Here is a 72,089-nt window from a genome sequence, read left to right on the forward strand (position 1 = left end):
AATGGAAAAATTGCTGAATTTTTCGTTTCCGCTCTCTAACTTAAGTTTGCCTCAACTAAATGTTATGAAACTTATACACAATGCTTATTACCACAAAACTCAGATCAAGTAATTTTACAGTTCTTGAGTTATGTCCCTTTATAACGTTATATGCAAGCGGGGGCATCATCTGTGTCCCATGGACACATTCCCCATTTATTTTAATTATGAAGCTCGGTGGCAGCTTGATTATAAAAGCCAAAAATAGCAAATAGCAAAATGAATGAAAAAGAAAATACGAAAAATTAAAGAAAATGTAAATATCGCCACACGATGTTTGTGTTATAGGACTAGGGTCAAGCAACAAAATAAAACATAAATAAAGGTGTAAAATGAATCCACCATTGGATTGGATTGCAATTTCATTAAATATCTCCAAATAGGATATCTTTCTCTCCAAAACAAATGACAATGATGAAATTGCACCCTTTTCTCCCTTTGATAGTGTATAGATCTGTGTGTTGTTCCATAATAATTCAATTTAATTAGTGGTTCAGATGGTTTTTCAATAATTTTATTTGATGACTACGCAGAAGCACCAGGCTTGGTATGGAAAACTTTGGTAAAGTGAAGTTTTAATGGAGGTTTTAAATAATCATGCGTTTTCTTGGGGGTGGAAAAGGGGGGAGGGTGTAAGTAGTTTTTTTGCAGCCATGAGTAGTCCTTTTCAACATTGGGAGGAAAGCAATATATTTTGAACACTTTATACTACATGAATATCTACTTTAACAGTATTGTGATGTTACAACGAACACTTTATATGAAGTATATAGACTCATTGGTTGCTTGTGGCCAGAATAAATTTTACTGTGAATGTAAAACTAAGGAGGTGTGGTATAATTGCCTTAGAGACAAATATGAGCCCAAATTGTCGTGGATGAAAGACGTTAGCAAATGGAAACTCATTTTAAGCAATTTCTTCAAACATTTATATTGGACAGAATATTTATGTGTATTAAAAACTATATTGGATTTTCATTTCTCGTTTCAGCATTTTTTAAGTAGTGGCTGTACCTTCCCGGTTACTATTTATGTGTTGTGTATTATGTATCGTAACACTTTATAGTTACTGGACAGGTTGAACTTAGGCGACGAAACATCCAAACAACACCAGGTCATTTGCGATTCCAGCTGATTTCAGATTAGTGATAAATGATAAAAGAAAGTTAGAAAGTTCAAGTTCATGTAACTGATTTTATTAAATGATTGATAGATATTAAATACAGTAAAAAGACACAGGCTTAACAATGATCGTAATAAAGAAAATGTAAGTTTTGTGAATGAAATGAAAATAGAATTGATCATGACATGATGTGCCGACACATGGGAAGGTGAATACAGCAAGTCCAGTGATATTGACAACATCCAGTACGTACAGCAGGCTATGGTGTTACGAAAAACATATAATGCAAAGATGCTGGTGTGTTCAATATGGAACTTTATAAAGCCATATCAGCATCCTGCAAAGATGAAGATGCTATTTTCATATTTTTTTTTTGTATTATCCGCCAACGCATTTTTAAAATATTCTGTATACAAAAATAATAGTTGTCAATTGTATAAAACAACCGCTCAACTACAAAAGGTAATGAAATAAGTATATAGGCATCCCATATTATTTAGAACCAATAACATTTGTTCAGCAGAATCTGTTACCCATAGAAATGAAATGAATCCGTATACTTGAAGTAAGATTAGCAAATGTTGATACTATAAAAATTAATTTATTAGAAAATAAGATAATAGCTTAACTTTTTCCCGGAACATGGTGAAATTTCTTAGAAAGTACCACAAAATGATCATAAAAATTCTAAAGATATCAATAATTTCTATAACAGCATATGAGAATTTAAAATTTAAAATTTTAGTTGAGAACCCATTTTGTGCAGTAAATGTAACAAATCGTTTTGTTTTATAAATGAAAGTTATGATAGATCCGAATTTTATTCAGAATGCACTAATAAGAAACCGTAGTTTTTCTTCAATTTATTTACCTAAAACTACTAAATCAGCTGAAAAATTATTATTATATGTACGCCTACATTGCATTAAACAATGGAAATTAACAATAAAATTGAGAATGGAAATGGGGAATGTGTCAAAGAGACAACAACCCGACCAAAGAATGTATCACTGTATATTTTTTATATAAACGATTAAACTTGTATAAATATAAATAAATAATCTGATATTGAATGTATAATGATACGATGATGGTGTGATAATGCTAAACTAACTAAAAGACGGATACTATCATTTTTAAATGGATAACTATTATCCAACTGACGCCGCCGACGTTAATACAAGGCGGGAAATGAGCTACTCGTGTTCCAAAGGGGAAAATAGGCCAACACTGGATCGATCCAGTTACTGCCCCTCCCCCTCCCGGGAAAAATAGCTATAGGACACCGTCAAATCAGTGGGCGACGAAGTGCTACCTTCCACGCCGCATGTGGTATATAAAACGAGTGGATGTCTTTGCAAACAACAAAATCGGAATCCAATGCCATACGTGGACGCCACTTTACTACTTCAACCTGATAAATAGACGACTCGACTCGACTTCCATGTTGGAGAACTTGGAAATTGTCCATCATTGAGAAATCGATCTAAATACTTCGATAAATCATATTTTGTGAGTATTTCCATAATGTCACAAGCAAAACCTAATCTGGTGTCATTTTGATTGTACCTATCATCAGTTAGTCTACGGAGAAGAGTAAGGAATGAGAAAGCAGAGTATAGAAGGCGACAACAGTTTTTCGTTTTTTTGTTTTAAGATATTAAAAACGAAATATTTGGTTTTAAAGATATCAAATTAAAAATAAAGAGACTTTTGTTTTTTCTTTTTCGTTTTTGATATCTCAAAAGGAAAAACGAATGGACGCAGATAAACACGGACCAGGTTCTTAGCAGTCTTGATAATGAAAGGCGCTTAGTTTAGACTTATCTTTTATAAATAAAATTTTCCAATGTGATTACAATTTGTGCACTTCGATGGTTGTATTAAGACTTCATTACAACGATTTTGCAAAAAGATGGTTAAAACGTGATTGGTCAAAAATGCAGATTAACTAAAGTCCTACCCAGTGAGGATAGTAATGATCTTCAAAATTAAGTATTCTTTCAAATCGTGAACCTTTTGCTGCTGCATCCTTCACGTATACCACATCTCCACCAGTTAAGAATCCGATCCACCAGCCAAACGTTCCTATTGTCATGATTGTGTGGTCACAGGCAACTACAGTTGCCATATCGAGTTCTCTTTTACCTAATGATATATATTCTACTGGGGCATGAGATGGCATATTTTCTTTAGACCATGACATCCCATCTGATATAACTAAAAATATAACAGCTTCATATTTGTTAGTGTAATAGATAACAGATCTGCTTAAATACTCTGGTGTAGCGATGTTAAACCCATCATGATTGCCAACCTTATCGCCTCGCCTTATATGGACGCCAACCAAATTAACACTCTTGCGTGACGTAATGTTACGTCGTTGTAGTATTTTATCGATCGTCTGTTTTGCCTCATTTTGTATATGTTTTCTAAATGTTAATTGCTTCCTAAGCTGTTTATCATACATATAAAAATATTTCCACGACTGAAGACCATATCCAAGTTGAATATTATCAGTTGAGCTAAAGTTCATTAAGTTTTTATGGAAAGTTGGAGATGCTTTATCTAAAACTTTCCGAAACCCTTTACACACTTCTCTTGCTCCATTGAATGTCTCATTAATTTCAAAAACTTTGCTGATTTCAGCACCAGAGGGTATGATAAGATCCATATTCTTAGATCTTGCTGCAGCAAACGCAGTAGAGAATTGAAACAATCTATTTCCAAATCCACCTTGTAAGATAGGACATATTGACCCCTTCCTTTTTTCGATCAAGCTGTTATAATGCCTTGTTACTGGTGATTCTATGTATAAAGGTACTTGTGCAATTGTTTTAGCTGTCGATTTTCTTTTTAATGACACTGAAGAAATTGTATCAGTCAAACTGAGAATACAAAAAAATAAGAATAGTATCAGGCCACCTAAAATATAAAAAAAAGTTTTAAGCATGGTGCATTAGATGTCAGTAAAAATGTATAACTTTGTGGTAAACGGCAATTCGCTTTATCCGAGTTCATCATGGTTTGAGGCATTGGACAAGTTTTTCTCGTAAAAGAGCAGATGCAGAATATGTGCTATTTTTGGTAGAAATGTTTCACTAATTTACAAAGCTTAGGCTTTTTAAGGTAAATATACGTTATGAATTGACTGTTCCGATTCAGGAATATGACAGTTATTTTCCATTCGTTCCGTTGGTTGATATAATCGAGCGTTTGATTTGGTCAGGTGTTACGGACCTACCCTCTTTTTGAATTTACCTTGGTATTTTTGTTAAAACTTGTCAAAGGCATACGATACAGTTTTGATCCCACGGTGATTTTACGAAATTTGCATACAAGCTATTTTTCACCTGGTCAATTCAAATATTTTGTAAAAAGTATATCTTCATGTGCTACTTTTAGAGATAAATGGGGTCGAAATTTTAGACATTTACTCATAATTTCGGTTGAGTGGACGTTTCTGTCCTTCGGACAGACATACCTAACTTTTTTGTTTCAAAAGTTAACCACAAGTGGATTTTTGTAAAAATATTTTGAATATCTTCTTTACGTTGCTATGAATTTGTGCAACAATTCTTTAGAAATACACTACTATTTTCATGATTTTCGAAAAAAAACCGGCTTTTTGTTGATGTATGTTTATTTAATTAAAACAAAATTCATTGGTAATATTTTCTTAATTATTGATACCAATAATCTTTATAAATAATAAAAAAAAAAAAAAAATGCCTTTTTAAAAGAGAGGGGTCCATGTACTCGTTTTCAATGTAATGATTGAAATCAGTCGAAAAATGCATCTTTTCCACAATTTGTCACAGTTTGACGTCGCGAAAAATAATATTTTACGTTAGCGACGTCCTTACCTCCCCTGTAATTGTATCGGATGCCCTTTTAAAAGTGAATATCATATATCAGCCCACTCTATGAATTTACGTGTATTATTACAGCTTTTATAGCTTACTTTGCGGTATGGTTTGGCTCATTGTTGAAGGCCGTACGGTAGCTGTTCATTTCTACGTCATTTGGTCTCTGGTGGAGAGTTGTATCATTGGCAATCCTACCATATCTTCTTATTTTTATATGTGCACGTGATGAATTTTGTTTCTAGATTTTAATTAGCTATCTAATTGACGTAATATCACAGATATCCATAATTTATATGCTTTTTGGCCAAAAAAGGAGATGTGGTATATGATTACCAACATTCGACCATAGACCAACGACATTAATGTAAACAGCTATCAGTCACCGTACGGCTTTAAACACTGAGCAAAAGAAAGTCCCTATAGAAAACTATCAAATTCCCGACATTACAAAATACTATAAACAATTTACTTTAGAAAACCAACACAACATAAGCACATTTGGTTTCTTGTGGACAGTTGTCTCATTGGCATTTATACCGAAACTCCATATATTTTGAAACTGTAAAACTCTGTTAGAAAGGGCTTGTTTATTCATCAGATGATCAGCACAAAACAGAAACAATAACTCACAAAGAGAAAAAAAAAAGACGAAAGACACGATGTTTCGATCTAAGAGCAATTCTAGTTACTGAAAGCTGGTTTATAGCCAATTGCAAATAATAAACAAATTATATTTTCCTAGACTGTTTACACATCCAGCGGATTCAGTTTTCAGTTATGGTTTAATATATTAAGAACAAATTCAATTTTAGTCCCGACAGAGACAATGTACAAAGATCTAGCTACAGTACGTGTTAAAAAGATAACCTAATAGAGCTGACCATGACTGTTGTATGAACAAATATTCATCACATTCAACAAGCTACAGAAAGGACTAGAAAGAATGCTTACTTACACCTTCAATGTTGTCATTTAAACCATGTTAGTCAAGTGATATATTTTTCGATGATACGAAGTCGCATTGAAAGTAATGAATGATCAGACCAGTCATGTTGATTGAACATGTCGTGTTCATTTGTTTATATCTCAAACTTTTATCACTTATTCATGTTATTCAGTTATTAAGTCTGTCTTTCATTTTACCGACATTTGTCCTGTAACAAAGATTTAAAATAATAGACGTAATATATCATTTGGACATTTTTTGAAAGTCACAAAGCTAGGCAAAAAACTGAAAGACGACGAAAATACAAACAAGTCCACTCAACACTGAAAATCACGAACCGAGCATAACAGACCATACCAAAAATTAATCTCATATGATTCAGAAGGTATACAGATCCTGATCAATTAGTGACACCCTTTATCCTGCACATGTTAGGTACATAATTTGTGACAAGTCTCGTTCGGTGATGTTAGTGATCTCGAACTCGATTAATTAGATAAAAGTGAGTCGAATGATATCAAATGGATAATCAATCTCATAAGTCGAAAACGAACTGACAATGCAATGACAAAAACCGAGAAACGACCAAGACAAACAACAGTATGCAAACAACAACATAGAAAACTAAAGACTAAGCAACACGAACCCCATCAAAAGCGAGGGTGATTTAGGAATAATTCTCGTTTAAAAAATGCAACATTCTATATTCTAATTGGACGAATGGTCAATAATAATGGAAACAGTTTAGTTTTGGTACGATCTCAAAAACACATTTATAAATGAACAGGTTTATACCTGGACATTAAATTGCAGAACGGTAGTTGTGATGATGGTATGTCAAAGTGGACTTATATGACTTAAATTGGCCTTTTGTATACATAAGTTTTTGACAAATTAATATGAATGTTAGTCTCTTATTTTGATGATGAACAATTATTAAATTCAATTCCATTTTCATAATTCCCGCGACATTTTTTCCGTGAATATGTCATTCATGTCCCATTGTCATCATGTCGGCCCTAGATGTTTTGCGGAGACAATTCACTTGACAACGATGTGTTAAAGCGTTATGATAAGTTAATTACCTTCTCAGATATTTATTATATATGTTTTTTAAACAGAGTCGTCAATTTGTCCTGAACGTGTTCATTATCTGTTAACATGTTGACTATAGGGACTATGTAATCGTGTAGGTTTTTTGTTTATAGAAGAGCGTGCTAAACCTAAATCTGACATTTCCAAGAATAGTTGATTCGTAAAGTTTAGAAGCTTTTGATTGTATTCGGGTGGTTTTTAATCACACGCTGCATTATGCATTATTTAAAACAACATTGAAATATTATTAGTAATATATTTTAATAAAACATTGCATTAGTTTCTTTTATTTCTATTTTCATTAAACAAAAGTTCTTTACAATTCTGATCGGCGCTACAATTGGTGACAGATGTTAAAAAAAATACCCAAACAAACAAAACAAAAATTACTAGAATACTCTGAAAAAAAAATAAATATACTAAATGTGTACATGTTAATTGAAACATAGAGTATATTTAAGTTTAACCATTAAACTAACTGAAAATAGTTGAATACAGAGCTTAATTGAAACTTGAAGTATATTATCAGAGCCCAATTCATACATAATGATACTGCAATAAAAATAAAGAATTAAAACTTCAAATGTTACCGAAGCTTAGAATATTGTTGAAAAATCTTTAGCCAAAACATAAAAAAAAATCAATAAAGACACAGATTTGTTTCAGCGTTGCTGAAATTTAGTATGTTCTTCTCAAAATTGTTTATATAAATAGTAAAAACTAAAATGCTGTATCCACATATTCTTATAAGATGTATTAAAAAACCTGGGACAATGAAATACTTAAAACTATGTAAACTTAGCTTTCGCCCAAAGTCATCATGTTGTACGGAATAGAAAATTACTATCACCAATATTTTTTATTTGTAAGGAGTATGCAAGCATGGTTCCAAATAGTAGGTTACCAAATATACCATCTTTACAAGGTTCTGCAAATCAACACCTTGACTTCTTTATCATGTAACGTTTAACTATATGTTACTGGAATGTCAATAAAGGTGAGAATGCTCTGGAAACAAATATTACATTGTGTAGTGCAACTGGGTCATGTACCTCTTTTCAGATTAGACGGATTACATGTAACCAATCCCACTGTGCATTGAACACTCGTATTCCATCACGAAGAGCACTGATCACACAAATTCAATCTCATAGGGCACTGGGTACACATGCTCCATTCTAAAGTTCTCCGAAAACATGTATTCCTTCCAAGGTGCATCTATGACATGTCCTTATCCTAATATAAGTTCACTGCGCAAAGGTCCTTTCACACAATGTGTACATAACATATGCAAATATTACTGTGCACTGAGCACATTCGTTTAAAACAGGGGTACACCAAACACATGCAAAAAATACAAGGCTTACCAAGCAGTTGGTCTTTTTCCACTGGAGAAATAAGCACACCGTTTGCCCTTATTCAGACTCAGGACTAGCCAATATACCAAGAAAGACATCATTCAATGACGCCAGTTTCAACAGATCAACCAGCAAAATCAGCAGTGATGGTGAACAAGAAGTAATGAAATTGATGAAGAAATTAGGATAATTGAACATACAAGAGATAATGACAGACAGCCATATGTTTTGCAAGATTATACACGCGCCAAAACTTTCAACGATTATGTTAGACACCAAGATTTAAAAACCCGATCATTCGAGACAACAAAACAACCAAATGAGATACAGAACAGAATTAACATCAAGCATGCAAAATGGTTATCACTCACTTTTTCAGATGCAATTCAAGATAATTGGTGAGAGAAATAACTATGACATAAAACGTTAATCAGAGGAGATGTATCTGGTTTTTAAAGATGAAGCTTCACAATTTGCATCCGATGACACAGGGAGCTGATATCGACTTTTATCATGTTCATGGAGAGGCGATTTTGAGATAACAATCTGCGTGAAACATACAGAAATACATGTGGACAGTGTCCAAATGTGGACACAGATGATGCCCCCGCTTGCATAGCATATAGAAATAAAGGGACATAACAGAAGAACGGTAAAATTGACGCTACCCAAATTTGAACTTGATCTGAGTTTTGTGGTAATAAGCATTGTGTGTAAGTCTCATAACATTTGGCTGAGGCTAACTCAAGTTAGAGAACAGAAACCAATTTTGGGACATACGTACGTACGTTCTACGTACAGACGGACAAGGGTAAAACTTAATGCCCCCACCGAGAACAGAAACTAAAAATTCTATTTGTAAACACGCATAACTCTAAAACGGTTGTGTATAAGTTTTATAACATTTGGTTGAGACAAACTAAAGTTAGAGAAAGGAAACTAAAAATTCAGCAATTTTTATGTTTATAAAGGGACATAACTCAAGAATGGTAAAAGGGCTCTCACCAAATTTCGTACTTAATCTGTATTATGTAGTAATAAGCATTGTGTATAAGTTTCATAACATTTGGTTGAGGCAAACTAAAGTTAGAAAACGGAAACAAAAAATTTGTACTTGATCTTAGTTTTGTGGTAATAAATATTGTGTATAGGTTTATTAATGTTTGGTTGGGGCAAATTTAAGTTACAGAATGGAAACTAAAAATTTTGCAATCTTTCGATTTATAAAGGGGCATAACTCAATAATGGTTAAAGTGACACTACCCAAATCCAACTTGATCTGTGTTTTATCAGTGGAAGTCAAAATTAAACATTGCATTGTATAAAGCATTGATTGTAGTTAATTCAACTATAATCATGGACAAAGGAAGATAACTTCAATTTTAAAAATAACTTGATATTTAGAAGAAAATAAAAATTTTGCAATTTTTCCATTTATAAAGGGCATAACTCTAGAACAGTAAAAGTGACGCCACCAAAATTCAAACTTGATCTGTGTTTTGTGGTAATAAGCATTGTGTATAAGTTTCATAACATTTGGTTGAGGCAAACTTAAGTTAGAGAACGGAAACTAAAAATTTTGCAATTTTTCCATTCATAAAGGGGCATAACTCTAGAACGGTTAAAGTGATGCCACCAAAATTCAAACTTGATCTGTGTTTTGTAGTAATAAGCATTGTGTATAAGTTGCATAACATTTGGTTGAGGCAAACTTAAGTTAGAAAACGGAAACTAAAAATTTTGCAATTTTTTCCATTTATAAAGGGGCATAACTCTAGAACGGTTAAAGTGATGCCACCAAAATTCAAACTTGATCTGTGTTTTGTAGTAATAAGCATTGTGTATAAGTTTCATAACATTTGGTTGAGGCAAACTCAAGTTAGAGAACGGAAACCAATTTTGGGACATACGTACGTACGTACGTACAGACGGACAAGGGTAAAACTTAATGCCCCCACCGCTACGGCGGGGGCATAAAAATTGAAATCTGCCGGAAAAAGATACAATAAAAATGTAATTGCTGAACTTGTGCAAAAGGACCAAGGGGTCTCTTCGCATGGTGAAAGTCATCACGATACAGGGGCTGTTGGAAGTATGACATTCAACACTAATTTGGAAATTGTAATTGATAGCAGTAGGTAAATATACAGGTAGCAAGGAAGGCCCGCATTCAGAAAGTTTAAGCTGTAATTGATACTGGGACAGAAATTACTGTTTTAAATGAAGACACCCTTTTCTGCCTTCCAGGTGGCAAACAGATCAAAGTGATGCCAGCACTGAAAAACCTTGTTGCTGCCGAAGCAGTGAGACTAATGAAAAAAAGGTGTAGCAGCAGTGACGTTAACACTACGGGACTCAAAGTTTGTCTTTGATATATATGTGGCAAAAATTGGCGATGATTTATTGTTAGACTGAAATATCCTAAATGAAATGGATATAACAGTAAATTCTAGAAAAGGAAACCAGCAGAATGGAACATGGATTGAATAGGAAGGTAATCGAAAGCCAAACATGATTGCCAGAGACGTATAATATAAAAATCTCACCGTTCCACCATCTTCAGAATTTATTCTTTATGCTTGCGATGAAAATCAAGATTTACTAGATACAAGATATTCCATGATACAACGTGTAGTTGAAGACAGCAGGAAAATTATGTTGGCGCCAGTTTATCCTTTCATGAAGACTATTCTTGATAGACTGATAAAAATCTAGATTCACAACTCTTCTGTTTGAAAATGAATTACCTTCTTGCAATTGGTGAATAACATCTTGTCAATTTCATTGAAGGCATGTTTTAAATGGAGTATACAAAGTAAAATAACAAAAATACCGAACTCTAGGGAAATTCAAAACAGAAAGTCTATTAACAAATGGTTTAACAGAGTGGAAACTGTATCACACAAACATTCAAAGCTGTTTAAAACACATAAACAAGAGAAAGTCATAACTTCCTATTGCCTGATACCCAAGATAGAAAAGGCAAATATACCCGAAAAGAAGGAACTAAAGTTACATATGAGATTTCGAATAAGGCCAGATAACATCAAATAACTATATGAAAGCAGCATATTCTCTGCCACGAATATATATGAACTGCCTTGCCTCTGCATCTGTCTTTAGATGTCTTGATATTCAGGTAAGTTATTGGCAGTTACAGTTAGAAGAAAAACAATCAGCCACAGGCAGCTTTCATCACAACATATGGAGTGCAAGAATACTGTGAAATAACATTTGAATTGTGAACCATTTTTCAATGCTATTATGATGTTAGGAGCACATTTTCAGAGGATTACAGTGGAATACCTCTTTATATATATATTGATGCTATCATCGTCAAATTATAATGAAGATTTAGGTAGATGAGACAAGGTATTCCAACGACTCATCAAAGTTGAATTGAAACTGAAACCATCAAAATGTGACTGATGAAGAGCAAACTAATGTATCTTTGACATGTTGTGGAAAAAGACGGTCTCAAAAACAAATACCAATCTTATTGAGAGTGAGAAGAAATTGAAAGTCCATGTTATAATAGCTGTCTTATACTTAAGACAACAATAGCTGTTAGATATATAAATTATATTCAATCAATGCCTAAATACCTTTGCCAGTATTTTCTTACGAAATAATAACTAAACTATCTTCCGGAAATAAAAAATATATTATCATTAAATCAATACAATAAATAGAAGTACGCTAAATATGTTTCAACGGATTTTTGGTATATGTGTTTGTATGTCAAAGTATTTACCTATAGGTTCTTAGATGTTCAGTTTGAATTCGTTTTGACATTTCGAAATCCCCTTTTTATATGATCCAGCACACTTATCCTTGCGTGTAAGAAAAAAGGTCGCTAACGTTCAAGGTTAATCATGTATATTGAAGTTAGCGAGTACATAAATATTGGATCATATAGAAAGTATGCACGATTTCATCCGTCTTAACGCCGATTTAGGAATATAAAGCAGGTAAATAGCAGTAACTAAAGAAATTTAGGATTAATAACAAGCTAGAAAACCAAGATGTTATTTGAATGCCACATGTGTGGCGGAATTTCGTAACGCAAAATAGAAAACTGTCAAATTTGCCGGGAACAATATTTTCGGCCAATCAAAGCTATCAAAATATAATTAAACGTTCATAACACTGCCCTCCGTCAAATAAAATGACGTATCGAAATTGGAATATAAATATGACAAAGATTAGGAATATTCAAAACGGGCACCTGCTACAAATAAAAATATACATGTAAAATTTATGGTACACAATGAAATGTTCAATTAATGTTCATATGCAAATAAAATATGGAAACAGTCTATATATATGAAAGTTCCATTTGGCGATTCATCACATTCTTCACAGGCAGAATTTATTGTATTCAACATATTATTTATAAAAAAAATCCAGCATGTAATACAGTTCTATTCCAAATATTCATAAATTAATGTCGTCTTTAGGAAACGAAATGAATCCAATCCTCACTTTTGAATTGTCACTCTACCGTCTCTTGCGGTTATATCTTAATTCTTTTACTTCCTTTTCAGTTTTCTTCAGTTCTTCTTGCATTTTATCCTGTTTTAACTTTCTCTAATTTAACTTTCATATCTTCTAATTCATTTTTTATTGATTCTTTGTTTTTTTTCTATTTTGCCAATGTACTATCAAAGTTTTTCCTTTCATTTTCCAGTGCACTTTTTAGTACTGAAATTTCTTCTTCCAGTTGAAAAGTATTTTCAGATTCATGTACCATTACCTCCTCAATAATAATTTCTTCTGAAATTTGCTATAATTATTAATTTAGCAATAAGCGGTATCAGATAGTTTCACTTTACACAAACTTGCTGCAACCAGGTGCTTTGCATGTTTTTTGACATGCTTATCCCATTTGGCTTGAGAAGGAGCCTTAAATTGACATAATAAACAAAAATATGGCACATCATTTTGGTGAACATGTCTTTTCAAATAGTGATCAATTGCATTTTTTGTTTGCCTTCATAAGGACATTTGGAACATTTTACATACAGCATGTTTTCTGAAAGTAAAAATAATTGTAAGTATTTAAGTAATTGTTCGTTTTCTGAAATCAGACACTTTTTTTCAATTAATTGTTACAATTGTTAAATCCCTTGACTCTCATCATTTGAACGAAAGGGTTTCAGCCGATTAAAACAAATTACTTTTACTTTGTTTTTATTTTTTATCTCATATACCACTCGGCTAATTACTTTGGAAACTAAATATGGTCCTACCCATGGAGATTTGAATTTTCTGTTCATAGTTTTGTCTGATTTATAGACTTGGGAACTAACTCTATATTGACAATGAAAAATTCTAGAGTCATGGTCATGTTTTTGTTTCTCCGCATACACTCTCAAATGATCTCTCGCACGACTATACACTTCTTCCGATTATGCTCTTAACTGCCCAATATAGTCATCTGTGTTGGAAATTTTATATGTTGAACATGGTTTCGTAGAGTGGTTGTATCGGACACAAATTAAGGCTAAGTAATAAGAACGTCTGCTTGCAATGATACTTGTATTTGAACTCTGAAATAGGTCACGTCACAACAACGGTAACGTCGTATAAAAAACGAGCGGTAGCGCGAACATCTCATATGCAATCCGGAACATTCTTGGGGCCCGCAAATGAATTAAATTACAATAAAATAAAAATAAATTTAAGAAAGTTTCACTTTGAATTACTGTTTCTGATAAATATAAAACTTTAAATATCTTTAACTGTCTTTCATAATGCACACAAATAAAGTAACAATGATTTCGTAGTCTATAATAAGGCACGATTAAACTCATTAATTCAGTTAACAGTCCATAAAGTTCTGGTAAAAAGTTCACAGTAATCACATCCGACGTTCTGTCTCATTTGGTCCACATTTTTATCTTTTCTTTTGCTTCGGTCTTCGCTCGTCGTGCGGTTAATATTTCATCACACGGTCCTGTATATTCATTAGATGTCAGTTCTAGAGGATATATCTTGCTAATAGGTCTAGACGTCAGACCATTTTTTGTCCGTAAAATAGCTGATCGGCTAAATTCATCTCGTCCTTGAATTAATTTGTCGATGATCCCTACATTCAAAGTTGTTCTTGAAGTTTCATCATGTATCAGTACGACCACTCCAATATTAATGTTCTGTTTGTCTACTCAATTATTTCAATGTTGTTCTCTAAGTGACGTGAGGTTTTCACGTTTCCACCGTGTCCAGAAATTGTCAATGATATGATTTTGAATCTGTAATAGTTTATAAGCTGATTAGTGTGTTAAGGTTTTTAAATCTTCGATTTTTCCATTTAAAGTTCTTGTGTACGGTAAAGTCGTAATTCTCCTTCCATAGAGTACATGTGAGGGTGTCAATGGTTCATCATCCGTTGGATCCGAAAATAGGTACAATACCATGAACATTCAACAGGTACTATCATCATTAATTTATGTAAAATTTCTGAAATCTTACAATTTTAGCATATAAAAATTGAGACTGGGTGCTTCTTACCTAGAAAAGGGGGTCCATTTTTTTATATTGGAATTAATCTTTATAAGCTTTTTGTCAAATACCAAGCAGATGCTGAGAAAAGTGTTACTTAAATTTTGTGACGCTGACATGAATGACAGATAGTGATCCCTATGTAGCTTCTGGGATAACAGTCGACATAACAACAATGTTAAGTTTCCTCATAGAATGTAATCTCCAATAACTTGAGGCATGTGAATTAGACATGTAAGATGTAGTTAGCCTATTACTACCACAGACAAACAAAAATATTTCAAATGGAAATAAAATTTATTTTATACCTTCATGAATAATAAAATGCTTCGCTGAGCGCAGCTGGATACGACCGCAGAACAGTTGGGGCGAAAATGGACACAATATTCGCGCTTGATTCAGGTCTGAATTTGGATTGTAATTAAATATTTGACACATAATAGGTTTCTGACACCGAATAACTGTAGTCAAAGAACTTAGAATTGGTTATATGATTTGAATTTATATTAAATTTTTTGCTTTTGTGAAATACACTATGCTGTTGCGTATTGACCCCCCCCCCCAAAAAAAAAAATTCTTTTATTTTAAGAAATTTTCTTTTTAATTTCTGAACTCTGAATGAAAAAAAAAAATTGCCCCCCACAATTTCTTTTTTACCCCCCTTACCCCCCCCCCCCCCCCCTTTTCCAAAAAAAAATTCTTTCCCTCAAGATATGGTCATTATCTCAATTCAAATTTCCAATTGAGTTTGCAACCATAATTACCAATTTAAATACACCATAAAAGTCTTAAAAAGATAATTTAAAAGCAGTGTAAGGGAGGTAATCCAACATTGTACAACATTGTACAATTTTGTTTTTGGATTACCTCCCTAACACTGCTTTTAAATTGTCCATTAACCAGGAAACCCTTGTTTTTCCCCTTTTTTGCCCCTAATTCCTAAACGGTTTGAGCCATAACCCCCCAAAGCCAATCCTAACCATACCTTTGTGGTATGGAAACTTGTGGTATAATTTAGGAGAGATCCATACACTTAAACACAAGTTATTGTCTGGAAGTTACAAAAATGCTTATTTTTGGCCCCTAATTCCTTAACTGTTGGTACCATAACCCCCTAAATCAATCCCAACCTTCCTTTTGATGTATTGAACCGTATGGTAAAATTTCATAGAGATCCATTTGCTTAAACTGAAGTTATTGTACGAAAACCAATGTGTCTTCGGACGACGCCGACGACGATGACGCCAACGTCATACCAATATACGACCGCAAAAATGCGGTCGTATAAAAACAAATATACAGATAAATGGTTCAACTGTGGTGCAGACAATTTCATTAAAATGGTTATATAATTATTCAGGCTGTTTGCTTATAATTTTACTGTCATATAATATTAGCGAAGTCTGCCATAAAGAGAAACATGCAAAACGGTCTGAATACATGCAAACAGTGATAAGATCTGAAGCCAGGTCGGATGACTATTCAGGTCTAAGTTAGTAAGTATGCATCAATAAGAGCTTCAGTCAAAACATCATGTTGTAATATTGACTGTGTTTCGTCTGTTTTCCTCTTTTCTACTACAGATCAGAACACTTTATCGACTTGTATTGTGCAGGTACAATATAATTCAAAATCAAATCAATAATTTCTGATGATAATTTTGTAGAAAAAGCCATTGTACTTTTTGATACATCATCCCATGCCAGATTCAATTGGTTCCTAAATAGTGGATACTTTCCATTTCAAAGGAAATGCAAGCCTCTGGTGAGTTTCTCCCGGTCAGAAGTGTTATCTTTTTCCCAATATGATGCTAAATATTATGAAAAACTAGTTGATGCTGTGAATATACTCCTATGAGAACCTGAGCATCTTTAATTTGGCTTTCATCTCCATCTTAAAAGATAAAAAATAAATCTACAAATGTACTTTAAAAAAATAATATATCCCTTATTAAATTAAAGATAAATGAATTCTCAAATATACAATGTCCATGATATATGAGATAACTATGAAATCTATTTGGTTGGGACCCATTGAAAAAAAATATATAAGATATCTCAACTGGTGGAGTAAAATCATTGCTTTACCACATCTAGTATATCTGATAAAACCTCAATGTCTTAATGCAAAAACTTAACCAAACCATTCATGCAGAAATTGTAGGCCAAAGTGTCCTGATGACGTTAAAATACTAAATCCCTGGGATGTGTTTTAGTTGATTTTAATCTCTGATGCATGATTTTTTATAATTAAGCAGTGTTTTGGCTTTTAACTAGCTGTCAGTAACTGCGAGTACTCTCAAATCATACTTTCTTGTTTATTTGACCTGTTTATACTAAATGTAATGCTTTTTTGTTATTTAATGTTATTCAGGGTTATATCTGGTCTATATACCAGCTTTGATAAGTGTTTGGTATTACTATAAATTTTCACTTCGTAGTATGAACATCAAAACTATTTATTTTGTAAAAATATTTCCTTTCTCTATTTGAACTGTACACGTATACCTAACAACAAAATTATTTTCATTTACCTGTGTTTAAAGTTATTGCAAATGGCTGATATTTTTGTTCGATCATATTGTTTTTCTTAAATTGTTTAACATTTCATAGCGGTAAAACATACTTTTATTATTCTTCCCTTAGTTTATTCATTTTGTATTTACATTGTATCATAGGTCAAATTTATTTGTTCAGTGTATGTTCACTGGTTTTAATATGTCCTTTGATTGAGTTAAGCTATTTCAGTTGATATTTTATAGTGTGTCTTTCTATGTTGTGATGTTACACTATTGTTTCAGAAAAAGGGTGAAGGTTTGGTACCATTAAAACGTTTAAACCCGCTGCATTTGTTTGCACCTGTCCTAAGTCAGGAATCTGATGTTCAGTAGTTGTCGTTTGTTGATGTGGTTCATAAGTGTTTCTCGTTTCTCGTTTTTTATATAGATTAGACCGTTGGTTTTCCCGTTTGAATGGTTTTACACTAGTAGTTTTTGGGGCCCTTTATAGCTTGCTGTTCGGTGTGAGCTAAGGCTCCATGTTGAAGACCGTACTTTGACCTATAATGGTTTACTTTTATAAATTTTGACTTGGATAGAAAGTTGTCTCATTGGCACTCATACCACATCTTCTTATATCTATTATCAATAGTAACCATGTTGTACTACCCAAGATATCTATCCACTAGCTATAGTCAAGTATCAATGTAATACCATGTCTATTATCTTACAGAGAGACCTAAACACACAAAATTAACAAAGTTGCTCAAGTGGAAAATGTAGGTCAACATTACCTTTATAAAAGTGAATCATGTTGGACTATCCAAAATCAATAGACTGGTTAAGTATCAAAGCTATACAATTTTGTACCCGACATATTGACCTTAATGCAAAAAACTTAACCATGTCACTCATGTGGAAAATGAAGGACAAGGTGACCTAATTTTATTTTTATCATTTACCCTATTGCTCTACCCAAAACCTATCCACTGGTAAAAAATCCTGTTTAATTCATAGATTGAATTTCAAAATGCGAGTTTAAATTGGTGCGATTATAACCCTGTCGCATTTTTCGCAATAATAAAAACATCGCAATAATTTCAGAATTTACAGTAATATTTTTGACATTATCACTTTTTCGGTAATGGTTAAAAATGTTACCACTGGTCGTCTCATGATTCCCTAACCTCCACCCCTTCCCACTAAATGTATCTCTGTATATTTTACAATCAGTTTAAAATTTTCAAAATGCCTTTCAATTGCGCCTGTAAATAAACTATGTGGGGATGTATAAGAACCCTGCCACATTCGATCTCTGATTTTGTTGGATGTATTTATGCTTTGTGTCAATCTGATGAGTTAAGCCTCAACTGACACATGACTGATTTCTTATGCTGTACTTTTACACTACTGTCCCAGGTTAGATAAGGGTTGACGCCTTCAAACGTATTTAACCTCAAAGTGGTTGCTGTTTGTTGCTGTATACCATATTTGTTTTTCGTTCATTGTTTTGTACATATATTTACTTATTCTAAATAGTTTAACATTTGTGATTTCTGGGCCTTTGATAGCTGACTATGCGGTATGGGCTTTGTTCATTGTTGAAGGCCATACAGTGACCTATAGTTGTTAATTTTTATGTCATCTAGTCTCTTGTGGAGCATTGTCACATTTGCAATCAATTCAAATCACTTCTTTTTTTTTTATAAATGCAATAACATTCTCATACATGTATGTTTTCTTACTATAATCTTTTTTGTATCAACTATGATTCCTCCATCAGCTACCGTTTGTCTAAACTTGGTAAAACACTGCTTGCAGAGACCTACAATGTATGCCTTTGTGAAACAATGGAATAATGCAGCCAGTCAGTGGTACCATACACAATACAATCATCAATAAAACACGATCATGTCAATGTCCAGATGAACAATGTTTCAGGTGTGAACAATCAAACAATTTATAAACCTGTTGTTCTACGGCATGATGCCAGTGAATAAATTATAATAGACAAATCTGTTTTATCAAATTAAAGGTTAAAACTAATTTATTTACAAAAAGGCATGCCTCATTCGAATACATGGACATGATGGAGACATTATTAAAGTCAGTAAGCAGAATGAATATCAAGACTACAAGTAAAACGTCATACAACTTCAAGTGAGAAACTCACACCCTATAAAAACCTAGATTTTGTGCTTTCATTTCAGACAAATAAAACGGGAATTGAGATTTTAGTGACAAAAACAAAACAAGTTTAACCTCACTACATTTATGTGTGCCCTTTCCAACTAAGGAATATATTGTAGGTTGGTTTTTACATGTAGTACCGCCGGTATGTCCTTGCTTCAATAGAAATTTATAATTTACAATTTTTTGTATCTTGACCATATATACATGTACATGTAGTGCAGGTTGTTTTTTTATATTTAATGACTCATTTCTGGTAGTTTACAGCTCGCAATTAGATGGTGGTTGTGCGTGTTGCATATATCACATATCTACATGTATTAGAAATAAATGCCTTTTTCCATATACATGTATATCATTGTATCACATAATTATATATCCCTACTATGTCATGCATATGTGGCAGTTTTAAAAATGAATCTTTTCATAATACAGTGGTGGATCCATCCAGGGAGGGACCGGTGGTCAAAATAATTGTGACGTCTTGAAAGGCCATTTTATTTTATGGCTATGCCTATGGCGCCTGCGTCGCAGTAAGGCGTCAAACATGTCAAACCAAAAAAAATAAAAATAGCCTTTCAAGACGTCATATATATTTGGACTAGGGACCAGTTGGTTAGAACCTTCCCTTTTTTGCTGATTAATGCTTTTGAAAAGGGACACATGGATAGACCTCCCTTTTTATCCTGCTAAGAACCACCACCCTCCCCTTTTTTTTAAATTGGCTAGATCCACCCCTGTCATCAATTAACTAATTTATTTTTGTAGTTTACCTGACCCTTTTGGAATTAGTTGTCATTTCAAAAGTCAGTATTCCTATGATAGGTTTAGTGTGGTTCCTCCATCACTATCAGCTTTTCGCCTTTTGGAGTTTTGCCTTAATGTCAGCAGGACGATCTTTGAATCCACACTTTTTTGAATAGTCCCGCCAATATATCCCGAAAAAGTCTCTGTGCCATCGGCATGGACATATTGACAATTTTATAGCAGCACGATCAACAGAAAACAATGTCACTTATGTGTAAAAAATAGTCCTCCTGGAACATGTGGAAAGTTTGATAAACAGGCCTCACTGCCCTCAGTGCTGTGGATAAATTCAAAGTGGTGGTTGTGTCCTTTGTACAAAGATAAACCTTGTCTAACAGATGAGTTGTATAGTGCTTTGATTGTCCACAACAACCTCCAAGATTAGAAAAATCCGACCGAACAGAGACGTCTGTTTTACATCACTGGAAGCTGCCATATTACCAGTGAAAGATTTCCACTAAGGGAGACAATTTAACCACAAAAATAACATTGAGGCTACCTTTGGGTAACTTAATGTTAAAGTTTGCAAATTAACAAGAAAAAAAACCATACATTTAGCCAGAAATATTTTTCAACATAAAGTAAATCAATTTTAGCACAGTTACCACCTACTTTAAGCAATTTTAGTTAAATAACAAGAAACAAAAACTATTAGAATTATTGCATTTTATGGTTATTTTAAGAGTATTTTTGACCAACTTTCCATTATTTGCCAAGCTAAAAATGTTTACCTGTCTGATCTGAACTGATATACACCTTTCAAAATATTATAAAAGTTAAGAATAAAAAATATGATCTTGAGAGAAAACTGCTATTGAGTACATGTAGTTTATACATGTTGTTTATTACATCTATTGCGCGAACTTTCTGGCAACCTGCCAAAAGGTCCGAAATTCTCAAAAAGCTAATTTTTGGTTATTAACTAATGTTCCTTCAAAATATGATAAAAATAATATTTCATTTAAGAGTTATATCAATTATCCAGACCCTTAAAAAGTGCCTAAATAAGGTGTATTTTTTAGCCATTTTTAAAAAAAAATTCACTAATATGCAAATTAGGCGGTTAAATGGAAAATAGCGCGAATTAACAACAAATTTTTTTTTGTTAACTCCTGGATACCTAAAGTTTATGGAAATATATATAATTTTGGCAAGTTGTAACTACCAATTTGGACGAAATTTGGGATTTTGCATGGTTTTATGGCAGACTGGCTCTTAAATATACCTTTCCGTAAGTCGGCCAAACCATATCCAGAAATCAACGCCACTTTGCCTATTTGAATATTATACTAAAGAAATCGGATACGGGTCACGGAAATTATATTGAAATGATAGGGAATTTTGAAAAAAATGTCTGTTTTAACTTTAATTTTAGTGATAGACAGGTTGCGGGGACAGAAAATAAATATACACAATAATATACACCATTTAAACGAAACATAATGACTGTCGTTGCAAAAATCAAGGTTCCTGAGCTATTTTAAAAATCGAAGCGAGAGGCTTTTAACATTGCAGTATAAAATACAGGCTAAAATGGCTGAAACGTCAAATTTGCAAACTTCGTGTTGAAAATTGGCTAACAAGGTCATTACAAAAACAGGTTGCGGGGATGAAACTTGAAACGTGAATGTCCAAAGAATAAGCAAGTCCAAACCTTGTATGTGTAGCCGTTGAACTCTAAGTTGCCACGTTAAGTTGAAATGCCCCTATTTCAAGAAGAATAAACTCACGAAAACACGAAAAATTCACTAAATTCGCGTTCATTGTTTTGATTTTGACCGCCTGACAACTTTACGGAAATATCAGAGTGATTATAAACAAGAACTCTGTGACGGGCAACTTATAATATCCGTGTTTTAAAGATTTTAATGATATCAAGCCAGTCCAGTTCAAACTATTATCACGTGGTACAATTCTCATTTACATATTATGAATATTAATTAGCAAATGTTCTACTGATTTCTGGCTATGCGTATGTTATTAGATCCAAATTCTCCTGCAAGGTTTTTACGAATGTCTCCTGGTAGTTTGTTCAATATAATAGGTTCTAATAATGCTCCGTATGAATCATCAGTTTGTCCTAATGATTCTAATCCTCGTATGTATATTTCAATATTGTCATAAAAATGTCAAAGGCTGAAAAGATTGTATCCAGGCGACGCAATACCAATTAATGCCTGCATATATCTGTAATTTGTGTAATTTTATGTTCCTGACCATATCTTTCTTATAGTAGTGAAATTGCCTTTTCATAGTTTGCATTCGTGAGCGCAAAACCCGTCACTGATTTCATAGCTTCATCGTGAAGTAACGATTTCAAATAGTTGAATTTTTGAACGTTGCTTAAGGTAGGGTTTGCATGTACGGCTGTCTCAAATGAGTCCCAAAATGACTACCATTGAAGTATATCTCCATCAAAGGTAGGATGATTCAACTTCCATATGTTTTATATTCATTTGTTGAGCTATGAGATGAGCGAAAATCTGACAAACGGTAGTTTTAGTTGTTGTGATGTTCTATATTAGAAGAGTGACTGTATGAACGGGGTGTGTAGTTTCTATGCGTGGAGTAAAACTTTCTGCATGTGTATTTAACGATGTAGTTTTTACCAAGATAAATTTGTCGACTTGCCGAATTTTACCTTCCATGTTAAAAGCATACTCATCTGCCTCAACGATCTCCGTTTCGATATCTTCGTCATCCAGTCCCAGTACTATGTCCTCATCTAACTTGCGTAATAGTTCCTGCTTCCATTTTAGACTATTCAGTACGTTTGACAAATCCTTCGTGTCCACGGTTTTATTTTCCTCCTGTTGAATGTCTTCCAATTTCTTTATCAGCAGGGAAACTGCACTTCTATGACTTGCTCGTATTAATCGCAGCTTCAGATTCATCCTAGTCTCGGTACCAATATCGTAGAGTGGTTCTTTCGGACACAAATTAAGGCTAAGTAATAAAAACGTCTGCTTGTAATGATACTTGTATTGGAACCCTGAAATAGGCCACGTCACAACAACGGTGATGTCGTAAACATAGAGAGCGGTAGCGCGAACATCTTATGTGCAATCCGAAACACATGGATATAAAATAGCCTTTGCAAATATTAATTTCTCTTCCAAGCATCATGAATTAGGAGTGTAGCTGGATGGGGGCAACTTCTGTATGCAGATAACAAAAGATTGATGTACTTGTCCCAATTTGTAGCATTTGCATTGATAAAACTTTTTATCATACAGGATGATAAGCTGTGGTCCTCGTTTAAGTGACCTCTAGAAGGTATTGAAAAATTAATTTTTAATTTGATAATCAATTTGGATTCAGATATATCCTTGCTGAAAATATAGACTCCTAAATTTAAAACTCAACTGGGATTAAATTTTAACCTTGTTGAATAAGATATTCAATATCATTATAGCTAAACTTGGATTTTATTTTATCCTTATTGAATATTTGACTTAAAAATCTTTCTAATTTAAAATTCAACTTGGATTAGAGTTTATCCTTGTTGACGTATACTCCTTTACTATATTATTTCAATTTGGATTTATATTTATCCTTGTTGTTTATTTTAATATACGATATTATTTTTCTTCAACTTGGATTTATATTTATCCTTGTTAGTATATTTTAATTAAATAAGCTAAAGTAATCTCACCACCTGTTCAGCTTTTGTTGAAGCGTCCTTTTTTTTATTATGTTCAGTTTTTTTTTATGTGTAACCAAATATTATAAAATATGGACTAATAATTTCAAAATATTTTTACTTATGTAGATGCGTGCCAGGTAAAATAGTCTCGTAGATTCTTAAAACTTACTTAGAAAAGAAAATTTAGTACGCTACCACCGATGTTATAATTGTTGCCTTATACTTAACAACAATAGTTTTTAGATATATATATATATTCAATCAATGCCCAAATACCTTTGCCAGTACTTTCTTACAAATAATAACTAAACTATCTTCAGGAAATAGAAATTAAATTATCATATAATCAATACAATAAATAGAATTACAATAAATATGTTTCAACGTTTTTTTTGTATATGTGTTTGGATGTCAAAGTATTAACCTATAGATTTTCTGATGCTCAGTTCGAATTCGTTTTGACATTTCGAAATCCCCTTTTTATATGACTCAGCACACTTATCCTTGCGTGTAAGAAAATAGGACTAACATTTAAGGTTAATCATGTGTATTGAAGTTAGCGAGTACACCAATATTTGATTATATAGAAAGAATGCACGATTTCATCCGTCTTAAAGGGGCATTAGCTGTCAAATTCATGTTCATCGATTTGACTCAAATTCTCATATTTGATTAATAACCATGATAATATACTTAAACATATATCCAAATTACAAAAAGTCTAAAATAAACAATTAACAATGCATGGAATTGATAATATGTTTCAACATTTCGTGTGTATTTTTGTCTAGACGTCATCTAATTAATCATCGAGATGACCTCCGAAGACTGCCGACGGTCATATAACCCAATGTAAACATAAATATAAATATAAACAGATAGTGAATACGTGCAATTGGATTTTTCTAGGTCTGTTTGATTTCATATTGTTAATTAAAACATATGTTTATCATCGATTTTACCTGGATGAGAATGATTTTTTGTGGATCGATTCAGTCAACCAAATTGTTCATCCTTGTTTCAATTTCAATGTTGACATTCTTTTCCTTTTACTAGCTGAATACATGCGTAGCCTATCTCCGGCTAAGGGGTTAAATTAAATGTCACATGAATACGGATTCAATGAAGTCGAATTATTCACTTGCAAGTGAATAATTCATCAGGGATGTTTCTCTTAGCTTATTTTGACAAAATTGAACCAAATTGGCTGCCAAAAGCGAATTATTATTTCACTATATCACTTTCATTAATGACTGCACAAAAAAAAATCATACTTTATTTTTTTTAATATCTCGTAGCTAATGCCCCTTTAACGCCGATTTAGGAATATAAAGCAGGTAAATAGCAGTTACTAAAGAAATGTAGTATTAATTACAAGCTAGAAAACAAAGATGTTATTTGAATGCCACATGTTGGCAGAATTTCGTAACGCAAAATAGGCAACCGTCAAATTTGGCCAAACAAAGCTATCAAAATATAATTAAACGTTCATAATAGTCCATACGTCGATAAAAGAAGTACAGAAGTTAATGGGGTTTTGAAACTACTACAGACAATTTATCAATTGTTTGAATGAGTTAGTGGCGCTATTTAGTCAATTAACTAGAAAAGATGTCACATTTCAATAGACAAAAGCTGCTTAAATACGTTAAACTAATTTGAAAACAGACCTGTATACCAGTCGAGTTTTATCATAAACCCATCCAAATGGTAAATTAATTCTTGATGCAGTGCTTCGCCACGTCAAGAAGGAAATCAGAAGGTTATCGCATTTATGCATCTGAGAAATTAGCTAGGCTCCACTAAGAAACAGATTCACAACTCTTAACCATGACAACTTTACAGACACTATTTACTGGGCAGACAACTTATCGTCAGAATTGACCACTGGTCTCTCAAATAGTTAACTGGATTGAAAAGTCCACAAGGACAACTTGCCATATGGATAAAACACTTTCCAACTATGATTGTGAGATATGTCATAGTCCGGCTTTAAACATCAACATGGTGATACAGTATGTAGTCATTCTAACAACAAGTATAACGATACCTGTATAGCCTGATTGGAGTTATGTGGGTGAACAAATTTCAAGACCAAAGAAAATGATGTCAAGGAACTGAATTCTTATGTTACATTTTCTAGTTAAGTATTAAACAGGTGTAAAGCACATTCAGATTGGCTATCAAAGGATTCAACTAAAGAAATTCAGTCTTTTCAAAAAGAAGTCCCTTGAACCAGTGATAAAAAAGAAAAAAAAAAACAGAGATCTAATTGTGTGCCAGGCTTTTCACAAAACTACCAGATGCTGAAAGATTAAAATGATCTTCTGAACTTAATGTACAGAGGTCTAGACAAAAGAAGCTAAATAAATGACGATAAATCACAAATCGAGGTAGTCCATCATGATCGTCTTAAATACATGCCAGTTTGGGCAGAAGATAGGTTTAATAAATGATGCATAATTTCTTCCATTATAATTTCTAAGTCAATTCATCTTTAAGAAGGGCAGAGATTTGGCCGGGAAGCAAATGTGACTTGAATTTCCATAAAAGTGGAATAATCCAATATTTTTATGTATAGACACAAGTAGGAACATTTGAAGGTCCCTACTATGTATTGGGTACCTAAACTACACAAAAAACCCGTAAAATATCGTTTCATCTCGGCCTCTTGTAAGTGTTCTATGGATTTGTTAGATAAATTGCGTTCTTTTGATGGTCCTTTTAATTCCAATCTGATTAAAATCCGATGTTGTGATACGCTACACTCCCTCTAACAAGATGGAGAGTATTGTAGCGAAAACTAACAGCTGATTTTAATGAGATTGTTTTAATGCGGTTGACAGTTTTGTCTTTCCAACTCTTTACACTACCATACAATCTTAAAAATTATTCTGTTTGATTAAATGGTCGTTTGAAAAATCTGATTGCAAATTTGTTTGCAGCCACTCATATATAAATCTTTTTCTCTAACGAGAAAGGTAAATATGCTTGATATACTAACTGGAGGTGTGATGAGATGATTAAAGCTGCAAATGTTCTCATTGACAACATTTATAATAGAAAAACAAAGGATATGGGGTATCCATCCATGACACAAAATCAGTACATGCACATAAAAAACGAATATAAAGCAAAGGAAGAGCGCTTTTGATTGTGTTCATCATCTTAAAGTCACAGTGAGGCCTTCAACACGGAGCTAAAAAAAACCCCAAAAAACCTCTCACCTCACTGTAAGTTTAAGACGGACCCTTGCACCGGTTTGAGCGGAATTCTTTGCAAAATAATTTGGACAGATTTTGTAAGATGTAACACCAAATCTGACCCGGTTAAAACGAACATACTGGAAAGTAGTACATAGTTAGAACCAAATATATCCTACGCATAGGTGTAAATATCAAACTAGGCAGAATATATTTTGGTAATATAAGTATCAAATGAAAGGTGAATGACTGGTGATCCTTGTAGAACACATTTTGATTTATGTACGTTTTGGCAGGTTGTGGGTATTGTTATGCGCACCAATTATTTCCTTTAAATAGCAGACGTGTTCAGTACGTAGGTGAGACTGGACGATATTTATCTAAACGCACTCAAGAACATCTGTATCGTTTTAAAAGACCCAATAAATTCAAAAGTATCATTTATCAACACCTTAAAAAGCACAATCATCCTATTAAATATTTAGCAGTTCAACCTCTAGAAGTAGTAAATAAGCAGCCTGGTGAATCTCATTCAAAGTTTGTACGATCACGGAAAATAATTGAATTAAATTGGATTAAAAAATTACAGACAGTCTACCCTCTCGGTCTTAATGATAATATCATGGGAATTGGTAATATATCAAGAACCGATTCTGTTAACATTTTGGATATAGTTTCTAAAACTGTTCGTAAAAACCGTTCTCATGGTCGTAGAAAAAATCGCAATCAAAGAAAATTTCGGACCAATCATACCAATATTTCGGACCTAATTTCTATTTCAAAAAACAACGGCAGACATTATCTGTTAACAAAGCTCTGTTCATTACCAGTTAATAAGTTAAATAAAATTTTAGAGGATTGCAACACAATTTCATATAGCAGTCCTAAGTATGAAATCGTTCAAATTATAATGGCATATTTTTATTCTAAACTTTTTCCCAAAATTGATCGCCCTGAAGATCATAAAAAACAGTTTATTAAAATAAAGTATGTCAATAAAGGTTTTGATTTTGTAAATATTGCCGGTATTTTTAACGACCATTCTGTTAAAGAACAAATTCCGGGATATTTTGATAATACTGAGCTCCCTCTTATTTGTTATATTTACAAGAAATCCACCCGGAAATTTGTGTTTAATTATAGCCAATTGTGTAAAGATGTTAATATCAGTGAAAATACACCTACTTCATGTAATTGCAGTAATTCCGAATACATTTATGGACCCATTTCCCATGTTATAACAGGAGATCTTAACATCGTTCAAGACCGAGAGATAAAATCATTCCTCAGTAAAGGACCTAAATATCGTCCCCCGTCAATTATTAATTGGAATGAGTGTCGTAATATCATCCACGACTCACTCCATACTTACTGTTTGAAATGGATAAAACGGGAAAAAGCTGACAAAAAATCTTTGGACTCTTTTTTTAATTCAGTAATGAACATAGTTGATATACGTATTCATCATTTTAAAGAACATTTTACTCTTAACAATAACCACAATAAACCTATTTCTCGTATCAAACATAAACTAAAAGAACTAGCCAAGGAATTTGTTTTTGTCCCGGCCGATAAAGCTGCTAATAATATTATTATTGTTTGACGTAAATTTTACATTGAGGTTCTGAAAAAAGAAATCACCAATTCACCAACATTCCAACTGACTCCATTTTCAGAAAACGACATCTGTAACAAACATAAACTTTTAGCTACCGCTTTACAAGCAGAACCAAATACAATGAAAGTCCCAACTATGTATTGGCTTCCGAAGCTACACAAAACACCTTACAAATATAGATTCATTTCGTCTTCAAGCCATTGTTCCACTACTAAATTGTCTATTCTTCCTACCAGTACACTTGGTACAATCAAAAACCTGATAATAAATTGTTCAAATAAGGCCTTCGAAAATAGTGGAATTAATTACTTTTGGAGTGTCAAGAACTCGTTGGAAGTACTTGATAAATTACATGCATATATTGGAGATTTTGAATCTGTTCAAAGTTTTGATTTTTCTACCCTATATACCACATTGCCTCACATTCTCATTAAGAAAAATTTCACACACCTAATTAAATGGGCATTTAAAAAGTCAGAATGTGAATATATATGTTCTTTTAGGTCATTTTTTAGTAGCAATAAACAAAAAAACCATGTCAATTGGACATGCTTTGATACTATATATGCCCTTGAATTTTTACTAGATAACATTTTTGTTCGCTTTGGAGATTCCGTATATCGTCAGGTTATCGGAATTCCAATGGGGACTAACTGTGCACCACTTATTGCGGACCTTTTTTTGTATTGCTATGAGTTACAATTTATGACAAAAATCAGCAAAGACCCATCGAAACAACATCTGATACACAAATTTAATAATACTTTTAGATATTTGGATGATATTTTGGCTCTCAATAATGACGACTTCAGTATGTATACTAAAGAAATTTATCCTGTTGAACTTACTTTAAATAAAGCTAATACTAACAATGACCACTGCCCTTTCCTCGATCTTGATATATATATCATAAACGGAAAGCTTAATATTAAAATATATGATAAAAGAGATGATTTTTCATTTCCTATCGTTAATTATCCATTTTTAGATGGTGACGTTCCCTTGTCACCATCTTACGGTGTTTATATATCTCAACTTGTACGATTCGCTCGTGTATGTAACAATGTTTTAGATTTTAACGAGAGAAATTTATGTATTACTGAAAAATTATTACACCAGGGTTTTCGATATCACAAACTAGTCAAAACATTTACTAAATTTTATCATCGGTATAAGGACATCATTCGTAAATATAGCTCAACATGCAGACTTCTTATACGTTCAGGTATTTCACATCCAATTTTTTATGGAAATATTCTTTATAAAGCACAAAAATGTCAGTATTCACCTCTGAAGCTAACAAAACCTTTAAATAGACTTATTAAGAAGGGATATAGTTACGATACTGTTGTCAGGTCATTAAAGATTGCATATTTTGGCGTTAATATTGATTCACTTATAGGGTCTTTGCATCGGCACTAAACACATTTATTTAAAAACCAGTGGTTGGCATGACACGGGTTATGTTCTTCTCATATATGCTATGATGGTATGATACTAAACCCCTAACGGGAAGGATTGTGCCTGATATTCATATGATGAAGACATAATCTTTCAATCAGTTTAATTGAAGTCTGGAGCTGGCATGTCAGTTAACTGCTAGTAGTCTGTTGTTATTTATGTATTATTGTCATTTTGTTTATTTTCTTTGGTTACATCTTCTGACATCAGACTCGGACTTCTCTTGAACTGAATTTTAATGTGCGTATTGTTATGCGTTTACTTTTCTACATTGGCTAGAGGTATAGGGGGAGGGTTGAGATCTCATAAACATGTTTAACCCCGCCGCATTTTGCGCCTGTCCCAAGTCAGGAGCCTCTAGCCTTTGTTAGTCTTGTATTATTTTTAATTTTAGTTTCTTGTGTACAATTTGGAGTTTAGTATGGCGTTCATTATCACTGAACTAGTATATATATTTGTTTAGGGGCCAGCTGAAGGACGCCTCCGGGTGCGGGAATTTCTCGCTGCATTGAAGACCTGTTGGTGACCTTCTGCTGTTGTCTGTTCTATGGTCGGGTTGTTGTCTCTTTGACACATTCCCCATTTCCATTCTCAATTTTATCGTTTACTATTATTATTTAGTTTAGATCAAACTCAGTAAGACTCACCCAAATCCTTTTAATCGATAAATTAAAAATCACTAACCGTTGTTTTGATGTCCTTGTTCCGTTAAATAATCAAGAACTTCTAAATATACTACTAATTTTTACCCAAAGGAACTTACTGTAACTTAATCAAATATAAACGGTTATAAACTGTCCTTTCCTAGATTAAGATATTTCAATTTTACATGGGAAACTCTACACAAACAATTACGACTAAAGGAACGATTTTTAGTTTCCTATTGTTAATTTCTTTTTTTGGACGGTGATTTTCCTTTTGCACCATCTTACAGTGTTTATGTATCCCAACTCATTTGATATGCCTGTGGCTGAAGTGACGTTTGGGTTTCAATAAACGTAATCGAGTATTTCGTTACAACAAATTACTTGAAACCTTTACTAAATTCTTTCAAAGATACAAAAATTTGGTTTGGTAGTTTGGCTGTACCTGTAAAAGACTTATTACAAACGGGATAGTACATCCTTATTTTCACGGTGATGTTCTTTACCGAGCCCGAAAATTTAGATACGATACTGCTATACTTATAGATCCTTTGAATAAACTTATTCTAAAAGGTTATCAACTCAACACTGTATTAGATCTTTGAATACTAGTATTGTTTTTAACGGTGACGAAATTGATTTTGTTATCAGTTAATTAAAACTAAACATAACTAAATATTGTTGTTATTCATTTATGTACATTCACGGCCCTACAATCTGTCGATACCTATATTTTGGCATTCCACAAGGTCATGTTTTTTTCTGAATGCTAATGACGTCTTTACGCTAAATCCATTGGATGTATTGATTGTTATTTTAGTCTTACATTGTAGACACATGATTTTTATTGTAATTTGTTTTGCATTTGAACTAGCTTTCAGTAACTGCGAGTACTCTCAGATATGTACTTTGTGTTTTTTGTGATTTTGTTAAAGTTTTCATTTGCTTTGTATCGATCTGATGAGTTAAGCCCTTTTTCCACTAATTGTTCTTGTTTGTTGTTATGTTTTACTGTTACACCACCTTCCCAGGTTAGGGAGAAAGTTTGGCGCCAGCAAACATGTTTAACCCAACCACATTCTGTAAGTGCCTGTCCCAATACAGAAGCATGCGATGCAGTGGTTGTCGTTTGTTGCTGTATATCATATTTCTTTTTCCTTTATTGTTTTGTACTTAAATGAAGCCGTTAGTGTTCTTATTTGAATCGTCTTACATTTGTCATTTCGGAGAGCCTTTTATAGCTTATAATGAGATAAGGGTTTTGCTCATTGTTTTTAACAGTGACCTATAGTTGTTAACCTCTATGTCATTTGATCTTGGTGGAGATTTGTGTCATTGGCAATCACACCATATCTTCTTATTGTTATATGCACCAATAGAAGGAATTCCATACCTTTTATCAAATGCAACGTTAACGGATTAACAGAGGAGAAATAATTTCATCACCTTACATAGATTGATACGTTACTCTCCAAATTTTAAGAACAAGCTTGCATAGAAACAAACAATATCAATTAGAGCAATCACAAGAAAACCTTCAAGAGAGGAATCTTCCAAACATACATTCATAATCAGCACAACACCATGCTGTGTTGAAATTGGGGTAAACGTTTTTAAGTAAATCGACGTATAAGACATGAATGAAACACAAAAGAACTCAATTCAACACAACGCACAGACACGGTGAATACAAGCAACTGTTCAAAAGGAACATCAATTACATTACATTGAAGAGGAGGATTTCATTCTAGGAGATATGTTCGATGTATAATTTGCAGATGTTACCGATGATGAAAAGAAGGAAGATCTTACTAAAGCATTAGAGTTAATCATATAACAAATGAAGGTAAAACATCGGGAGATAGCAAAACTTGAAAAGAAACATCAGAAGAAAAATAAAAATCTCTAAGAGAAAACACCAGATAGAAATAAAAGAATTAGATCGAAAACATAACTTGGATTGTTTGAGATTGATCATTTTAACAAGACGTACAAGGAATAGTGAATAAACTAAAAACCAAACTCAAGAACTTTGAGCTACAACTAGAAAGATTGGACCAAAACAAAAATGATGGAGCAGCAAATAAGAAAATCAGAAGTATTGAGACTGTATCAAAAGAAAATTGCGATTCCATTTAAAAGAGGACTTTATCATTTAATTACAAATATGGAATATTTATATAAACAATTAATTCATAAAAAAATAATCATTAGTATGAATATTCAATAACATTAATATTTTATTGAATGTGATAAACTTTTAAATATATGTATTATTTTTTATTTGTTATTTTATTTGATTTTAACAAGAGTTTTAATACCTCCATTTTTCGGACAGAAGTCTTCATTTCGGGAGGCAGTGTTATGAGAAGTTCGAGTCATTGATTTTTATTTTGAACAATTATTTCGTTATATTTTTATTAAATAGTTCCTGCAATATATGTCCAGTGAGTATGACATTTATGTCTCATTGTCATCATGTGGGCCCTATATACTTTACAGAATAAATTTACAAAACAATGTTTTGGATCGGTATTATATGTTTACATGTAGTTATGTATATTCTCATGTATTTACTAAGTCTTTTTTGTGATAATTTGTTTTCTCTTCTGCCTTATAGTTTTGTAGCGCAATTTGGTCGTTTCGCAAGATGTAACTTTGATTTTTGGTATATGATATCGAACAGTTAATACGTTTTTGAAACTGACAACGCTTAACCGAACACCTTTCCTTGTAAACGTTATCTCCCCGAACACTCTGTTTCTTGTGGCTTATCCCTGAGCTCCTTTTCAACCGTAAAAGATACTGAAATATTTTCTTTCCTAAAGTAATTGTTACATCCTCAGGAAGTCGAGAATAATTTTGACCGAGCGGTCTGGATACTCCATATGAGGGCTAAACCCTTTATGCATTTAACGTAAGTGAAATGTAATTGTTACACGTAAACCATGAGTGTTTTAAGACATATATTTTGTTGACTTGAGGTCCTTGGTCCGCTTAAAGAAAAACGACGTCAAGGTGAAAGGTCAAGGTCTATCCCAAATTCATGTATTTAATTTTGATGTTATATTTGTTATTCTCGTCGGATTTTGTCAAATGTCTTAACGTCTATTCTGTTATATTCGTGTGTTATGGTAAAGATAATTAATCACCCCCTTCATTTATTAGATTTTAGTTTGGTTCAACGAAATTTATACGATATATTTAGTTTACAGTTTGATTCAGAAGAAACACCGACATAGCTAGATAATACAATTAATTATCTAATTACTACCACAATTTGATATTAATAAGTATTGTAATTTTCATTGTTATTAATAAATGTAATGTCAGTATTACAAATCTAATCTTGAATCAATCCTAATCCTATCTTATTTTTGGGAAATATTTTTACAAATTCAAATGTGACGTCACTTTGTGTGTTTTTTTTAGAATTTCAAATGTGACGTCACTTTGTGCGTTGAGGCTTTGGCTAACTCGGCTGTGTATTTTTATGTGTTGGATTAAGTTGTTTTATGTAATGTATCCGTTTTTATTCTGTAGTAAGTCCCCACTTCGGTTTTATCATGTATATCTATTATATAGTCATTTTATAAAATTTACTGTTTGCAAAATTATAAATTATTCTAAATAATAAGGATGTTCTTGTCCCAGGCAGAAAATCCTGGCCATGTTAGGCGCAACTTTTTGGAAGTTTTGGTCCTCGGTGCTCTTCAGCTTTGTACTTGTTTTGGCTTTCAAACTTTTTTCATCTGAGCGTCACTGGTTGGTCTTGTGTGGACCAGACGCACGTCTGGCGTATTGAATTTTAAGCCTAGTACCTTTTGTTAGCTATTATTCGTGTATTTCTTTGTCCTATATGTTCTCCCATTTATTTGTATTGTGGTCCTGTCATGTGATGTTGTCGTTTTGGTGTTGTTGTTGACGTTGCCATAAAAGTGGGAGGTTTGGCATGCCACAAAACCAGGTTCAACCAACCATGTTTTTCTTAAAATGTCCTGTACCAAGTCAGGAGAATGGTCATTGTTATATTATAGTTCGTTTCTGTGTGTGTTACATTTTAATGTTGTGTTTTTGTTGTGTCGTTGTTTTCCTTTTATATTTGATGCGTTTCCTTCAGTTTAAGTTTGTAACCCGGATTTGTTTTTATCTCTATCGATTTATGAGTTTCGAACAGCGGTATACTACTGTTGCCTTTATTCATGTTCTTATTTTTTACCTTCGCTAGTTTGAAGTTCTTTTAAGAAACCAATATATATTTCGACAATATTTTTTTTACAAAATTGTTAGTTGCGACTTGTTGTAACACATACTTTTTGACTGAAAGGGTACGTTGAAATTTAATGGGAGTTTTCTCCCCTTTTAGATTAAAGATTTGCTGTATGGTAATAAAACTCATTAACCAACTACAATAAAAATGTGCTAATTTTATGTGAATGATCTAGAACCATGTATATGTGAAATCAGTGTTAAAAAAAAATTGAGAATGGAAATGGGGAATGTGTCAAAGAGACAACAACCCGACCAAAGAGCAGAAAACAGCCGAAGGCCACCAATGGGTCTTCAATACAGCGAGAAAATCCCGCACCTATTGCCTGCTTCAACTGGCCCCTAAACAAAATATGTACTAGTTCAGTAATAATGGACGTCATACTAAACTCCGAAATATATAAAAGAAACTAAAATTAAAAATCATACAAGACTAACAAAGACCAGAGGCTCCTGACTTGGGACAGGCGCAAAAATGTGGCGGGGTTAAACATGTTTTTTGAGATCTCAACCCTCCACCTATACCTCTAGCCAATGTAGAAAAAACAAACACACAGCAATACGCACAGTAAAACTCAGTTTAAAAGAAGCCCGAGTCTGGTGTCAGAATAGGTAGCAAAAGAAACTAAACAAAATGACAATAATACATAAATTAACAAAGGGCTACTAGCAGTTACTGACATGCCAGCTCTAGACCTCAAGTAAACTGATTGAAAGATTATGTCTTCATTATATGAATATCAAGCACAATCTCTCCCGTAAGGGGCTTAGTATCATACCATCATGAAATATATGAGAAGAACATAACCCGTATCATGCCAACAACTGGTTTTAGAATAAATGTGTTTATTTCCGATGCAAAGAACCTATAAGTGAATCAATATTAAAGCCAAAATATGTCATCTTTAATGACCTGACAACAGTATCGAAACTATATCCCTTCTTAATAAGTCTGTTAAAAGGTTTTGTTAGCTTTAGAGGTGAATGCCGACATTTTTGTGCTTTGTAAAGAATATTACCATAAAAGATTGGATGTGAAATACCTGAACGTATAAGATGTCTGCATGTTGATTTATATTTACGAAAGATGTCCTTGTACCGATGATAAAATTTAGTAAATGTTTTGACTAGTTTGTGATATCGAAAACCCTGGTGTAATAATTTTTCAGTAATACATAGATTTATTTCGCTAAAATCTAATACGTTGTTACATACACGAGCGAATCGTACAAGTTGAGATATATAAACACCATAAGATGGTGACAAGGGAAAGTCACCATCTAAAAATGGATAATTAACAATAGGAAATGAAAAATCATCTCTTTTATCATAAATTTTTGTATTAAGCTTCCCGTTAATGATATAGATATCAAGATAAGGAAAGGGCAGTGTTCATTGTTAGTATTAACTTTATTTAAAGTTAGTTCAACAGGATAAATCTTTTTAGTGTACATACTGAAGTCGTCGTTATTGAGAGCCAATATATTATCCAAATATCTAAAAGTATTATTAGATTTTTGTAAGAAGTAACATATCATATAAAACCGGAAGTGATATTTTTCAAACCGCAAGTAACGACTTTTATTACTTATTTCAAGCAAAAGTATTTAGAAGTTATATATTTTTGGAAACAGCGTAATTTAAGCATTTGTCTGACACCAGAAATGAAATTTTAAACTGGAAGTTCATAATTTCCCATCAAAATATGTGCATTTGAGTTGAAAGACCTTTTTTTGTTCTCTGATTAATTAAAAAAAAGATGTCTTCCACCAAAATGTTTGCGCTGTTTGGTTGTTTTTGATTTGAGGTCCTTGGTCCATCAAAAGGAAAATAAAGTCAAGATCAAATGTAATGTTCTAAATTTTGATTTTGGCTTAATTTGAATTCTCCTTAGAAACCTTATCAGATATCGACAGAATATTTTAACTAAATTGTAAGTTGCATCATGTCGTAACACATACTTTTTGATTGAAAGGGTACCTGACATAATGAGGGAGTTTTTTCCCTTTTTAGATTTAAGATTAGCTGTGTTGTGATATAACTCTTTAACCATATAAGAAGACACATAGGGTCTTTTGATTTGAGGTCATTGCTTTATTACCTTAAAATTGAGGTCAAGGTCAAAGTATAACGTTTTTGATTTTGATTTTGGTGTAAATTGTTATTGGTACATGGTAAAGTCATAGGGTCTTTCACATTGGGTTGGATATATATATGACCTTGATGAAGGTCAACCGGAAAGGATCTTTTGTAAACCAGGAGTAGCTATTTGTTTGCATTATTTTCACGTAAAAATTACTAGAACTTTATATTTATTTAAATATTTTGAAGTAAGGTTCAAAGGAAACAAGATGTGATTTTTTTAAACCGGAAGTACCTACTTATCTTTCTCATTTTTGGCAAAGTATATAGAAACCATATATTTTTGGAATCAGTGTTACTTAAACACCAAAATTGACATTTTTGACCGGAAGTGAACATTTTTTCTATCAAAATATGTGTTTTGGAATTGAATGACCTTTAATTTTCTCTGAATAATTGGTTTTTGATTTTATATCCTTTTTGTACAGGCTTCGTTCATTATTCATTGAACGTCTTCGATATCTATTTTACCTGTTGACCGGAAATAGGGACAATGACATCGTGTAGTTGATTTTTTTTATCAACAAGTGTGTTAAAAAGTATACGAGTGTTGGTTTGAAATCTAACTTTTCCGAGAATAGTTGATTCCTACAGTTGAGAAGCATTTTGGCAGTATTCGAGTAGGTGTGAACACACAATGCATTTATTATTAATTAAAACAACATTTAGATATTATTATTAATATATTTCAATACAACATTGCATTAGTATCACATAGTTCTATTTTCATTGAACAAAAGTTCGTACAAATTCCGATTGGCGCTATAATGAGCAAAATCAAAAACCAAAGGATTTGTAAACGCATGATGATCTTTGTAAAAGACAATTTAAAGGTAATGCTTTTGCTTTTCTCAATATCAATTACAAACATCTAACACATAGTTCAAAATTATAAATACTTTTGTTTGACACACTTTTATCTTATGAACCCGAGGATATCACCATCCCAGAAGTCAGCACTCTGTGTTGACGTTAATTTTCACTGATATAGTCATAATTATAAATTAACTGTTTACAAAACTTGGAATATTCGAAATACTGCGCATTTCAGAAATAGATTACTTTAGCTGTATTTGGCAAAACCTTTCGGAATTTTGGTCTCTCAATGATCTGCAACTTTGTACTTTACTTGGCCTGTTTTACTATTTAGATTCGAGCGTCACTGGTGAGTCTTTGGTGAACGAAGCGTGCGTCTGGCGTTCACGATTTTAATCCTGGTATCTACGATGAGCTTATTATGAACATGTGACGGATGTAATTTGATGTTATAGGTGCATATTTTAAGGTTTTTCTTGTAATATAACGCACCGAGGGGTGTCAGGATTGTTCAAATGAAAGACCGACTTTAAATATGTATTATCTGACTTATATACCGTCAAAAGGAATTAACTGTTGCAAAGATTTGCTTGAAATTGTATCCCTTTTTACCGATCACATTAAAGTGGGGTATTATTGTCTCATTGGTTTAGTTATAACAACGCCCAACGTTTCAATTATAAGGTGAGATAAAGCTCACTATTCAAGATGAACACGTATCACTGTTCAGTTGAATTAAAATTTTACTGTAGTTGCATGAAGCAAGAAATAAAATTTGAAAAATACAAGTTACTTGGTAAGTTATTTATTATATTAACTAAATTATATATTGGTACTCGTATCTAAATCTAATAAATGAAGTAAAGGTTTTTTATCTTCTTAAATCATTTTAGAATATATTTAAAATGGCAAATTGTATAGAAAACACCCCATTTGCACCAACACATGATTATTGTTATATGATGTTTCACAAACTGTAGTTTGCCTTAAAATCGGAGTAATAATGACCATAGTTTATTCTTGGTTTGTGCCGTTACATCACTGTTCCAGGTAAGGGGAGGGTTTGGCGCCAGCAAAGTAGTCTAACCCTCCACATTCTGTACGTCCCTGTTCCAAGTCGGGAGCCTGTAATACAGTGGTTGTCGTCTGTTGCTGTATATCATATTTGTTTTTCGTTCATTATTTTGTACATAAATCAGGCCGTTAGTTTTCTCGTTTGAATTGCTTAACATTTGTCGTTTCGGGGCCTTTTATAGCTGACTATGTGGTATGGGTTTTACTCATTGTTGAATGCCGTACGGTGACCTATAGTTGTTAATTTCTGTGTCATTTGGTCTCTTGTGGAGAGTTGTCTCATTGGCAATCATACCATATCTTCTTATTTTTATTGCAAACAGGTCATTAAAACTTGGTTTCGTCGGGGTTGTTTCTTCAAAACATGACGTATTGTTCTTAAAGGAAATAACTCTATATAGTTATATAAAGATTGAGAAAAGTTGTTTATTATGGAAATTTTGACATAAGAGGTGGCTTTATCATATACTCTTCTCTCCTTGATCTGAAATTATTTAGCTCAATTCAAGATGAAGTAAATTTAAAGAATGGTGGTAGTCCTGTATAACTCTATATGGAGGACATTTGTTGAGAATAAAGATACATTTGTACTGATGGGAATGTATGGCAAGTATTAAACCCGTTTCAAAGACAACCACAGTTTTGATACGCAAGGTAATTCATCAACATGCCACAATACATCTTGAATTGTGTTACATTCATAGATGACGCTAACGAAAGGATATTTTGCCGAATGATGTAAGGTGCTGACAGTGTAGGCGATGCTGCTAGTCTGTCATAAAACAATGGATTCAAATCCCGCAGCTGCAAGGCCAAAGATTTGTAACAGCAATTTTTTTAAATTATGTTAAAGAATAAAATCGATGTGACTGCTTCAAAGTATACATCTTCTCGCTATTCAGTCAAATCAGAAAAAAAACCCAGTTATTTAGACAACTCCTATTTCTGTCTGTGTCAAGTGTCGCAAAAACAACAAAGGTCATCAGTTAACACCTGAGGGAGGGAACATTTTGACTGTTAAATATTTTGTTTGAAGAGTCTACGATGGTTTAAACATGTCGCTTTGAAAAGTTGTATACACAATACAATGTTTAAACAGGGCCCCTGATAAATTCAACTGGATTTGGACGTCACGAAAATGTTGTGTAGATTCAGAACTTAGCGGAATTGAAATAAATAGCGATAAGTTTTATTGGAGACAGATTAGCAAAATCGATGTTGCTTGTTTCTGGACCCTATTTGTTTATAATGTACTATTTGATATAGATTGATGTTATTAATTGTATTTTAACCAAAGAGTATTACAATCATTTACGACCTTAACAAAAAATAATGATCTGCAAGGTTGACAAACTTTATGCGACAATATATCATAGTTCAAGTCTCGCTAAGTGAAATACAAAATTTTCTACAGAACTAATATTGGACTAAATTACAGACCAAACTTATGTAGTTATGATGTCTGCTCTGTATAACCCTAGTTTATCAAATAGAGAAAGGCTATCATAAAATTATGACATATATAAATATATATCTATAGACGTATAAAATAAAATTATATTGAAGTGAGTGGATGGTTAATATTAACATTCTTTACGAAACAATCTTGATACCACAATAAATCATGTACTGTGTAACAACCGTTCGTGTCTAAAGTAACTTCCAACCTACAAATTTCATCGGGGTCTGTTTAGGATAAATTGTTGTTTGAGCATTAAGACAAAAATTGCTTGCAATTTGTGTATTGAAACATTTTAATATTTAATTCACAAACGAAAAAAAGGACGGTGTTATGGCTACGACAATTCGAACTTATTCGTTGTCATTTATGACACAGATATTTAATAACGGCCAATCATATCAGGATGAACTCTATAAAATTATCGAAAGAATAACTTCAACTTTAACATTAGGAACCAAGGAAAACTGTTTAAAATAAATTCTGATCAAGTCAAACTTATCCGTAACTTCAAAAGGATTGTTTGTAAGGATGTTTTTCTTCGATAAATGCTTTTGGATTTCCAACTTAGTATCTCTCTCATTTCAGTTAAACTCATAATCTTTCAAAACTATGTACGTACACAAGAATAAGATTATACTCACATTGAGCTAAATATTTTAACTGCTTCGTCTACAAAAAATGTTTACACACATATATAATTAATTTAAATGCTTAATGGTTACTTATACTCTATACACTAGAACATAAATGAGAGATAATACATCGTTATTTTCGTTTTCAATCTTATTTGTACCACTATGTCCAATTTACCGTGTAAGGAATATTATTGCATTGTTCATAGCTTACTTATTTCGAGTACCTTTTTATCAACTGACTAAGGTTTCTTCAATAAGGGCCTGTCTTTACATCATGTAAACAAAACACTTTTGTTTACTGTTTAATAGCACTTTCCGTAGCCATATATATAGCAGTAAAAACGCATTCAATATGTCAGGATCCATAATAGTTATTTAATTGTGCTATGGTAAGCAACCTTTAGCACAAAGGCGTGTTTAAAAACTGTTTTAATAAATCTAGGTGTATTGTAACATATTCGTGTGCGATTAAAGAAAAGAATTTCAGCAATAGCGCTATTTGAAAAAGAACGTATGCATGGTTCTAGTTGGCTCTACATTTTTTTTAAATTTATATTTATTTGATTTATTGTGTCATTGAACCATAGAAATGTGATTAAATTTACTTTACCTTTTCTGTCATTGTTTGCAAGGCGTGTTTTATTCCTTATTCTAAATTGTTTATTAAAAAATTGAAAATGCAAAATAAAATCACTCATGGAAAAAATTGTACATCTGCGTTTATTTTCAACATTCTTATTAACAATTGTAACTTGGTTAACCGATTAACCATCGAAAACATAGGAGCAGGTATGATGTATCTTCACAACATCATTTTGAAAAAATAGATATTGCACGATGATATTTGTATATATCTAAATACTGAATATATCAGGTGAGTTGTGATAGAACGTAGAAAAATGATCATGTCATTTTCTACCTCTGTAATTCGAAAAACAAAAAAAGTATTATTAACATATCAAACAACAGCACTCAGATTTTCACAGGACATACGTCTGTCTAATAGTGATATTAATATTTTTCAGTTTTGCCATACTTACTTGATCCAGAGCTTTTGACTATTTACATTTCACGCAAAACTGCAAAATTGGCCAAAATATCCCCAATCTGAGATCTTGTTATCAATCCATACTTATGAACCTATGCTTTAAAGAAAAAATATTTTGCTACAAAGATGTAAGTGGGGGTAAACTATATATTTGAAAAATAGCTTGGCTCATAACGAATTTGAACAAAACCTATATGTAAAACGGCCGTTTTGGCTAATATACATTCAATCAATTATTCATCATCGATTAATCAGTCATTCATTTAAAATGTTTAAAACGTTTATAGTGAAATCACAATTGTCTTTTCAGAATTGAAGTGTCTAGTTTGTACATGTATAACCTATTTATGTAGAAAAACATAATTTTGAAAGGAAAGACAAAGTATACTATTTCTGTTTTATTTTCAGGGTCAACTAATGGCTCTTTTTATACCTCCTCATCTACTTAACATAGTCGGGATTTTATAATTGTGAAAGACTATTGAAGGACGGCTGTCATTTTTTTCACCAGATTCTATTTTCACATAAATATTTTGCAAAATAACATGTGCTTATCTGTTGCATATATTCTTTCTAAGTACACTTGGTACCTCAATTTAATCTATATGGCTTTTATTGCATAAATTATCATGGATGAATAATTACCTTAACGGATGTAAAATGCAAGCCGCCAGATTGCTATTGTTCATCGTCCTCAAACAGGTATTAGTCTTAGATTCATGATTTTTTATTAGTTGTTATTGGCTTTGAACTAGTGCCAGTAACTGCGAGTACTCTCAGATCTGTACTTAGTGTCTTTTTTTGTTGTTAAGGATGGGATGAGGGATGGACAAATAGCCTGCCACGTCCGGTCTATGTTTTTGTTTCACGTTTTTTCTTATTTGTATCGATCTGATGAGTTAAGCCTTTATTTAAGACTTCATTAGTTTGTTCTTATGTTGTGCTGTTACACCAATATCCCAAGTTAGGGGGGATGAGCGCTCAAAAACATGTTTAACACCGCCACATTCTTTATGTGCTTGTCTCTAATCAGGAGCCTGTAGTTCAGTGGTTTTCGTTGGTTCATGTCTGTCATATTTGTTTTCGTTAATTGTTTTGTTATAAATTAGGCCATTAGTTTTCTCAATTGAATTGTTGTTAGCCAAAGGCCCTAAACATCGAGTTCCGAGGCATTTCTACTGGAAGAAGAACAAGCTACTGATGGATTCAGTTGAGGACTATGCCAGAAAATGGGAAAAGCGCGAGCAAGATGAAATAAAACTGGACACGCCATCGGAATGGCCAAATTTGGTCTTGCATTCGGAAGCGCATTCAAACTCTTCGACATCCATGAGCACACATGATTTCTTACCATTTTAAGAAGTCAGGGGTTGTGGATGCTTTATCCTTTTTTACGACAAATGTGAAGTTGTTCCAGCAGACAAAACCTCTATCAATATTGTTTATATTTGCAAAAATTAGTATTTTGAATGTCTGAGTAAAGAACTCGGAATTCACATCCAAACTGAGAATCCCACATTTACCCCTACATAGTTGACGAAAAGGGAGATTTATAAAAATCACAAATCCGTCCTTCTCATTTTTGTATTAACATAATAGAGGATATTGAAAAACTCCCGCCTTTATACTGCATACCTAAAGTTAAAACAATCCTTGTGAAAAAGGATATACAGCCATCTTTCTAAAGTTCTTACAACCAGTAAATAGTAGATACAATTTTCTTGTTTAAGTCAATGAAACATCTTACTTTGTGAAACCGCACTAATTCCAAAAAAAGAAAAGGAAAAAAAAAAATACGCAGAAGATGATACATACTAAAACTTCAAAGGGACAAAAAAAAAGAAACATCTTGCAAAGTTGTTTTATTTCAATTTCAGATATATTGATGACGTCTTTTCACTAAATAACCCATATGTCAGTGAGTGCTTGTATCTCATATATCCCAGTGAACCTGAGATTAGGTAAATTACCGAAACTAGAAGGTATGCCTCGTATCGTCATATTTTCATCGATATTGACACAAATGAACGACTTCATAAATTCAACTTTCCAGTTATCAATATCCCCTTTCTAAACATTTACTTACCATCTTCTCCATCTAAATTGAAACGTTACGCTGGTGCTCGATAATGTTATAACATTTGGCTTTTGCTTTTGTTGCAGTTCAGTGTTTCTGTTGTTCCGTTGTTTTCCACTTATGATCTTTTATAGTTGATGTGTTTTCCTCGGTTTTAGTTTGTTACCCGGATTTGTTTTCGCTTAATCGAATTATGACTATTGAACAGCGGTATCCTACTGTTGCCTTTATTTATACGGAATTAATTATCAGGGGAATTCTTCTCACACAAAAACAGCTAAAACAGACCGAGGAAGACCGTTTGAAGTCGGCACTACATAAGGTTTACGATCCCAATCACGAATTATTTGAGCAAAGCGATATATCTCTGTCCCAACTCACTGTCCTGTTCCTGATCGTGACATTTTGACTGAGTGTGGATTCGCTTGGCGGTTGATGCATGCATAGTACCAGACGCCTACCCTGTCGACCTAATTTGGAGTTCATTGGCTTTCCTCAGTTTTATGTATGATACCTTGTTTTTGAATTCGAAATCGAATATTGAGATTTGAACATCGGTAAACTATTGTTCACTATTTATCGTTTTTGTTCTCGAATGAACTGTACATGGACTAAAGGAGAAGGTACGATAAAACCCGAAAATCAAATGTATTATTAATCTACAAAATAATACCCTCTAGAAGATATTTAGACATTTGTTTATCTATAGTTTTGAATTTTGTTTAACATATATATATCAAGGCATCCGCATTCTTGAATCTAGTGTTAAAACCATCATTTCCAGAACCTGTCATCAATATTTAGATATAAGTCGAGGCTTTACCCTAAATATTTTGGCAACAGAAAGTTTTCTAAAAAGATGTTAATTTGTGGAAAATATCTTTGTAGGAAAAGCCTTGGATCATATGTTTTTTATCCAAAACTAATGGTAAATGGCCATTCTTGATCAGTCTTGACAGGTTAATGACCTCATTAGTGACTCTATTGCAACTAAAGTGATCTGGATTATATCACCCTGAGCATCAAGGGCCTTAAACAGTAGAATTATCATACTTTCGACGTCTTGAATAATTTTACTATTTTTGTTATTTTAGGGGACAAATAATGGCTCTTATAATATATCTACTCTTGAAAAGAGTCATGAAAAGAAAATAAAAAAAAATTAAGGAAACATATCTTTGACAAATGGATGACAACTTATATCTTTAAAATATGTCCAAGGCTTAGGAAGAAATTGCCTAGCATTCTATATGAATATGAATTATAACAAAGTTGATCAATATTAACCAAATGTTCCAAAATTTCAGTTAAATGTATTAAAAAGCTGGATGAAAGCATGGGAGGACAGACAGATGAACCAAAAACCTTTTACGATATTAGAAAACAAATTATTTGAGGAAATAAATACATTAAATTTGATTACAAAATTATATGTTTTAAAAATTGGATAGACACTTATTTGATTAACATAAAATCAGTTTTATGGTAATAAAAACATTTTTGGCAGTAAATTTTTATACACTAATTTTTAGCTATATAGGCTACTGTTTCAACTTGTATAGGGTTTATTTGTTATCAATGTTGTAATAAGAAACCGAAAATTTCCATGGTCTTTGTCTAGGAATTATGCAAGTTTTTGATTACAGGCAGTCAAGGTCACCATGGTCATGGCATGATCAGGGTCAATACTAATTATCATTGGCCACAAATATTTTAATTGACCAATGAGGATAAAGTGCATGCTAACTTTTAACAAGCGTCTGGTTGCGCCCGCATTATCGCAATTGCACTGAATGCTACTAGACGCTATTTTTGTTTTGCAAGAAAAGTAAAGATTTTCAATTTTCAAGTTTGTTCCTGACAGAGGCTTTGGACAGAAGATAACTGACGATTTAGTACAGAAAAGACGTAGTTACGATTACACAGAACTTGTTCAGAAGGTAAAAGCCATCTAAAATATTATTTAATTCAAAATATTCGTTTTATATTCAAAATATTCGTATTATATTTATATTGTAAATTCTTAAATTTGTATATTATGGTTCATCGAGTTTTGATATTTGGTCATTCATTTGTATATAGATTAGAATCATTTTTGTACGAGAATCGTGCAGAAGGGCGATACAATTTAGGATTCGATGGTACAGAAATTCAGGTTGAATTTGCAGGTTACGGTGGAGGTACATTGCGTCCGGGTCGTAAAAGCATTCAGAAAGCAGAATTTATGCACGTTTTTTACACTTTTAAACCAGATTCTGTATTTATTCAAATACCTGAGAAATTTGCTCGAGATATTGCGTCCTTCTGTGATTACATAATTACAGCGTATGGTGTTAGTCACGTGAATGTTGGGCAATTACTGCCGAGGTATTCCGAAAGGTCGGGTCCCGATTATAACAACAAAGTAAACAAAGTGAATCAGGTACTGTCTTCAACTTTGAAATCACGTACAAATATTACTTTTTGGAAACACCGGGGCCTGTGGAAAAACACGAAAGCTTTGTTGTCAGATAAAGTTCATTTAAATGATGAAGGTATGCACATCTACGCTAAAAGTATTCGTGCAGCTGTTGGTAGTGCAAATCGTATGTGAAATAATTAAAAATTAATTAAATGAAATTGAGATATCTAACGATACGTTTACATAGTTTGCTTATAAAAAATAAAAAGCTTTAGTTATAGTATGCTATTATTTGTACATGTACATCATTGTTTTATTATTCATGAAAACTGATGCATCAGTTATTTAATACTTTAATTAGTATATACAAATTTTTGCAGACAATCCACTGCTCTTGTTTAATTTATCCAATTTATTGTGGCACACAAATGTATCATTATACACATGGTTTTATTGCCATCATTATGGCTATAGTTATCATATATGTCAGTGCAATTTTGTAAAATGGTATCAATTTGCACTGGTTATATGGTTATATTTTGTATCATTATATATACATACATATGGTTAACCATCATTATGGTTATGGTTCTGATATTCATAGTGCACTTTTGTATTTATGTATCAGATTACACTTGTTTTATTTACATACTGTTTTACATGTACCATACACTTACATGGTTATTATCATGTATGGTTACTATGTAGTTGCTATATAATATTGCATAATTGTGTGCCACATTGTTCGTTGTGTGAACTTGTTGTATGAGCAATAAACAATGAATAGTATTAAATAAGTGATATACATGTATGCATATTTTTCTGATGTTATATTGTAAGTTAACACGCATTATCAAGTATTCAAGAATTATTTTTGTTTCCTTTAAAGATGCCTAAACAAAGAGTTAGATCGAAAAGAAGAGCTGCTCCTTCCGACCTCACAGAAAGGGACCTTGTCATAGATCCCGTGGTAGTGACTGAAACTACTAATCCATCAAGAGGGCGAAAACGAGTCCGAAACAATGGCCCAACTACATCAACAGCTCCTGTGATGAACAGTGCAAGTACAACAGCACAGCCAACAGCAGATGAAATAACTGCAGCAATGATCACTCAGTTGAGGGGAGCTGGTTTACACTTAACGGACAGCAGTGGAGTCCGAATATCAGATGACAGATTGTCAAGTGTGTGTGTGGTATACGCTCTAGTGCAACACAGGAAGCGGTCTCCGGCACTGATTACCCAACAGAGAGTCAACATACATTGCCATCGTCATCCTCAAACACCGTCCAATGCTCATTGGTACCACCTGTGACGTCAGACCTATCAGTTGCAGGATACTTCACAGCCAGTAGTCCAACAACACAAGAAGACCAATCATTAGGTATTAACAATTCTGTTATAGGGCAGACAGCAAGTTATATACTGAAAAATACTTTACCCTTGGGTTTTAATGTCAGCGAAAAAATCAGGAAAGACATTATGTCTGATAGTTATGTGGATTTTGTCACCCTTTCTCCAAATTTTAATGAAGATGAAGATGATGATGTACTTTTTAGATCGAAAGCAGTAAAAATTTCTACCTACGCAAAGCCAAAACAGTTCTTTTCAATCCATCAGTGGACTGCAGCCTTTGATATTTATATGTCTATTTATTATGGCTATAAAATATCAGAGAAAAACTACTTTGGCTTTAAATGTCTTACTTAACAATTATTGGTTATTCAATTTATATATCATACTATTTATCTGATCAGAAAACGAAAGGATTAGATTATTTTGTCTATTCATTAGAGAATTTACAAAAAGAATGTAATAAAAAAAGAAAATTGGAAGAAATTAAATCAATGGTCAATGTAAAAAAACAACAACAATTTTTGAGATTGATGTGTATATTTGTATTTAAATTACTTTTAATATTAGAGTAGTTTTAAATTCCAATAGAAGCATTGACTAAATGAAGTTTTTATGAATTTTTACATAGTTTTATAACATAAACCTAAGAATTTATTAAATTTGAGAGTAGTATACAGATAAAAAGTAAATTAACAAAAGTACCGAACTCCAAGGAATATTCAAAACGGAAATTCCCTTATCAAACGGCAAAATCAAAAGCTCAAACACATCAAACCAATGGAAAACAACTGTCATATTCCTGACTTGGTGCAGGCATTTCCTCATGTAGAAAATGGTGGATAAAACTTGGTTTTAAAGCTAGCTAAACCTCTAACATGTATGACAGTCGCATAAAATTCCATGATATTGATAACAATTTGTCAGCAAAACAAACAGACATAGTAGGTAAAAATGTCAAAAATTGGGGTACAGCAGTCAATATTGTGTCATAATCGTAATCATTATATAAACAAACAACTATGTCAACAAAGAAAAACAAAATGGCATGTAGACACTCTATAGATAAAGCACATGAGCAACAATGAAAGACAAGAATTCAAAAAATGACCATAGCACAATAACACAATTGCGGGATGTATACAAGGTTACTTAAAAAATAACGACACAAATATTTACTCTTATAAGTTATTTCATACATCTTTGAAAGGATTCGTAATTACAATTATACAAGGAACATATGTAATGGTCTTGAGTTATAAATTATAAATAAAAATATCCAGATGTCTGAGAAAAAATTTTTAAGCTAGTAAAATCTGTATGAATGGACACCTATGTAAATGAAATTTACAAAAGTAACTTAAAAACGTTATTTTTTAAAGAAAATCGTTTTCAAACATTATTTGTATAGGCAATTTTGAGGTTACTTGTTTAAGTAATACCCCTGACTGCTAATCAGTTTAAACATAGACTGAACAGATTAGACGGCAAGCAAATTGTCTGAACAGTACTTAATCTACCGCGCGATGGATGAGTCATACATTGACATAATTTTGTGTCTTTTTTGTTCTTAGGGATGTATAAATACCCTGCCACGTCCGGTCTGTGTTTTGCTAGAAGTTGTGCTGCTTTGTATCGATCTGATGAGTTAAGCTCTTTTCAAAAGATTTTTATAGTTTGTTTTTATGTTGTGCTGTGACACCACTGTCCAAGTTTAGGGGGAGGGTTGAACACTCACAAACATATTAAACCCCGCTACATTCTTTATGTGCCTGTCCTAAGTCAAGAGCCTGTAGTACAGTGGTTGTTGCTGTTTCTTGTCTGTTATATTTGTTTTTCCTAAATTGCTTTGTTTCAAATTAGACCGTTTGTTTTCTCAATTCAATTTTTTCATTTTTTTCGTGTCGGGGCCTTTTATAGCCAACTACACGGCATGGGTTAATTTCATTGGTGAAGACCATACGGTTGACTATAATTGCTTACATCTACTTCATTTAAACTTTGGTGGATAGTTGTCTCATTGGCAATCATACCACATTTCCTTATTTTTTTTTATTAAAGACGGAATTGCTTAACAATCGGTCTTTTAAGAGCTGTTGAATAAATAAAGGCAACAGTAGTATACCGCTATTCGAAATTCATAAGTCGATTGAGAAAAAAACAAATCCGGGTTACAAACTAAAACTGAGGGGAACACATCAAATAAAGAGGAGAACAACGACACAACAGAAACTCAACACTAAAATGCAACACACACAGAAACGAACTATAATATAACAATGGCCATTTTCCTGTCTTGGTACAGGACATTTTAAGAAAAAGTGGTGGGTTGGACCTGGTTTTGTGAGATCAAAATGACCGTTAGAGATCAAATCGCTTAAATAATGCACGTTCCGCTTACAAGGATATGAAAACGCTCCTTTCTACTCTCTGTTTTAATGACCTTTTGCGATTCGTAGGTTTAGTCGTAATTATACACACTTTCAAAAATTTGGAGGCAGATAAATCATTGGTTCATATAAAATTTCTGAGAACAAAAAGTAAGACGGAGTTTTGTCAGGTCCTTAAAAGCTAAGCGTGGACACATAGTCTGTTTTATTTAATCAAACTGAGAACAATTGTACAACTTAGATGTAATTTTTAAGCAAATTATAATTTTTAATTTAATTTTCTTGAAAACCATTTTAGATAGAAAGTCACTAAAACAGTTAAAATGACCAAAAAGACAAATCAATCAGCATGGTAAAACTTGTCAAATGACAGATTATTGCCTTTAAACGACGATTGTTAACCATTTTAGCTCACCTGGCTTACAGGGAAATTGAGCTTTTCTGATCCCTTGTCGTTCGTCGTCGTCGTCTAAACTTTTTCAAAAGTCTTGTCTTCTAAAATGTATGGGCCAATTGGAACCAACAGTTAACATTCTTAGGATATATATTTTAAAAAAGGTTTAAAAATCCTGCTAGACAGCAGACATGAGCGCAATGGCTAAAATGAAATAAAAGGCAAACGCAAGGTTTGTCTTTTATCTTGTTTACCGATATAGATAAAATAAAAACTTCTAAAGGGACATAGATCATTAGTATGTCCATATCTAGCTATTGCTTATTTTGTTCAAAACATTAATACTACTCCTTATAGGAATTATTGCCCTTAAAAGAATGGATTACCCATGTTTGTTATTTGATTGTAATCTTGAAATGTATGATACAATGAAAGCATGTGGCAAAAATTATCTGCAGGATGAGATATAAAAAAAAAAAATAAAAAAAATAGCTGAAAACGTCAGTTGACTCCTTAAATGAAGTATTGCCCTTACGTAGTTGTCTTCTGATTTTTGCAATTTTTTTGCGATTATCTTGTCAACTATAACAGAAAGCGATAAAATATAATTGTTAAAAATTATCAGCAGGACACGATCGGCACAATGGTGAATATGGCAGACCTCGTCAATCGACTCCTGATAGGATGCATTTCCTTTAATGGCGATTTTCGCCTATCTTTTGTTGTTTTGTGAAATCTATAGTAGATAGATCAGGACAAGATCATAGCTGAAATCATCAGTTGACTCCTTGAAGGTTAAGGTTCAGCACATCATTTACAAAGTACAAATATATTAAAATACATAATGTGTGACTGACAACTTAATATCAATCGTTTTTATAGAAAAAATGTACATGTAATATATAATTTTTTATTCTTGTAACACATCAAATTTTGAAATATAAGAAGTTATTTGTTGAGACCCACTGATGAATGGTAATTTGATTTTGCGTTTGTGCTGGAAACGACATTCTAATTTTATTGTATCAATTTTATGCAAAAATACCAGGTGAGCCATACAGCATTTTGGAACCTCGAGTTTACTTTTTTTGGTCTTAATATTGAAACTTCAATAATGGATAGAAAGTAATTTAGCAAATCTACGCTATTTGTATTGAAAACTATTATAGATAGATGAAAAATTTAATAGCAAAAATACCAATAAGACAAATTAATCAAAATAGCAGAAATTGTCTATTGACTCCGCATAGGCGTTATTGCCCTTAAATGACAACTGTTACCCATTTATTAATCTAATTAAAGGTAATTTTGAAAATGGTATAAATCGACAAAAACTTTAAACAACAAAACTAATTAGCCAGACAAGATCTACAAAAAAGTAAAATTTGGCTTGAATCGTCAGTTAACTTTCTCCTATGATGATAACTGTATTTTTTTGTGTTTTGTTAAAACTTATGGTCGATAAAGAGAAACTGTACACAGCTAAAATAAGCAGCAAAAACTTTTTGAAAAACTATAAACGAAAGAGAAAAACTTTAAACATCAGCTGTATAAGATCTACAGACATGTCGAAATGATCGAAATCAGTCAGTCGACTCCCTAAACGAGTTATTGCCCTTCATTGACAATTTTCTATGATCTTTGTGTTTTAAACGAAAGCAGTATTATATAGGGTTAATTGTAATTTGCAACAATGTTCAACAAAATAAGATCTACAAATAAGTGAATTCACAATCGGCTCTTATGCAATTCAAGGTAATTTTTGCCTACTTTTTGTCTTTTTGGTAATTATTTTATAAAATAAATGTTAAGGTTAAAGAGAAACTGTAACAAGTTAGAATAGCAAGAATTAAAGATTTTCAAATTAATCATCGTATTAATCAGAACCGACTCATTATGGAAGTATTTGGGCTTATTTAAAATAAAAAATGTTAACAATTAAACGTTGTTGTTTTTTTTTCTGGCTATTATCTTGAAACGTATTACAGATATAAAGAAACTGTACGCAGATATAAATCAGCCATTTGCGATCAACAAATAAGTTAAAATAACTTAACTGGAAATCGACTCCTTATATTAGTTATTGTCCTTAAATGATAATGTTCTCTCTTTCTGCGTTTGGCTTTCATCTATACGACTATAATAGAAAGAGAGAACGTTCTGAAGACAAAAACCAACAAGATAATAGTTAAAATACGTTGACACAAATTAAATTCTCTAATTCTTTCGTTTCTGAACCAATTGTTCAAAACAATTTAATCAATGTGTGGTTGCCGATAATCTCAGTAGATGGTTGGTTAAGTTTAAAGTTGACAACCTTTATCATCTCTCTGGAGGAATCGAAATGTGATAACAGGTGTAAGAGAAATTGAAAACTTCATAAAAACTTTTACTACGCGGAAATAGTTCGACCTGCAGAAATGGTTGTTCAAGTTGTTTACTATTACATATACAGTGAAACCTGTCTAAACCGAATCTCGCTTAAAACAAAAACCTGTCTAAACCATACACGTTCTCAAATCCAGTCATTTAAAATTTTACCTGTTGTGAACCTAATTATCCGAACATCTGCCAAAACCGAACGAAGTCTTAAGTCCCGAAGAGGTTCGGTTTAGACAGGTTTCACTGTAATTGTTTTGTTCATTAAATGCAATGTTCTTAATTAAAAGTGGTCTTTTATTAATGTTTTCTTCCATTTGATACAGAAATACATAAAAGTAGTTATCAAAAATCAAAATTAATTTGATAATCATCAGAGAAACAGATTCTTACATTATGACTAGTGGATTCTCCAATTTATCCAATCTCGATAGTTAAATCAATGAACGTTAAAGTACACGCCCATGCTCGGACTTTAAAATTCGATAATTTAACTATCTCGATTGGATAAATTTGAAAATCCACTGGTACCAATGTAAGAATCTATATTTTTCAATAATTGTTTTGCCGTTCTTGAAAATTTTAAAAGGTAAAGAGAAGAAGTGAACACCGTAAATGAGTAAAAAGTAAAGATATACAATGGGTTAACATTACTGAAATTGTGAATCGAAATTCTTTAGTTATTTTGTTACTAAATTTTGAGAGTTTATGAAAATTTAAAAAAACTGTAATATATATGGAGTAAATGTGAACTCCAAGATACAATCTACATGAAAGAAAAAAAGCAAACTTGACAAAACATTCAATTTTTTTTTCAGAAGGAGGGGTCTCTGAAAAACTTATCCACTGATTAAAAATTGCAATTGAAGGATACTGAATAGTTCTATTAGCTAGGGAATAACCATTTTATATTTTGTGATGAGGATAAGGGATGCTGAATGAAATGAATATGATGATCTCTAGAACTGAAGATCAATAATACTGCCCAAGATATGTGAAATAGGAAAAAGGTGTGTACACAATTGAAAATATTTTTTCGGCGAAAAATAAAATGAAATAAGTAATCCAGCCTTTTAACGTGGAAAAATGATTTTTCTGTCCATATAAAAGCTCTTGCGCAAACCCAACCAAAGAAATAAATTAGCGTTCTCTCAGAAATGTTTTTTTATGTCGTCTTGCTCTTGTATATTCAAAGGACCTGTCTTTAGATTAGTCATAAACTATTTTTTTTTAACCCTGAAATTGAATTTGCCATATAATTAATAATTTTGGATCATACATGTGTACAATAAAGTCAGTGTAATTAAACAATTTGGTACATACATTTGGTGTTCTTTAAAGGAATTACTAATTTTTTTTAAACTTCGTGTTAAAAATCATTTTTTTCGGATTTTTATCCCAATGAATCCGAAAATATATGGTTGCTAGGCAATTTTCTAATTTTCATGAATGCTTCTAGGCACTTTTACACTATAAAATGAATGGTTGTTACCGACGTATGCGATGACATCCGTCCCTGACATTTTAACTACAGTCTATGCAATAGTCAATATAGTCCTGAATCAAAATATATACGGTTGCTAGGTACATTTGTATCAAATAAGGATGGTTGCTAAGCACTTTTGATATGATTTTACTTCTTACTGTTCCACTTTTAATGAAAAATTGGCTTTACACGTACTTAACATTTTCCCCATGTATTGTATGCTTCTTTCTATTATCTTTTCTTACAAAATCCAATAAATATACCCAGTTTCAAAGGTCAAGATCATCTATGACCTTTGACCTAAGTTCAAATTTAAGGTCATACTAAATAGATTTAACATCATTGTCATTCAATAGATATCTTACTAACATAGTAAATTTCTGATGAAAAAAGAAAAAATGACACATTATATACATCATGTACTGTGTTACAACCTTAGATAAAACCGACGAGGAAAGGCATTACATCGACCACCGGAAGCTATATTTTTATGTAGCATAGGTGGTCGAGTGGTCTAGGGCGCTGGACACGGTGCATGTGGTGTTGCCACGATGTCACAGAAGCAAGGGTTTGAATCCCGCTGAGGGAAGAACAAAAATTTACAAACGCAAATTTGAAGATCTAACATTGTTGGGCTAAATTAAAACATCAATAAATATGTTAAACTCTTATTCAAACTGCGTGTAGTTTAAGCTACAAAAATATTTTTGTCAACATGTATCCAATTTCACCTGGATAGATGCACACGACTGATGAAGCTAGTTTGTTTAGCGAAATATTGCGTATATCTATTTAAAATCTAATAGAACGTTTTTAATGTATCAATTAGCGTGTATTATTTTTATTCTTAGACATTTATATACATATAAATTCGTCTAAATAACAGCCCAACAATGTTAGATCTGTAAATTTGCGGAAGCAGCGTCGGGCATGGTGCAAGGCGATTTGGTGCGACGATATCTCAGTAGCATAAGTTCGAATCCCGGCCAGGGAAGAACAGACATTGTTGGGCTGTTATTTAGACGAATTGTGTATACAGAATGTGTGTTCAGCCTTGTACCACCATCATTGGTGATCCGATGGATAAAATCTGTCGTAGAGTTGTCACTGGTTCAGACGTACTTATATACTCTAACATCGTTAGGTTGATTTTCTAGGCACTTTATACATATTCTTACGACTGGTATTTCTTAATCATAAGAAATCCGATGGACAAGGTATAATTTGCAGTTGTCACTACACATAGGCAGACATATACATATACTAATTTACAATGATTGTATGCTTCTCAAAATAGATTAGCATCCTGTAATTATACTGAAGAGATGAGTAGATGATCATTTCTGTACACTAATAGAATACTTCATGTATTGTTTCATATATCCTAGTTTAATTCCTACGAGAAAGTAACACCTCCCGAAACGAAAGCTGATTTTTTTTATCAGCTATAGTTAGAGGAGGGGATAAGGTGTCTGCGCAATGCTAGGCGGTGTTGTCGTAGAAGTTAGAAATAAAAAGTACAGGTTCTAGCCCCGCTCGAGGAGGTAGTAAAGAAAAAAAACCAACTCTAACATCGTTAGGTTGATTTTCTAGGCACTTTATATATATATATATATATATATATATATATATATATATATATAGAGGGGTCTAAATACAGCACTAACAACATTTTCCAAAAGACCTAAAAAGTGAAAAAGTATATTTTAACAAAACGTATTTGACTAACAGGTCGAACAACAGATGTTCTTAAACCCTGCTGACTGCCATTGACGATTGCCAAATAAACAGATCACAAGATGTTACAAAATGGATCTTTTAAAATTATTAATTTAATACCAATCAGAAAACAATAAACGTGCGAAAAGATGGTATACCGCAGACAGAAGGTGCAAAAATTAGTACACCATATCCGGATTTCGACAATTAATGTCTCTTCAGTGATGTTAGGGATCGAAACGGTATTTGGAAGGCCATATAATTTACTTCAATTTAGGATAGACTCTTGAATTTTGAAATCGAAAGTCGAAATATTAGAAATAGGATGAACGGATCATATAAACATGATAAACCCGAAGGAAAAAATAATACAAGCCAAACGAAAAAATATAAACGTTTATTTGGCAATCGCCAATGGCAGTCAGCAGGGTTTAAGAACATCTGCTGTTCGACCTGTTAGTCAAATGCGTTTTGTTAAAATATACTTTTTCACTTTTTAGGTCTTTTGGAAAATGTTGTTTGTGCTGTATTTAGACCCCTCTATCAAGACATTTGTTTTGCATACACACGTAAAAAGATTGCGGTTTTATTTCCAACGCAATCATAGGTTTGAACGTTGTTTTCAATTTAGACTTGTATTATATTTTCCTTTAGGTTTATATGATCCGTTCATCCTATTTCTAATATTTCGACTCTTCAAAGTTCAAGAGTCTATCCTAAATTAAGGTTAATTATATGGCCTTCCAAATACCGTTTCGATCCCTAACATCACTGAAGAAACATTAATTGTCGAAATCCGGATATGATGTACTAATTTTTGCACCTTTTGTTTGCGGTATACCATCTTTTCCGCAAGTTTATTGTTTTCTGATTGGTATTAAATTAATAATTTAAAAAGATCCATTTTGTTACATCTTGTGATCCGTTTATTTGGCAATCGCCAATGGCAGTCAGCAGGGTTTAAGAAAATCTGTTGTTCGACCTGTTAGTGAAAGGCGTTTTGTTAAAATATACTTTTTCACTTTTTGTTGTCTTTTGGAAAATGTTGTTTGTGCTGTATTTAGACCCCTCTATCAAGAAATTTGTTTTGCATGCACACGTATAAAAAATGCGGTTTTTATCCAACGCAATCATAGGTTTGAACGTTGATTTCAGTTTAGACTTGTTTATATATATATCTGACTCTAGGATCACATTCTTTGACACTGCTACGCATGTGAAGGCTGGAATCATATTTACAGATCTGTATTGCAAGCCCACAGACAAACATCAATATCTTTCTCCTTTGAGTTGTCATCCTAAACATTGCACCAAGAGCATTCCCTATAGCCAGGCTATACGAATAAAACGGATGTGTCCCCCAATGATACTGCAAAAAGGCGACTACAAGACCTACGCGATCACCTAAAAAATCGGGGTTACAGAAGAAAAGACATTGAAAAAGGTTTCTCTTGTACCAACAACATCAGCCGAGATGAACTTTTACATAATAAAGACAAAAAGGTCAACAAAAGAGTGCCGTTTATGCTGACTTACCATCCCAAATTTGACAAGTTATCACACCTTATCCGCTAAAATTGGAAAGAAATCGAAAAACATCTTAAACTATCCAAGATCTTTCCCGAGCCACCTGTACTGGCTTTCCGTAGGCCTAAAAGCCTTAAAGACTTGCTGGTGAAAGCTGATTTATCCTCTAAATCAAGCTCTTCGTCTGTCGGCTCTTGCAAGGGATGCGGAAACAAACGATGTCTGACTTGCAAGCAAATACTGAATACCCAGGCTTTTAACAGTCATTCCACTGGTACGGGATACACCATATTTTGCAATGTTAATTGCAAGACTACAAATGCTGTGTATCTCCTACAGTGTAAATGTGGTAAACAGTATGTTGGCTAGTCAGAACAGCCATTTCATAAACGTATGAACGGCCATCGTAGCGACTATGAATACAAGCCAGACCTTCCTTTTAGTCGACATTTGAGATCCCCTGGCCACACTAAGGCATATCTCATTCGACTGACCATTACAATCATAGACCACAACACTGCTTGGTCTAGGGAGGATAGACTCGTTCGGGAAAGATTTTGGATCAGAAAATAAAAAAAAACTTTGGCACCAAATGGGATCAATGAAAAGGTGTAGTTCTAATTCGCGCAGTGCTTTTCATTTCGGTTATATTTCATATTAATACGCAGCCTCTGTTGCTATTCCTTTACTTTTGTCAACTCTAAAATTCTAGAATTATACCAGTTTAAATCGTAGGGTGCTATTCATTTGGGATGTATAAGTACGCAGCCACGTTTAATTACTTAACCTGTTTCAATTTTTTTTTCTTTTTTTCTCTCATCATTTTCAAAATGCTGAAATTCTAGAAATGTACCTGTTCATATCGCACATTACTATTTGTGTTAGTATCATACCTATGCAGTCTCTTTTGTAAATACATAAGCTACGTCATTTTTGAAATTTTAGAATTGTACAAGCGTTGTTGTGTTCGGTTTTAATTGTATAAATTTCAAGATTGTTATAGTTAAATCAGAATAGATTGATATGATTCTTACATCATAATCATACTGATGAAGGATATCTGCTATCCGAAATATTTATAGATAATTACATTTAATGTTTCCTATTTTTTAATATTGGTGTTGTTTTGTACACTTTTTAGGCGTTTATATAATTTATTTGTTGTGTAAATGTATCGTTACTCGTAACGATCCAGCGCCCTCGTAAGAAAGATCGTTGACTAATATCTAGACGTTTCATATATATATATACATATGTATACACAAGTCTAAATTGAAAACAACGTTCAAACCTATGATTGCGTTGGATAAAAACCACAATTTTTATACGTGTGCATGCAAAACAAATTTCTTGTTAGAGGGGTCTAAATACAGCACAAACAACATTTTCCAAAAAGACCAATAAAGTGAAAAAGTATATTTTAACAAAACGCATTTGACTAACAGGTCGAACAACAAATGTTCTTAAACCCTGCTGACTGCCATTGGCGATTGCCAAATAAACGGATCACCGATGTAATAAATGGATCTTAATTATAAATTAAATATTAAACAGAAATGAATAAACTTGCGGAAAAGATGGTATACCGCAAAAAAAAGGTGCAAAGGATTTTGTACACCATATCCGGATTTCGACAATTAATGTCTCTTCAGTGATGTTAGGAATCGAAACGGTATTTGGAAAGCCATACAATTTACCTCAATTTAGGATAGACTCTTGAATTTTGAGGAGTCAAAATAGGATGAACGGATCATATAAACCCGAAGTCAAATATAATACAAGCCCAAACGAAAAAATATAAACAAGTCTAAATTGAAAACAACGTTCAAACCTATGATTGCGTTGGATAAAAACCGCAAATTTGATACGTGTGCATGCAAAAAAAATTTCTTGTTAGAGCGGTCTAAATACAGCACAAACAACATTTTCCAAAAGACCAAAAAAGTAAAAAAGTATATTTTAACAAAACGCAATTGACTAACAGGTCGAACAACAAATGTTCTTAAACCCTGCTGACTGCCATTGGCGATTGCCAAATAAACGGATCACCGATGTAATAAATGGATCTTAATTATAAATTTTATACTAAACAGAAAACAATAAACTTGCGGAAATGATGGTATACCGCAAAAAAAAAGGTGCAAAGGTTTTTGTACACCATATCCGGATTTCGACAATTAATGTCTCTTCATTGATGTGAGGAATCGAAACGGTATTTGGAAAGCCATACAATTTACCTCAATTTAAGATAGACTCTTGAATTTTGAGGAGTCAAAATAGGATGAACGGATCATATAAACCCGAAGGCAAATATAATACAAGCCCAAACGAAAAATATAAACAAGTCTAAATTAAAATCAACGTTCAAACCTATGATTGCGTTAAATAAAAACCGCAATTTTTATACGTGTGCATGCAAAACAAATTTCTTGTTAGAGCGGTCTAAATACAGCACAAACAACATTTTCCAAAAGACCAAAAAAAGTGAAAAAGTATATTTTAACAAAACGCATTTGACTAACAGGTCGAACAACAAATGTTCTTAAACCCTGCTGACTGCCATTGGCGATTGCCAAATAAACGGATCACCGATGTAATAAATGGATCTTAATTATAAATTTAATACTAAACAGAAAACACTAAGCTTGCGGAAAAGATGGTATACCGCAAAAAAAAGGTGCAAGGGTTTTTGTACACCATATCCGGATTTCGACAAGTAATGTCTCTTCAGTGATGTTAGGAATCGAAACGGTATTTGAAAAGCCATACAATTTACCTCAATTTAAGATAGACTCTTGAATTTTGAGGAGTCAAAATAGGATGAACGGATCATATAAACCCGAAGGCAAATATAATACAAGCCCAAACGAAAAAATATAAACAAGTCTAAATTGAAAACAACGTTCAAACCTATGATTGCGTTGGATAAAAACCGCAATTTTTATACGTGTGCATGCAAAACAAATTTCTTGTTAGAGGGGTCTAAATACAGCACAAACAACATTTTCCAAAAGACCAAAAAAGTGAAAAAGTATATTTTAACAAAACGCAATTGACTAACAGGTCGAACAACAAATGTTCTTAAACCCTGCTGACTGCCATTGGCGATTGCCAAATAAACGGATCACCGATGTAATAAATGGATCTTAATTATAAATTTAATACTAAACAGAAAACAATAAACTTGCGGAAAAGATGGTATACCGCAAAAAAAAGGTGCAAAGGTTTTTGTACACCATATCCAGATTTCGACAATTAATGTCTCTTCAGTGATGTTAGGAATCGAAACGGTATTTGGAAAGCCTTACAATTTACCTCAATTTAAGATAGACTCTTGAATTTTGAGGAGTCAAAATAGGATGAACGGATCATATAAACCCGAAGGCAAATATAATACAAGCCCAAACGAAAAAATATAAACAAGTGTAAATTGAAAACAACGTTCAAACCTATGATTGCGTTGGATAAAAACCGCAATTTTTATACGTGTGCATGCAAAACAAATTTCTTGTTAGAGGGGTATAAATACAGCACAAACAACATTTTCCAAAAGACCAAAAAAGTGAAAAAGTATATTTTAACAAAACGCATTTGACTAACAGGTCGAACACAACAAATGTTCTTAAACCCTGCTGACTGCCATTGGCGATTGCCAAATAAACGGATCACCGATGTAATAAATGGATCTTAATTATAAATTTAATACTAAACAGAAAACAATAAACTTGCGGAAAAGATGGTATACCGCAAAAAAAAGGTGCAAAGGTTTTTGTTCACCATATCCAGATTTCGACAATTATTGTTTCTTCAGTGATGTTAGGAATCGAAACGGTATTTAGAAAGCCTTACAATTTACCTCAATTTAAGATAGACTCTTGAATTTTGAGGAGTCAAAATAGGATGAACGGATCATATAAACCCGAAGGCAAATATAATACAAGCCCAAACGAAAAAATATAAACAAGTCTAAATTGAAAACAACGTTCAAACCTATGATTGCGTTGGATAAAAACCGCAATTTTTATACGTGTGCATGCAAAACAAATTTCTTGTTAGAGGGGTCTAAATACAGCACAAACAACATTTTCCAAAAGACCAAAAAAGTGAAAAAGTATATTTTAACAAAACGCATTTGACTAACAGGTCGAACAAAAAATGTTCTTAAACCCTGCTGACTGCCATTGGCGATTGCCAAATAAACGGATCACCGATGTAATAAATGGATCTTAATTATAAATTTAATACTAAACAGAAACAATAAACTTGCGGAAAAGATGGTATACCGCAAAAAAAAGTTGCAAAGGTTTTTGTACACCATATCCGGATTTCGACAATTTGTATACATTTATTTACACACATTTCTTCATTAACTGACTAAAATAGCTTGCGCTGTAAGAGTATATAGTAGATGTTTCTTGCATAGAAGAGTTTTGTCTTTTGTATGTCTCAGCTGATCCTGGTGTAGGTTGCATTTCTGTAAATATCGACAATGCAATTTCTCATAGGAATTCCTTTTACGGCTAAAACTGTACCACTTTTACAATGAAGTATTGAAAAAAATTATATCCTAGAATGGAAAGTTCATATGCACTACTATTTTTTTCCAAGGTCAAAATATAGGGCTGTGCGGCATATTTTCAATGTTTATATGTCCCGAACTTCTAAGAGTTTAAACTTACACTAAAATTATGTCCTACTCGTACCTTGACTTAAGGGTTCCCACAGATTTCAATTTGACCAAAATGTATATTTACTGGTAACATTCCCAAGTTATGTCTCTACGAGATGAAACATAGAGATCATGTATGGGAACCAGTACGTAAACAGAATTAATTTTCTATGAATATTCTATATCTCCCCAAAAGAGGCGTGGTTTGAGAAACAGCTGTATTTACAAAGTGCAACCTGCAGAAGCTTAACTTCCGAGTTCTCTTTTTATCACTGTGTGTTTCGTATTCACCTAACCTGTCTATGCTTATAAAGTTCTTGACATGAGAAACACTAGTGTTTACCCCTTCTGCGCTGATATATACTCCAGATTGGTCATTTTTGTCAAACATGGTTTTCACGGGACTGCAACCATGCTTGGGTGAGAGAAATCATCCCGAAGATCGACGAAAGACAGTCTTTGATATTTTGAGCACACCTTTTCCATGTTTGAATTTACAAAATGGGATTCAAAAAAAATTTTGACCTTTGCCCTATCTTCGAAGTATGCTGCATAAGCTTATATTGTGTTTTAACTTTATTTAAAGCATTTGTCATATTAATAGAAATGATCTATTTATCTTTTTTGTTTTTTTTTTGTGACGTCGTATGTACCCAAAACGAAAGATAACCTTTGACACATAATGTTTATCAGCATAGTTATTAGATTTTATTAGCGAGGAACGAGAAATTGTCAGGGAATATTAATATAATGATTTATTTGTTAAAAAGAGAATTAATGAAGAATAGATTCTGTATTTTTCAACTTAAAATGTTTACTGGTCTAGGCCAATTTGAGCAGTTGTTAATGGCTAACCATGATAGTGTCATATCACTTTTGTCCAGAGTTTCTTAAATCTCGCCAATGTCTTCTGTCGTACTACCAGACACAGATGCATTATATATTCTGCGGTTAGGGGTTACGGTAAAATTTGTTTTTTTTCGGAAACATTATATTTTATTTGAGTGTTGTTGAGTGATGTTTTTGTCGTCGGACATTTGAATCTTCAATCTGATCTTGTTCCGTAGTTACCAAGTCAGGACAATGGCTATTGTTATCTTATAGTTCGTTTCTGTGTGTGTTGCATTTTAGTGTTTCTGTTGTGTCTTTGTTCTCCTCTTATATTTGATGTGTTTCCCTCAGTTTTAGTTTGTAACCCGGATTTGTTTTTTCTCAATCGATTCATGAATTTCGAACAGCGGTATACTACTGTTGCCTTTATTTCTCGTACCTCTCTGGTTTCGTGAATGTAGTCCCCATATTTGTTCTTATCTGTAATCTAATCATTTGATCATCTTTTTCTACATTTTTTCTATTTTGATGACAATCTCGTTTGATATGACCTTCTTGACCACATTCGAAACATACGTTATCTGTATGCGGACAGTTTCTTATTATGTTCACGGCTATCGCATCGGTATAAAGGGTGGTCGGTTCTGCTACAGTTTCATAATCACAAATCAATGATAAATTGAGTCAGCGAGCTGATTCTGTTTTTACTTTTGATATCGCTATCGTCAAAGTGTTGTATTATTCTGTCGAAAAGTGAATAATTCTTCCCTGTAGATTTAAAATCTATTTTGCAACTTTTTAAAATATATACAAATGAAAAAATGCGATTAATGAAAGACAGCACACAAAACATGATAATAAAAAGATTAGTCTGACATTAGATTGTTTGATTATTGGTCGATCCTTCATGTTGAGATTAAATCGTGATATCACATAAGAAAACAATAGTCAGATAAAAATAAATAGTCAAAAGTCGGATTTCAAATCGTCCGAGTTTGGTTACAAGATAATCTTGTTCATCCAACTAGTAGCATGATCGGTAGAAGTGAAATCTCGCGCCCTTAGATCTAATGTAATACACTGATAAAATTGTTAAATGTAGTATTAAAACTGTGATACTGGTTTCACTAGCGGTTATACCATGGTCCCATTATTTACTTAATAATATTGAAGATGCATTTGTTGTAAATAACAGTTTTAAGTAGTCTTTGTTGGTGAAATCTCTCTAGGTGAATATGGAATCACGGTCGGAATGAATTGTATTCCATAGATCAATCAATGTATTGACAAAACGTGATTATATATCTATATAGGAATTCGACCAGTCTGACGTACTCGGTGAAATAGCACGCCATCATCATTGTCATGTGTATATATAAACTGCAATGCATATGTACACTGTCAGTAACAGTATCTGTGAATTGTCGACTTCATTGGATTGTATTTCATTATGGTCTGTTCAATGACTTCAATTAATGCACGTTCTTACATAACATACAATGTAAAGAAAATTTATGTGGTTTTGACTGGACAAAATATCTCTAGATTAAAATGAACTTCGGTTGGACAATGAATGCCATTCTTGTAGTGATACGATTTTTTTGAAAAACATATTATTGTATATCTACATCGTGCCATGAACGTCTGTAAAAAAGCAATCCATCAAAATTGTAATGTTGTAGATATAATCTGTGATGTAGATATTTATCAGCAAAAGTATCTGTGAATTGCCATTTCCACGCTATCGTGTGTATTTTTGTCTCCTCGGTGACTTCAATGATGGAAGTTATTTCAATTAAGTACAATATAGTATCGCTGATCCCAAAGTTTGAATGAACCTCCATGTTCCAAATATGAAATAAACAAAACCAATATAACTATGTGCAAACACACCTGGTATTATATAACATACTCTACATAACTCTCAAATCAACAAAAATAGAAAATATATATACGTTAAGCAATACTAGTAAGAAGTAAATCATATTTCAATCAATCAAACCAAGTTACAAAAATATCTATTAAACGCGATACGTGAACATGATTTGTAATTGATATCTTATTTCCCTCCGACCGATGCTAGCAGTCGTCTAAACTTGTAGATGTTTGCTCCATGTTGAAATAGTCACTATGACTTTGGGATGTTAGGATATTTTTTCACGATTTGATATAGCATATCCTTTCTAACAGTTACTCATTTGTTTCTAATCGATATCGGTTGCGTAATATAATGCGACAGAAATATTTCCACACCCCTGCCATGTAAATGAGTTACAAGTCCTAAATAGTACTGTAAATGTTTTGTGTCATATACATATGCATGAAGTTTTTCCCGCGGTCCGTGGAAAAACGTTTTTGGATTTTTTTTGACCGAAAGATCTGCGCATTTAAAAAAATAGCCTTCGAAGATGATGGAGGGATAGGCTTATATGACATGAACTTTCTGAATAATGACAACGCTAGATTTGTAAAAACCAGAAAAGTACTTGATGCCAAAATGAAAAGTTTGATTGCTCAGGGAATAGGTACAGAGGTCAAGCAGGCCTACTCAATTTTGTCATTGCATGGAAGTATATTATGGGAGAAAGCTTTAGGCATTTTCGGCTCCCACGATGCTGAAAGTTTTCTAAATACTGTATTTTTCTACTGTTGCAAATTTTGTGGACTGCGTAGCGTAGACGAGCACCGAGAATTGCAGTGTAAACAGTTTAAAGATGGTTTAGAAGAGGCAGGTTCATTCACCTCATCGGGAGACAGTCTAAAACCTACAAGGGTGGTATAAGCCTAATGGTCCTGGTGAACAAGAATATAAAACATTATTGCCCGGAAGGTATTTAACCTAGTGAACAAGAATATAAAACATTATTGCCCGGAAGGTATTTAACCTGGTGAACAAGAATATAAAACATTATTGCCCGGAAGGTATTTAATTTTTATTTTAACGAACGTAGTTGGGCCTCAAACTCGTTATCTCTTTTACATATAAATATATTTATTCTTGTCGTTAATGCTCTTACGGAATATGCATGAAATATTTGTCGCTTGACGTCAATAAAAAGAAAAACAAAACAAAAATGATGGACAGCAACCAACCACAGCCAGCCAGCATTCTCTCGGAATAAATAAACTGAAAACACTAATGAAAACAATCTGCGCCAAGGCGGGCTTGACCGGTAATTTTACAAAGCATTCCAGTAAAAGAACAGATGCTACATAGTTGTATATCGCCGGCGTCGATGAACCAGAGATCGTGAAGAGCACGGGACACCCATCAGAGAAAGCTGTGCGTAAATACAAGAGATCATCGGATGCGATGCGACTGGCATACAAGTGAGAGGTTTAGCTAGCTATAAAACTAGGTTCAATCCACCATTTTCTACATAAGAAAATGCCTGTACCAAGTAAGGAATGTGACAGTTGTTATCCATTCGTTTGATGTGTTTGTTTTTTTGATTTTGTCATTTGATTGGGGACTTTCCTTTTTGAATTTTCCTCGGAGTTCAGTATTTTTGTGATTTTACTTTTTATGTAATATTGGAGAACGTCAGTAAATAAAAGCAACAGTAGTATACTGCTGTTCAAAGTCATAAATCGATTAAGCGAAAACAAATCCGGGTTACAAACTAAAACCGAGGGAAACATATCAACTATAAGAGAACAACAACGGAACAACAAAAACACTAAACTGCAACAAAAACAAACGCCGTATTCCTGACTTGGTACAGGAGATTTTAAGAAAAAATGGTGGATTGAACCTGGTTTTATGGCTAGCCAAACCTCCAGCTTATATGGTAATGTTAAACATACCGCTAAAATGTCAACACTAGGTGACAGGAATACAGTACAAACAAACGCAAGAACACCCAGCACAGAAAAATACATAAATAAATAATATAATAGTACATTACAACATGTAAACCGCAGAATAACAACGGACAAGGACACCACAAACGAAGTATAAACTGCGCGTCACATGAATGGATCAATACCACAAAAAGTATTTTTTGTGACGTTTATATTATCTCAGTTAAATTTCTAAAAATGAAATATATTTGTTTTGTTTATAGACACGTACAAGAATATTAATTGGGATTGAGTTTGTAATGGTGTTATTTTATTTATTTTCTAACCATGCCAAGAATATTAAAATGGAAATGTGTTTGTAATGGTGTTATTGTTTGTATTTTCTAACCATGTCGGTTTTTCTTCTAAATAAAAACTGTTTATAAACAAAAAAATCCTGTGCACATAGTTGCTTTAAACTTAAAATCATATTAATGAAATAGCTGATTTTTTTATCTTAACTTTTACATACATATAGAAAATATAAATAAAATAACCGTATTATAAGGCAAGATCATGTAAGACCAAACAGTAAACACACTTGAAAACAAACAACATAAAACAAAAACACAGTAGACGAACCACGAATAACTCGACTATACTGACAAATAAGACATATGTGAAATGTACCGAAAATACATAATGCAAACCACAAACGATAAGACATAACACAATATCTAACAGGACTTTCAAAAGAAACTAAATACATGAATGTTTGATGTATAAATACCGAGACACGTCGTATAGCAATGCAAATTTACACTCGGCAAAACAGTCATTTTCGGAAATAGGTCATGTTCGATACTTAGCAGACCAGACGACGTAGATGGTAAACCACAATCGTAGACGTGGTAAAAATGTCGTTAGTTAGTTTAGCCACAGACACATCGTATAGATCAACCAATTCGTGATGTAGTCCATAAAATTTACGGATTATCATTTTTAATATTTCCTAATCATAACTCTGTTGGAGCAGTTTCTGCGTAAGGAGCACACTCCTGTATATGAAGTCCGTATAGTGTGAACCTGCATAACGTATCAATTGAGATATGTAAACACCATACGACACGGCAGAGGGTATGTTACTGCTGAAAAATGGGAAATTGATAATTGGGAAGTTGCAATCATCCCGTTTGTCATATATTTTAGTGTGAAGTCGTCCATCTGTGTCAATATTGAGGGAAAGATCAAGGTATGAAGCAGTCTTTCTAGTATCAGTAGTATCCTTAATTTCAAGTTCACTAGGATATACGAGATGCAAGTACTGACTGAAATATGGGTTTTTCAGTGATAGGACATCATCAAAATATCTGAAAGTAAAATTAAAGAATTTCGCAAGGTGATTTTTCTTTTTGTCATTTAGAAGGTTCTGAATGAATTCTGCTTCATACGAATACAAAAACAAATCGGCCAGTAGGGTTGCACATTTAGTACCCATTGGAATACCGACTGTCTGTTGAAATATCAATTCTCCATACTCAACAAATATATTGTCGATCAAAAAGTCCAGCATTTTGATAATATCATCTTCAGTGTATTTTCTCACACAATCAGTGTGGTTCTTCACAAAATAAGAATTATTATAACCCAAGACAAGAAATTTATATCTACGATTACCTTTTATTATAGAAAAAGCTCTGTTTAAAGAGATGGTGAAGTCGATCTTTCAATTGAGCATTAGGAATAGTAGTGTAAGGCGTAGAAAAATCAAAGGGGTTCATGTTGCTGCAAAATTGCAGAGATTGTGATCTAAGATTTAGCAGTAAATCTTTAGAATTTTTAAGAATCCACATCTGATTGACACCACTGTTTAAATATATCTCATCACATTATTTTTGAAGGCCATCTTTTACTGTAGGAAGAATAGTAGTCAGCACTTTAGAAAGATGTTTAGTCGAACATCTTGATGATCAAGCTATGTATCGTTCTTTATAAGGAGTTTGTGAAGTTTTGGTATCCAATATAATGATGGTAGATTTTATTCGTTTTCTTTGATGTTAATACCAAAAGAAAAAAGGACAGATTTGTGATTTTGTAAAATTTCATCCTTTGTAAATGATGTTAAAGAATATGTAGGATTACCAGTTTTGTGAGACATTCCAAATAGTGGCTTTACATATGAAGACAATATTATTAGATGATTTATCTGCTGGAACAACGACATATTTTTCATGAAAAGAGGATAAAGCATCCACAACCTCCGGGTTCTTGAATGGGTTATAAACCCTTGTGCTCATAGTACATCGTAGTTTCTGAATGAGCTTCGGAATGCATGATGGAATAGCTTTGATCCATTGAGACAAAGTGCCCAATTCTGGTTCATCTGGTTCGCGCTTTACCCATTTTCTGGCATAGTCCTCAACCGCATCCATCAGTAACCTGAAGTTCTTTTTCCAGTTGATGGGCTGGGGAATTCCATATTTTGGTCCCTTTGCTAACAGCTCTCTTAGTTTTTCATTGGCTACGATGCTAAGGTCGCCAGTAATAACATGACCAGCTGGACTATAACTGTATTTTTTTTCGCATGTGTTTAATTTTCGCTTTATTCGACGCACCTAAAGAAACACGAAAATTTGACCCCGCGTAAATTTCCCTGCATATTCCAAGTTTTATGGTTGTTTGAATGACAGTTAATTATCGAGTCTGTTGTGTTGTTCGACAGATCACCAGAATATGCATACTCAATAAGGACCTCTGTTTTCATAATAATTAATTGGCTAATCATACATGTCACACCTTTTGACAACACAGCAATCAGTGTTAAAAAATGTTAATTAGCGACGTTCTATTGATTGGTGTCATAACCCGAACATTTTGCATGTAATGTAAGAATAAAATAAATCACATTTACACGGATATTTGTATACCTGTAATGATCAAAACTTTCAACTTTTATCATACTCCAATGTTAATATTTTACGTTCCTTGAAAGTTTATTTTCGTTTGTAGTATTCATATTTATTTGATACGTTTAACTGTTAGTTAATTAAGTTTATGTTATTTGTAACTTTAACAATAATATACAGTTATGTTTTCGCATGTATGTTCCCATTCAGCGAAAATTATACACAGTGAAAATTTACCCTGCCCATTTTGTCATCAAATTGCGAAAAAAAGCCGACGCAAAAAAACCCCGATATACGGTAGTCTATGGTTAGCTATGTCCATGATTATTGAAACTAATCTATACAAAAAAGAATTAGAATCAATAACGGAAGTATTTGGGCCTCTTGAAATAGTAAATACAGTTTAGATAATGGAATGGAGTATAATTTAGTTCAGATATGGTGAATTCATAAAGGTTTTTGAACAGAAGATAACAGACTATCAATTGTCACGGTGTGAACAGCAAGTGGTGTATAATTTCTGTGACCATGACTTCTATTTCGTCGAGCAGAAGTGTTAAATAATTGTAATTCATTAACAGTACTACACCTGGGACTAGACAAAATACCTACACCATCAATTTTGTTTTTATTGCACTTCGGAGTTCCTGTTGTTCATTTGTTTTCCTCTTATAGTTGATGTGTTTCCCTCGGTTTTGGTTTGTAACCCGGATTTGTTTTCTCTCAATCGATTTATGACTTTTGAACACCGGTATACTACTAGTGCTTTTATTTGTCATTGCATCCATAGGATTTGGCTGTTCCCAACTGTCTAATCCAAAAGTCTTCTCTTTGTAAATGATGTGGTGTGCTCAATACGTGGTCATTTGTTGAATGATAAATTTTCTCTATAATCCGGACTTTCATTTAAATAATAGAATGGTCAGGCTGATTAAAAAGTTTATAGAGAAATCTGTTGTTATTAGGATCATTAAGATTAGACCGATGGTCATTCATTCTTAAATTGAGTCTTTGTCGAGTTTCCCCGACATAGATCAGTCCACAAAGACCACATTCAATACCGTACACAGTATTGGAAGCAGTATAATTTAAATCCTTATGACTGTGTGTATTGAACTTTTGGTGGTCAAGTAACATAATGAACCCGCCAATTGGACAGGCCAAGAAAAGTAAAATTGAGGAAAATACTCCAATGGAATGCCTCGAAACTGTCAACAAAAGCGATGGAAGTGTAACAACTGATGTCACCAGGTCTAATAGAAGAGTTCTTACAGAAATGACAGAAAAAAAAAAACGTTTTTCATAACTGTCAAATAGCATTAAACTTCCGCTGAACCAAGTGACTGAAAGTTTAAAATTGATTTAATTTCGTATACAACATGTACATGAAAGTGCATCAATTTTTTATTTCATTGTTTTCTAAAAAAAGTGCGGACAGATCCGTTGTATGTTTCTTAAAAGTTGTATTTGTTTGTAACTTTTGTACTTTTTTTTATTTGAAACAAAAAAGCCTGAGAACTAAAACATCCTGTTTTGAATTTTTATTAAAGTATTACTTGATGTGCTCTTTTTTCCATAACTTGGCATCCGTATATCGTCACAATTTAGATGGAAATCGTGTTTGGTTTTATTATCTGTCATCGAATAAAATATAATTACTTGGCGTCCGTCACCTATCCCCTCGCTTTGTCGTCAGTTAGTTCAAAACGCTAAGTATAAGGAGACGAT

General features: G+C 32.9%; 1 protein-coding gene across 3 annotated transcripts; it reads right to left on the reverse strand.

Annotated features, from left to right (window-relative positions):
* Window positions 1-1,035: 1,035 nt before the first annotated feature.
* On the reverse strand, window positions 1,036-42,060 carry LOC127737449 (galactoside alpha-(1,2)-fucosyltransferase 1-like). 3 transcript variants are annotated; one of them, XM_052248153.1, is made up of 3 exons: window positions 42,009-42,060; window positions 41,405-41,432; window positions 1,036-4,087 (listed from the first exon to the last, which is right to left on the reverse strand). In XM_052248153.1, the coding sequence occupies exons 1-3, from the start codon at window positions 42,018-42,020 to the stop codon at window positions 3,114-3,116; spliced, it is 1,014 nt and encodes a 337-aa protein (XP_052104113.1). In that variant the 5' UTR covers window positions 42,021-42,060; the 3' UTR covers window positions 1,036-3,113. The 3 variants fall into 3 exon arrangements, 1 of the variants encoding a protein (XP_052104113.1); XR_007999504.1 differs by lacking the exon at window positions 1,036-4,087 and adding an exon at window positions 12,076-13,465 and having other exon boundaries at window positions 42,009-42,049; XR_007999505.1 differs by lacking the exon at window positions 1,036-4,087 and adding an exon at window positions 15,632-16,827 and having other exon boundaries at window positions 42,009-42,049.
* Between the last annotated feature and the right edge of the window lie 30,029 nt (window positions 42,061-72,089).

The sequence above is a fragment of the Mytilus californianus genome, unplaced genomic scaffold (assembly GCF_021869535.1).
Source record: "Mytilus californianus isolate M0D057914Y unplaced genomic scaffold, xbMytCali1.0.p SCAF_4, whole genome shotgun sequence".
Taxonomy (NCBI): domain Eukaryota; kingdom Metazoa; phylum Mollusca; class Bivalvia; order Mytilida; family Mytilidae; genus Mytilus; species Mytilus californianus.

Coding starts and splice junctions, on each gene's coding strand:
- LOC127737449 (XM_052248153.1), bottom strand. Junction 4,088..41,404: donor GTTAAAATATTTAGCTCAAT/GTGAGTATAATC, acceptor TTTATATTTTAG/GTGGCCTGATACTATTCTTA.